At 47.0% G+C, this 72,089-nt stretch overlaps 1 protein-coding gene across 1 annotated transcript; it reads left to right on the top strand.

Annotated features, from left to right (window-relative positions):
• The first annotated feature begins 14,731 nt into the window (after positions 1-14,731).
• On the top strand, positions 14,732-31,669 carry LOC147959808 (uncharacterized). Its single transcript, XM_087532925.1, has 5 exons — positions 14,732-14,922; positions 29,166-29,388; positions 29,877-30,095; positions 30,231-31,049; positions 31,133-31,669. The coding sequence occupies exons 1-5, from the start codon at positions 14,732-14,734 to the stop codon at positions 31,667-31,669; spliced, it is 1,989 nt and encodes a 662-aa protein (XP_087389051.1).
• Positions 31,670-72,089: the final 40,420 nt, after the last annotated feature.

A 72,089-nucleotide genomic window follows, 5' to 3' on the forward strand; every position in this document is an offset into this window, starting at 1 on the left:
CCGGAGCTGCGGGCCGCGGTGGCCGGAGTGGGGCGCGGGAGGCGGTGCGGCGGCGGGCGGCGCGCGCGCCGGCGGGGAGGCGGCGGCGATGGCGCGCGGTGGCGGCGGCGAGGCTTCCGGGCGGCACGGCGGGCGAGGCGGCAGAGGCGACGGGGCCGGCGAGCGCGGCGAGCGCCGGGCAAGGCGGCGGGGTTGCGGAGGAGGCGGCGGCTGGCGTGGGGCCCGCGAGGGCTCTCCCCGGGCTGAGCGGGCCGGTGAGGGTGCGGGCGGCGGCGCGCCACGTGGCGCCACGCCACTGGCTGCGGGCAGCGGCAGCGATGCGTCCGGTCGGGGCGGACATGTCCGGCCGGCGCGGGTAGAATTTTAGGGTTTTGAGGGGAGAAGAAGATCCGGATTCGGAGGGGTCTTTAAATAGGCATAGAGGGAGCTAGGAGAGTCCAAATGAGGTGCGGTTTTCGGCCACGCGATCGTGATCGAACGATCTAGATGAAGGAGAAGGCTTAGGTGGGTTTTGGGCCAAAATGGAGGAGTGTTGGGCTACAACACACACGAGGCCTTCTCGGTCCCTCGGTTAACCCTTGGAGCGTCAAACGAAGTCCAAACGATACGAAACTTGACAGGCGGTCTACCGGTAGTAAACCAAGGACGCATGGAAAGTCTCGGTCCAATCCGGAAATGTTTAATCCCCACACACGAAAGAAAGGTAGAAATGACCACCGGAGGAGAACGAAGCGCCGGAATGCAAAACGGACAACGGGGAAAAGGCTCGAATGCATGAGACGAACACGTATGCAAATGCAATGCACATGATGACATGATATGAGATGCATGACAACGATAACAACACACGGAGACAAAGACCCAAACCCGAGAAAATAAAATAACTTAACGCTGAAAACGAGAAGAGTTGGAGTACAAATAGGGAAAGTTACATCCGGGGTGTTACAATGAACAAACCCGTGGTGGGCAGCAATCGAGCAGGTGACAACAGTTGGCAGGTTAAGCATGGAGAGAAGATCAACTTGGATAAATGCAGGAAGGTACATGCCACTGGGTCCAGCGCAAGCGGCTTGGGGATGATGCATCCCGAGGGGCGCCCCCAACAAGGTAAGCTGAAGACATAAGCAAAAGGGATGCATGCCGCAGGGACGGACCCACGTGGCCTGGGAATAATGAAGCCCGAGGGGCGCTCCCAGCTAAACGAGCTTCAAAAATGTCACCTGGTTCTGTAGACGAAGCAGAGTTGGTGCAGCTGAAGGCGTGCGTTGGAGAAAAGACTCCTCATGAGCCGCCAGGACCCTGAGCCTCGGGAGGCTCTGGGGCTCAGGAGGTTCCCTGAAGACCATCTCCATCTCCTCCAGAACGACGTGGTACCTGGCTTCCTGAGCCGCTAGGACACGTCACATGTTGCACTGATAGGCTGAAGCCACGCTCGGCAAGCCAAAGGGCATACGAACGTAGCGGTGCGGCGGGCCCTCGTAGAGGCCCACACGCGAAGGCCAGAAACGCTCCTGAGATGCGGACCTGTTGAGCCCTGGGACGTCGATGCAGACGCGCAACCCAGCATCCTTGCTTGGATGCAGAGCTGCGCCATGTGGGCGGCCGTCGCCGCGCATGGCTCTTGCTTCTTGCAGTTCCTGGATGGTTTTGGTGATGAACTCCTGAGTGGTGGGTACTCCTTGCCCTGTGCTCTCCTAAGGGTCACGTGCTCCGAAACACGCTTCCAAGTGGTGCCCAAGCGCCTCCCTCATGAGGTTGGCAAGGTTTGAGGCCCTCCAAAAGAGAGCCCCCGAGCTCTGCGTGAGGAGGGCGCCGGGCGCGCCTTCCTATGCGACGGAGGAAGGCACCCCTAGAGCAGGCACCGGTCCTGACGTGGCTTCTCCTGCGATGTCGTCCTCCTGAGGTCCTGCGCGGCGCGGCTGCTTCTTCTTGGGGATGGTCTCTAGAGGGCCCTCATTTCTGCTGTCAGGGTCGTCGATTGCAACGGCATGAAAGGCGCGCTCAAGGGAGCACACCACATCTCTATCTTCACACGAGACCGTGATGATTCCTCCACTTCCTGGCATCTTGAGAATGTTGTAGCCGTGATGAGTGACTGCCATGAACTTGGCCAGGGTTGGATACCCGAGGATGGCATTGTACGGCAGGCGGATGTGCGCGACGTCGAAGTCGATGAGCTCGATGTGGTAGTTCTTGCTCTTCCCGAAGGTGACAGGCAGGCGGACCTGCCCTATCGGCGTGGCGGAGCCGTCAGTCACTCTTGAGAAAGGCTTGGTGGGTCGGAGCTTCTCATATGGCACTTGGAGGTTGTCGAACATGTCGACGGACAGGACGTTGAGCCCTGCCCCACCGTCCATGAGGGTCTTGGTGACCTGCACATTGCTGATGACTGGGGAACACAACATAGGGAGGGTGCCAGTGGTGGCTGCGCACTTGAGCTGATCCACCGAGCTAAAAGTGATGGTGCATTAGGACCACCTGAGCGGGCGCATGGCCTTGAGCTTGGGGAGCGCCGCATTCACCTCGCGAGCAATCTGCTTGAAGATGCGCTGAGAGGCTGGGGCCTGGGCGCCGCCCAAGATGCAGGCAATCGCATGCGGCTCCTGGAAGCCCCCAGCCCCTCGTCCTAGTGGTGGTCGTCGTTCCTTCTTAGTGGCGGCAGCAGGGGAAGATCGGCGTTGCCCTGGGGTCGATCCTCACAAGGCGGGTCCCTCTAGGCGCCCCACGAGGCTGGTCCTGCCAGCGGTCCTCACGAGGTCGGTCGCGCCATTCCTGGCACGGGCCACAGTCGTCCCAGCGTCCGCCTCCACGTCCTCCTCCGCGGCCGTAGCCCTGGTCGTTGCACTCGGGGCGTCGACCGTAGCGTCCTTCTCGTATGGCTCTGAGCTCTTGACAGTCAATGGTGTTGTGGGTGTTCAGGTCGTGGAAGGCGCAGAATGGTCGGATGTTCTTGGATGACTCGGGCTGATCTCTGCCCCGCTTGATGTCGGGCTTCGCTGCGAGCACAACTACCTCCTTGCGCTTTATGTCCTTGGCGTTGGCCTTCTTCTCCTCCGCCCCCACGGCTGGCGGCTCAAGGAGAGAGAGGCGCCCTCCTCAGCTCTTGCGCACCTATTCGCCAGGTTGAACAGCTCCTGAGATGTGCAGAGTTCCTCGTGGATGGCGAGCTCTTCCTTCATCTTGATGTCATGGACGCCGTCGGAGAACACGGAGATGAGGGCCTCATCCGTGACCTTGGGGATCTTGAGGCGGGTGTTGTTGAAGCGCTGGATGTACTTCTGGAGGGTCTCTCTTGGCTGCTGCCTGATGCGGCGCAGGTCACCCGTGGCCAGTGGACGGGCGCTAGTGCCCTGGAAGTTAGCCACCATGGGAAACCAGTTCGCCATGACCTTTTCGTCGCCGTTGGCCGCTTCGATGCTCAGCTCATAGAGCTTCAGGAACTCCGTGGGGTCGGCGGTACCGTCGTAGCGAGGAGGCAGATCCGGCTTGAACTTGCCCGGCCAGGCGATGCTACGCAGCTCGGGAGTGAAAGTGCGGCAGCCAGCCGCGGTTGCCGGGGCCCACCTCGGAGGTGGAGCTTGGTCTTGACGAGGAGCGCGCTGCGCCGCTGCGGGTGGTGCGCGGTCTTGACGAGGTGGCGCGGGGAGCACAGGTGCAGCTTCTTGTGGCCGCGGAATTTCTTGGAAGTTTCTCTCTTCACGCGCGGGCACGGGCAAGCGTCGCGGAGCTGTGCGCCTTGGTGCTAAGGCGACGTCTTGGGGCTGAGGTGGTGGAGGCGCGCCATGAGCCCCGTCGCCCGCGGCTGGTTGAGGGGCAGGCAGAGTGTGGGACGGCACCGGAGAGCCCCACGGCGTGGACATGCTCGGCGATGCGTTCGAGCCACTCCTCATAGAGGTCGTCGATGGGGCGGTAGCGCAGGATCTCGTTCGCTGCGAGGAGCGCGGCCCGTACCTCCATGGGAGCGTGTTGCACGTGAGACGAAGAACCGGCAGGGGTCAGCGATGGAGTGGTGGTGCGGCCGTCCTGCCGCACCGAAGGATGCAGCAAAGACGCCTCCTTCTCATTCCACGCCGGGCCGGTGGCAGCGTTGGCGGCGGGGGACGAAGAACGGCGGTGTGGCCCGCCGACGGGATCCGTCTGAGCGACGCGGGCGGTGAGGGCAGCCCGACGCTCAGCTCGAGCACGGCGAGCGTCTGCCATGGAGACGACGGAGCGATGGAGCGACGAACTGATGGAAGGGAGGCTATGGCGCATCCCTACCTAGCGCGCCGAATGTCGGATGTGGGGTTCCGGTAAACCCTTAAGGTTCGAACACTGGGGTGCGCGCGAAGTCTTTCCTTCCTACCAATCTACGCCCTAGCTCACTAGATCTCACGGATGAACTCAACAAACTCGCAACACAGAAAGACGCAAGATTTATACTGGTTCGGGCCACCGTTGTGGTGTAATACCCTACTCCAGTGTGGCGGTGGTGGATTGCCTCTAGGGCTGATGGTGAACAGTACAAAGGAAGAACAGCCTCCTGAGGTTGAGGTGTTCTTGAGCTCGGTGAGCTTTTGTGTGTGTGGGCAGTCTGAATGATCTGTGCCTTCGTGATCCATCCTCTTCTCTCTGCTAAGGTGGTGGCTAGCCCTATTTATATTGGCCCTGGTCCTCTTCCCAAATATCAAGCGGGAAGGGAGACAACGATGGCGGGCTAATTCGAAGGGGGACAGCTAGTACAAGCTATCCTGACAAAAGTGGTCTTCGCCTGCCAAAAGCTCTGGTGGTGACGCCGTCTTGGGCTCCACGATGACCTCCGTCTTGCCGACTTCCTGGTCTTGGTCTCGTTGCACCAATATATCAACCTTTGCTTGATGCCTCGATACTCTTCGCCTGCGTGGGCCTCCTTAGCACCAAAGAGGAATAAAGGACGCTGCGCACGCTGGCGCCTGCCTGGTGCCGTGCGTCATGGCTCACGTCACAAGGGTCTCATGAGGTTTGCCCCACCTTGATATCTCCGCTCCTCTTGAGCCCGCCTAGCTAGGATACTCCCGAGGAGGTCTTGCGTCGTCCGCCTCGCGAGGTTTGGACCCTCGCGAGGGTCTTGGATGCTTTGTTGGTGAAGATGGGCCGTACGGCCTGTAGGCTTAGCCACGCCGCGGGCCCCAGGCAGGCAAGTCTGGGGACCCAGTTCCTAGGACGCCAACAGCGCCCTTGCCGGTGACACCCCTCGGGGCGGCGTGGTTGACGGAGGCGGCGTGTTGGGGGTAGCCCTCAGTGGCTCCTCCTGCTACTGTCCTCCTCCTGCGGTTACGGCAAGGTCAGCACCAAGGATCATGCCCTTGGCACACGTCGACGAGGGGCGAGTGGCGAACTTACGCGGGGAGCTGCTGTCCGGGCTACTCACCACCATCAGGGGCGCCTTAGGGATGCCCGCCGGGGGCTGGCCGCCCGCCGAAGAACTGGCCCTCTTCACCCTCTGGGCCAGCATCTCCGCATCCCTGCCGGGATGAAAACAAGTCAAGATAAGAAGCACAGTTAGAGGAGCCGGAGAGGACGAAAGGAAACGTCACTTACTCCTCCTCCACCTCCTCTTCTGCTTCCTTCCTCTTCCTGCCTGGCTGAGAGACCCGAGGTCAAAGAAGACCTCCATGTCGTCGCCTGCAGGAGGAGGGGAATCAGGTGGAGGAGGGGAAGCAGGCGGAGTTGGGGACGCTTGGACGAAGAAGAGGCAGATGCTTTCTTCTTCGCCACTGCGGCATTCACCAACTTCTTCGCCGCCGTGGCCCACGTTTGGTGCGCGGACATCTCCTGGGCAAGCCGGGGTTGTGCGGCCCTACCGGGCCAAACCGGCTCACCGGAGCTGGCCCGCCGCAGGACTCGCCCTTTCCCCGTGGCCAGGGGGCTCGACAGCTTCAACTTCCTCCTCGGATGACTCGTTGTCGTCATCCTCGACAAGAGGGGCCCCGGTGCGGGCGCTGCTGGCCACCCCAGCAGACTCCACCTACTGGGCGAGTTCCTTCTCCCCTGCGGCCGCCGCAGGCTTGTCCTCCACGCCACTGACGCTGCTGGCCTCCTTGGCGAGCTCCGCCTCCGCCACCCTGGCGGTGATCTAGTCCAGCTCCGCCTGGGTGGTGTCCTGGACGAGCCGCGGCTCATCACGGACGTACTTCTCCTCCAGACTGTTGAAGAACTCCTGCACCTGCTCCTCCGGCAGCTCGGCCCAATTGGGGACGGGGCCATGCGCGTTGCAGTCCGGCATCATGGCGATGATGTCGTTCCGTCGCGAGTTATTGCTCGGCGGGACCACCCCTGCCGGCAACCCAAACAAGGGCCCCTTGGCGACCTTGCCGGCCTTCGCGGCCTTGCCAGACCTCTCGACCTTGCCATTGCGGCCCACATCAAGCTGGAAAAGCCGCTGGCAGAAGCGAGCATGAGCCAGCACCGTGAAGTTGTGGTCGAGGCCGGGGCGAAGCCTCATGATATCATCCGCATTCGTGAAGAGCCAGGCCGACCTCCCCTTGTTATGTAGTGGAGCGATTCGGCGGCGGATAAAATCCGCCCCGATCATCTCAAGGGTGAGCCCGGCCTCGGTGAGGTGAAGAATGTGGGTGATGGCGATCTTGAGCTTGTTGTCCTGGGCGTCTACGTCGCCTCAGTCGGGCCTGCGAACCGGCGGCGCCAGGCGAACCCGGCAGAACTCCTGTGGGTCGTCCTCCTCGGTCCAGCACCACCGGCCCCGCCCTTCTTCCCACCTCTCCTTCTGGGCGCCCTCTAGGTACGCCCCTTTGGACCTCGGGATCTAGGCGATGCAACCAGAGATGTCGCCTTCCCCCTGGATGCGAGGGTAGAAGTAATGGTGGAAGAGCGCCATGTTGGGAACGACTCCGGCGAAGCCCTCACAGAGGTGGGCAAAAAGGGCCATGCATGACACAACATTTGGAGTAAGGTCCAGGAGGTGGAAGCCAAATGTGTGCATGACATCATTGAAGAAAACAGAGAAGGGAGGCAGAGGCCGCAAGAGAAGTAGTCGACGAAAAATGGGTACCGATTCGTGGCGGCCTCAGCGTAGTTGGCGGGGACGACGCGCTTGGCTGGATGCCCCGTCGCCTCCTTCCCCCCACCCCCCCACCCCCGTCTTGCACCCCCCACAAGGGCCTGAAGCTGTCCCGGAGCTCGAAAACGTCGACCGTCGAGGGGAAGTAGGCGAGCTGCGTCCACCACGCCGCCAGCTCACTCTCGGTGGCTCCTTCGCTCCGGTGTCCTTGGCCACCCCTTTTCCCTTGTTGTTTTTGGGGGCCATGGCGGCTACGAGAGGCGAGGGGCGGAGGACAACAAAGACGCAGCAGCGGCAAGAAGGGGCAGAAGCTTGAGAAGGAAGGAGAAAGGGACGGCGGTTGCGAGATTGGAAAGGGCGCAAGGGGGGTAAAGTGAGCAGCGCGCCCGCGGTTATTCCTCTTTTTATGGGGAAGACACGGGCGGCCTCCTCTCCCATTAACCACAATGTGATGCATGCGTGCAGGAACCACCCCACGCATGACCCCGATGTCACGCACGACCCTCCATGTCGCGCGTTCAACGTGGGTCGTGGGGAAGCGCAGCGGACGAGAAGTTACTACGGTAAAATCCACCCCACCTGCCCGCGCACCGTTCTGGGCCTAGCCCAACAACGCGTCGTGCTTATGTATGGCCTAGGCCCGGGGATTCCTGTCGGTGTACAAAAGTAGAGGCTCTCCTTTTGAAAGTGCAACTATGCCTGGGTGGTTTTGGTAATTCCTAACAACATATAGCTCATTGAGCTAACATTATTCCAAGATTAATATTTCAGGAAAAGCTCAATGAGTGGCATAGCATGGATGAGGAAAGTGGATCCCTCAAAATTCTAAGGACAAAAAGTTTGGCTCAAGCGTGAAGCTCAAGACTCTACATTTTATATTTTAGTGATCCAAGATCACATTGAGTCTATAGGAAAAGCCAATACTATCAAGGAGGGATGAGGTGTTGCTTAATGGCTTGCTTGCTCAAAGTGCATAGTGATATGCTCCAAAACCCTCAACTACTCTCCCACATCCACATATGACCTAAACCAAAAGTCAAACTCAGCCCCACCGATTCTTTCTATCCGGCGCCACCGAGTTTCAAATATCATAGCCACTGCCACAAACCCTAGGCAAATCGGTCTCACCGATAGGGATCTCGGTCTCACCGAGATGGGATTGTAATCTCTCTGTTTCCCTTCGTAACGTTTCGGTCTTACCAAGATGAGCGATCGGTCCCACCGAGATTGCAATGTAAACTCTCTGTTTCCCTTTTGTAACATTTCGGTCTCACCAAGATGAGCGAATCGTTCCCACCGAGTTTGCCTGACCAACTCTCTGGTTAGCTTATTACCAAAATCGGTCCTACCGAGTTGCATCTCGGTCCCACCGAAAATCCTAACGGTCACTAGGTTTGCTGAATCGGTCCGACCGAGTTTAACCATTCGGTCCCACCGAGTTTGGCAAATTGTGTGTAACGGTTAGATTCTGTGTGGAGGCTATATATACCCCTCCACCCACTCTTCATTCATGGAGAAAGCCATCAGAACATACATACACTTCCAATACACATTTTCTGAGAGAGAACCACCTACACTTGTGTTGAGGTCAAGATATTCCATTCCAACCATATGAATCTTGATCTCTAGCCTTCCCCAAGTTGCTTTCCACTCAGATCTTCTTTCCACCAAATCCAAATCCTGTGAGAGAGAGTTGAGTGTTGGGGAGACTATCATTTGAAGCACAAGAGATGGGAATTCATCATGAACACACCATTTGTTACTTCTTGGAGAGTGGTGTCTCCTAGATTGGCTAGGTGTCACTTGGGAGCCTCCGACAAGATTGTGGAGTTGAACCAAGGAGTTTGTAAGGGCAAGGAGATCGCCTACTTCATGAAGATCTACCGCTAGTGAGGTAAGTCCTTCATGGGCGACGACCGTGATGGAATAGACAAGGTTGCTTCTTCGTGGACCCTTCGTGGGTGGAGCCCTCTGTGGACTCGCGCAACCGTTACCCTCCGTGGGTTGAAGTCTCCATCAACGTGGATGTACGATAGCACCACCTATCGGAAGAACGACAAAAACATCCGCGTCTCCAATTGCGTTTGAATCCTCCAAACCCTTCCCTTTACATTCTTGCAAGTTGCATGCTTTACTTTCCGCTGCTCATATACTCTTTTGCATGCTTGCTTGAATTGTGTGGAGATTGCTTGACTTGTGCTAAGATAGCTAAAATCTGCCAAGAACTAAAATTGGGAAAAGGCTAGATTTTTATTTGGTCAAGTAGTCTAGTCACCCCCCCTCTAGACATACTTTCGATCCTACACCTTTTGACCCCTTTACTTGCGCACGGGCAGTCAGAGCCACGCGCCGCGGCCACACTTAGCATGGCAGAGGAGGGAAGCCAGAGAGAAGCCGAAGCACAAGACAACCAAGGCAGCGCCAAGACTAGAAGCACAGGAGGGCAAGAGGGCGAGGTGGACTCCCTCAGCAAGATCCTTGCCGAGGCGGCCCCCCGCAGGCCCGGCAAGAGCCTTGCCGGGGCAACTTGCCCAACACCAGCAGAGCGAGCCACCCTTGAGCCCACAGGCTCCGACCCAATCAACTCCATTGGGACCAGGGCTCGGGAGGCACCTCCGTGGTGGCATGCAGATCTTTGTCAAGATCATAAACACACAGGATCAGATGAGGATTAGAAGACGACGACCCTCGGTGGGATCCTCGACAGGGAAATCCACAAGACGCCAAACAAGCGTCTTGCCAGGGACGACTGCGACACCACGGCAAGACCCTTGTCAGGCCCTCGGCAAGGCCCTTGCCGAGGGCGCTAGCAGGGCCACTATCAGGCCCGCACCAGCCAAGACTCCTCCGCCGTTCGCATGCAGCTGCCAGCCCAACCAGCTGGGCAGGCACCTGCATGGCAACATGCATCTTCCAAGCCAAATTAGCAAGCACCTGCGTGGCGGCATGCAGATCTTCATGAAGGCCCTACCACCGCGCCACCTCAGCTGCTTGCCCGCCTACATGACGCTGCATCCATCACCGGTCTGGGCGCGTGTAGAAGCAAGGCGAAGCGGCGACGGACGGGACAGGCCTCGTTCTCGTCCCCAATAAAGCTAATAGACACCTACATAGCGCATTTAATGCACTTTGTCCTGTAATGCCGTGCGATAAGCTCGCGCACTATAGGCCTTTCCACCTCCTGTGTGCCACTGTGGCAGCCCTTTTTTCTATAAAAGGAGGCCCGAGGCGACCAGGAGGGTGATTCGGCTTTTAGGAACGGCACAGCCACCGTAGCTAGTTCAGAAAGCTCAAGAACACTCAATGCATCCACCAAAGCAGGACTAGGGTTTTACGCATCCTCGTGGCCCGAACCTGGGTAAATGATCCGTGTGCTATTTCCTAAACCTGCTCTTCTCACGACCCCGTGCCCGCCGATCGTAGAAGGGATCCCAGTGATCCCATAGGTGTCGTTCCCACCGACAACATGGGAAAACACCAGTTGACGACTTTTGACATCAGGGAGCAGTGGGTTTTGCAGGCTGAGTCATCATGACTAATTGCTGTTGCGCCTGCTCCTATCAATCAAAAAAGAAAAATCCTGCCGCACCCAAAGACCAAAGCAATGCCGCCGTGGATATTTAAATTTACCCGCCGGCAAGGAGATAAAAAATGGGTGAAAAAACAAATGTGGTAGCAGCCTAGCTAATCGGTTGCACTACCCAACTGGCTACCCACCGTGCTTCACTGATGTACTCGGCGGAAAGGTGGTCTTTCGTGATTTGATTACTCATGTACTTGCTTCGGCGCTATGACCGAGGAGGACCCAGAAAATGCGCGGTAGGGCATCCCATGTCTCGCCAAGGAAGAAAATATGTGTGCACCACCCGGGAGGACCCAAAAACCGTGCGGTAGGGTGTGCCACGTCTCGGCATGGAGGAAAAATGTGCATGTAAAAATATACTGTATCATACGTACTACCCATGGTTCGACCTCGGGACCCAGCCAGTCGGTCAAAAACACCCCACTAGCCACACAACTTCATCATGCTAACGTGTCATGGAGGATAGGTGTGGTTAGCTCCGTCTCGACCAGCCAAAACATCTCTTGTTCTAGGTGATTCTTCTATTTTTCCAGGCTTTTTTTAGTTATAACAACACCACGGCAAGCTCGCGCTGCTCCTCGTGTGTGCCTGTGCATCTAAAGGTTAGACGATGGAGAGGAGAGAGAGATCAAAAACATGGGACCCACCAGTAAGTGAGTCAACGGTCATGCACGTGTTGACGAGCCACTCCCTCTACTCTACTCAACGTAATACTGTATAAAATCAAGTTATGGGACAAAGCCAACAACCGTTATTGTTTCAGGCTATCGACTTACAGTTTGTATTCCAGGTTGCCAGTTCGAATCTTGTCTTTCAGATTTCTTAGTTTTAGGTCCAGATTTGATCAATGACAAGTGGGACCCCCGTGTGTTGTTCCGATATTTCAGTGTAGGATGGTTTTTTTAACAAACACTTTGCGCGGTTAGACAAGTAACAACATGAGTTACACGTATTTTGCATGTTTAGGAACAAAAATGATAGCGGCATAGAATATCATATCCACCCCGCAGCTTAGATGCTATGGTGATACGAGTTTTTACATTGTTGGAAGTGAGATCCAATGGCTTGGGAGTAGTCTTTGTAATTATGCGCAATTTCCAAACTCTCCAAGAGTTTTTTTGCAAATAAAACATTCAGTCCTCGTGTGTGCCGCTGCATCTTGGATCCAACGGCTCCTAGTAGCTCATATTAGGTGCTCCCCATAGCTTAATTAGCCCCTACGGTGATACGAGCATTTAGGTTGTATGATCTGTGATCAGATGCCACATGTGTAGTACTTGTACTTTCTGCACAATTCCCAAATTCTCTCAGGCGTATATTGCAAAAACATTCGAACCTCCTACTGTGAGCAGTTAGACCTCTGGGAACTCGTATCACCATAGAATCTACGATGCAGGAGCACCTCATATTCTCCCGTGCGAGAAAACATCAGATGCTCTCGTAGCTTGGATGCTACGATGATACGAGCTTCGAGGTCGTTCGATCTGAGATCCAATGGCATCTGAGCATTCTTTGTGGTTGTAAGCAGTGGCCAAACTCTTGGGGGGTTTTCTGCAAAAAACATTTGAACCACCAAGGAGTTATTGGATCACAAATCCAACGGCTCCGAAGATCTTGTATCACCAAAGCATCTAAGGTGTGGTAGCACATGATATTCTTACATACAGGAGAATATAAGGCTTCGAGGTCGTTGGATATTCTTAGATGCTACGGTGATACAAGCTTCAAGGTCGTTGGATATGGATCCAAGGGCATCTGAGTAGTTTTTGTACAAATTGTGTGCAATTCTCAAACTCATTAAGGTTTCCTATAAAAATATTAAGACATCCTGTGAGATGTTATACCTCAGATCTACAAGCTCCAAGCAACTCATATAAGCATATAGTATCTAAGGTATGGGGGCACATGATATTCTCCCGGGGAGGGGGGTGCACAACCAATCGGTGTTTGGGAGGGTGGGGACAAATGTAATGTTTAATAAATATAATCTAAACAATCCTAAATAGAGCTTCACAATTTTATATAAGGTTGAGGGGTTAACCCCCGACAATCTACATAACTCCGCCTAAACACAACATTTGCATGTATGTAGTACTAGACTTAATATTCATGTTTCTGTTTCCTGTTCATTTTAAATATTGAATTGAGGACCATGCATATCTTACATTTTACTCCCTTCGTTCCTAAATATTAGTCTTTTTAGATATTTCGAATGGACTGCCACATACGGATGTATATAGACATATTTTAGAGTGTAGATTCACCCATTTTGCTCCTTATGTAGTCACTTGTTGAAATCTCTAAAAGATAAATATTTAGGAACATAGGGAATATTTCTTAATCCATGTCATACATGCATGGTTTGGAAAAATAGATGCACTATAATTACTGGATTGTTGTTGTAATCATGTGTGTGTGTGTGGTCTCATATGCTTGATACATACAAAGTTTTCTCACCACCATACCGTTCATCTTTTAAATTTGAATTTGCAATGAAAAACTTACCAGGGATACCATGAAATGTGAAATCCACGTTGAGATCACTATATCACAAACTCACTCTAATTCAATAACTCATCATAAATCAATTGCCGTGCCTTTTGGAATGATCAGTAATTTGCAAGGAAAATATGGGCATTGTAATACATATAGATTCGTTCGGCAATTTAAAAGATTCCTTTCATATTCTCGAATGGTAGCACCCAACGCCGTACCAGCCAGACCCGGGCTCGTGTTGATCCTCAAAAAAAACCGGGCTCGTGTCCTTCTGGTGGCATGTGTGGTACGCACATTAGCCGACCCCAACCAGTCGAGCCTCCGCGTTTTGAGTGAAATATCTGGCGGCCAGAATTCTAGCCCTAGGAAATTCCCCTCATGTCCCCGGTCCATAATGGCTGCCGATGAACAATGGAGGGATGCTTTAGTAACTAGACAATGTTACCTACCATGCCGAGCGCGGTTCAATTCCCTCGGTCGCCGCTACCCAAGGTCACCCATCAACTCCATTGTCTGGTAACTAATAGGAGTACTACACCAGGATGAGCACAAAATTGAGCCCCGTTTGTTCGTGCCTAGTACTTGAGGTAATATATCAGGCAATGCACTGGTACGGAGGGATTATCCTTTTACTCTACATTTATAACTTGTCTGAAGTCTAACTAAGCAAAATGTTTGACCAAATCCTTTCATAAGAAATATTAACATCTATAATAGTAAAGATGTATCGCTTGAAAATTTATTGCATGATGCAGCTTATGCTATTTATTCGAATCCTGGATTTTAAATTTCAGAAAATCCAAAAGTGACCGGAAATTCATGACACTGAGCATGGTCTCGTGATATGGCACAAATATGCTGTCATAAATTTTTTTGTTCAATTTGAGACAAGCTGCTTATGAGAAGTTGCATAAATGAAGAGCCAATGTATTTTGAAACAAAGACCTGTCACGTTAAGGCGAACGCTTTCACTATTCAAACCGTGGGCGTTTACGTGCCACCATGATTCCTGCTTCTCATCGGAGGTGCCGTCCGAGCAAGCGTGTGAGTCAACAGGAGGCGTGAGAGCAGACCGCCGCGCCGGCTGAGCGGGAGGTGTGCTAGCAGGCCGCTGCATATGCTCACTGGGTGGCTAGCCCTCTGACCAGGCTCCGCCGCCCACCTTTGTCCCAACTGCCCCCACTTTTAATGGCGTTGGCACCATAGTTTAAAATCACCCCCGCACTACCCGATATCGCTACAATCTTCTCTCTTCATCTCCGATTCTCCTATCGTCTACTTCCAACTAGCCTTAACTAACTGTACACCATGCCGCATCACAATGGTCTGCCCTTAGTTTTCCAGTTTCCTAAGGAAGACACCCAGCCGGAGTCTCAAGAACATAAGGCGCATTGGGACGAGCTTGAACTGGCCTTGCGGGAAGACGTCGGGCCTGTCCCTACTCCCGTTCTGGCTCCCGTCGCCCTGACTGCGCCAGCGCCCATCCCCATGGCATTGATGGACCGGGAGCTGCACATTGTCATCGAGCTTGATGCCATGGGGTTCCACGAGGTCCCCGCGGACTTTCATGCGCCCGTGCACCTGTCAGCGCATGCGCCTACACGTGCACTGACATGCGCGCCCGTGCTCGTGCTCGTGCAACTGCCAACGCATGCGCATGCGCCTGCACTAACGTGCGCGCCGAGCTAGTGCCCATGCACACGAATGTCTCCGTCATGCTGTTGCCAGCGCCTATCCCCGCGCGGGTGCCAGTGCCCCCCTCAATGGCATGGATGGCCGCCATCGACCGGTTCCTTGCACCAATGTCAGTCGCCTCCTCCCGCCAGTTGACTCGCTCCTAGAGACCGAAGTCCAGAACATTCTGGCCTTCCTTGAAGCTAGGGCCAACGTCCAGGAGTACGCCAAGAACAGCGCAAGACGCTGTCGTCGCCGTCGATTAGTGGCCCAACGACAAACAGAGCATGGCAGAGGAGCCGCTTCCCACTGCAAGACGCCCCCGCTGCCGCATAATCTAAATTCTCCATGAAAACCGTTCGGATTGCCATGCTTAAAATCCTACATCCACGTTGATGGAGACTTCAACCCACGAAGGGTAACGGTTGCGTGAGTCCACACAGGGCTCCACCCAAGGGTAACGGTTGCGTGAGTCCACACAGGGCTCCACCCACGAAGGGTCCACGAAGAAGCAACCACCCACAAAGGGTCCACGAAGAAGCAACCTTGCCTATCCCACCATGGCCATCGCCCACACAGGACTTGCCTCACTAGCGGTAGATCTTCACGAAGTAGGCGATCTCCTTGCCCTTACAAACTCCTTAGTTCAACTCCACAATCTTGTCGGAGGCTCCCAAGTGACACCTAGCCAATCTAGGAGACACCACTCTCCAAGAAGTAACAAATGGTGTGTAGGTAATGAACTCCTTGCTCTTGTGCTTCAAATGATAGTCTCCCCAACACTCAACTCTATCTCATAGGATTTGGATTTGGTGGAAAGAGGGTTTGAGTGGAAAGCAACTTGGGAAGGCTAGAGATCAAGATTCATATGGTAGGAATGGAATGTCTTGGTCTCAACACATGAGTAGGTGGTTCTCTCTCAGAACATATGAGTTGGAATGGTGTGTGTGTTCTGATGGCTCTCTCCTCGAATGAGAAGAAGGTGGAGGGGTATATATAGCCTCCACACAAAATCCAACCGTTACATAGTTTTCCAATCTCGGTGGGACCGAATCAATAAGCTCGGTCGGACCGAAAATGTAAACCTAGTGACCGTTAGTGATTTTCGGTGGGACTGATATGCAACTCGGTAGGACCGATACGGTTAGGGTTTGGGCATAACGTAATCTCAGTGAGACCGATTACACAAACTCGGTGAGACCGAATTTGGTAATTAGCTAACCAGAGAGTTGGTCAGGCAAACTCGGTGGGACCGATTTGCTCTTTCGGTGAGACCGAGTGGAACTCGGTGAGACTGAAAAGTTACAAAGGGGAAACACTGAGTTTACATTGCAATCTCGGTGGGAACGATTCGCTCTTTCAGTGGGACCGAAAAGTTACGAAAGGGAAACAGAGAGTTTGCAACCCCATCTCGGTGAGACCGAGATCCTTATCGGTAGGACCGAATTGCTAGGGTTTGGCAGTGGCTAATGACAAGTGAAACTCGATGGCGCCGGATAGGAAGAATCGGTAGGACTGAGTTTGGCTTAGGGTTTAGGTCATATGTGGATATGGGAAAGTAGTTGAGGGTTTTGGAGCATATCACTAAGCACATGAAGCAAGAGGCTCATTTAGCAACACCTCATCCCTCCTTGATAGTATTGGCTTTTCCTAAAGACTCAATGTGATCTTGGATCACTAAAATATAAAATGAAGAGTCTTGAGCTTTTGAGCTTGAGCCAATCCTTTGTCCTTAGCATTTTGAGGGTTCCACTTTCACATCCATGCCATGCCAATCATTGAGCTTTCCTGAAATAATCATCTTGGAATAGTATTAGCTCAATGAGCTATATGTTGTTATGAATTACCAAAACCACCTAGGGATAGTTGCACTTTCAATCTCCCCCTTTTTGGTAATTGATGACAACATATAGATCAAAGCTTCGACAAATGATAATAAGCATGAAATATATCGTCGCTTTGAGAAGTATGTGATAAGTAAGAGCTCCCCCTAAATTTGTGCATATTTAAAATTTTGCTTTGGACTGCAAATGCACAAAGAGTTAGAGTCATGGGTTACTCTTCCATGTCACATACATCTTGGTGGAGCGCTTAAAATGATAAGAATGAAATACATGCACTCATCACCAAGAAAAGTGAATGATCACACAAGATAGATAAGATGATAATATTAAGCAAACATTAAGTGTAGCTTATGATCAAACACATGATCATCAATGTCTCACAAATAATGACGTAGTATCTCAGGCACTCAAAAGCAAACAAGTTTGAAAAACCACCAAATAAAGCAAGAGAGAAAAGCAACACACTCTCTCTCTGGAAGCCTATGATCTATACATCTTCTCCCCCTTTGGCAACAAGTTACCAAAAAGTTCCTAGAAAATGCATAGCACTAGATCGACGCTCAGGCTTGATCTTCAGGTGGTGGTGGAGTCCGGATCACTCCAAGGACGAAGGCTTCTGTAGATGTTGAAGTAGTCGCTGGAGTTGGAGCTGAAGTAGATGCTGGAGCTGGTGGAACTGAGGCTGTAGCTGGTGCTGAAGTGGTGGCTCTGGTGTCAGCAACTGGCACGGCAGATGACCTCGGGCCTCGTGGCACTCTGGCAAAGGTATGAGTGGTAGTCCTGCCTCTCCTCTCCTGCATGTCCTCCTGAAGCTGCTCCACTGCAGATTGAACTTCCGTTACCTTGACATCCAAGTCATAGAACTTCTATTCCATGATCCTCTCTAGGCTCTGCTGATTCTTAGTGAGGGTGGCCAGACTTTGCTCAATCCTCAGCGTGGATGCAATCAAGTAACCAAGCTGCTCTTGTTTGGTCTTCAAGAAGTAATCAGATGCCTCCTCTTGAGTAGGCATCATGGCAGCTTTCTCCTTCCTCGCCTTCTCCTTCTTTGCAAATGCTTGGGCAGATGATGGCTCATTCTCTGTCATGACAACTTGATTGTCCTCGAAATCTGGACGGATGGGCAGGTGTTCCTTGTCCAACAGATATATGCCCGTGCCCATCTTGGAGTTGATGAGCTCTTGAATTTGAGGGGCATATCCGCAGCTCCTCTTCTGATCTGCTGCAGTCCTCTTGATAGTTTCCACTATGAGGCTCATCACCTTAAACTTCTGAGGCACATCAAACACATGTAGAAAGTTGATAGCATGGCCTCTGATCATCTTGTGATCTCCAGACTTAGGCAATAAGGTGTGCCTTAGTATCCAATTGATCGTCGGGAGCCCTGACAGAAGGTAATGCACAGAGCCAAACTTGAAAGTGTCAAGAGCTTCATTGGGAATTTCCTTGTACATATTGGACATGGAGTTATGGTCCATCTTCTTCTTGGCATAGATATCCAAGTCATCATCTTGCTCCTCTGGGGCATTAATGATCTGTGCCCACTCAGCCACTGTGGATTGGTACCTTGTACCCTCAGACATCCATGTGATCCTCCCATCTGGATAAAAGTGTGCCGTGGAGTAGAACTGCATGATAAGTTCCTCATTCCACTTTGTGAGCTTCTGCCCAACAAAGTCAGCTACTCCACAAGCATGAAAGCTGTCATATACTCCTGGGTAGTGTTCCTCCTTCTCCCTCATGTAGGTCCAGTCAACCCATCTCATGTCACAGACAATTAGCTTCTTATCTAGCAAAACAGTCTCATAGAAATCCTGCTGCTCCTTGGTGTGAAACCTGTAGTCCACGGCAGTCCTTCTCCTTGAAGCATACGGGTCTGCTTCTCTCCATTTCCTCAGCCCTGAATCTCTCCTGAGCTTCATATCCTCAGCCACAGGATGAGAATCGTTGTGGTCTGGGATCTTGGGCTTTAGCTTTCTCAGGACATTCTCCTCCTCATCCTCAGCAACAGTCTCAGGCACTGGGGCCTTGTTCTTCTCAGCTGCAGGAATGTTCCTTGTATTTCTTTTAGGTTTTGGCTTGGAGGCAGCTTTGGGCTTAGATGTAGTAACCCCCGACCTTATGGCATCACCCATCAGCTTGGGTGCCTTGGGTGCTGGTGCAGCTACCTCTTCTTCCTCTTCTTCTTCCATGATGGAAGCTTTTCCAAGCACTCTAGCCACAGTCTTCTTCACCCTCTCCTTCCTTTTCTTGCCCTCAGCTGCAACTGGCTCTTGGGGAGTGGGCTTCTCAGTTGAGGCTCTTGCCTTTGACATGGGATGCCTGCCTGCTGGCCTTTTGATTTTCAGACCTGGCTTAGTGCCTTGAGCTGGCTCAATTCTCTTGGAAGTGGCCTCTTCCTCTGCCACATAGTCCTCATCTTCAGAATCTGAAGTCCTCTTCTTCCTTTGTCTCGTGGCAGCCTTTGGCAAATTGCTAGGAGTGCTCCTGCTGCCTTCATCAGATGAACTGGAGGGACTAGTGCCCTCACTCATCACCACTTGCTGCTCTGACATATTTTGGCTATCACTTTGATCAGACATGCTGCAAACTGACTGCTGACCCTGTGAATAGATTATAGATGAGATAGAAAAGATGAGCATCACAAAATGCAGAGTATTTTTGCAAAAGAATGATCCAAAAACTTAGTTTTAGTTTCCCACTGAAATCATCTCGGATCTACCGATTTTCAAACTCGGTGATACCGAAGCAGTTTTGGAACCTAAACTAGTGAACTCGGTAGGACCGAGTCACAGTTCGGTGGCACCGAGACTGCTAGGGTTTCACTGAGTTCAAAAATCGGTCACACCGATAAGTAATTCTCAGTCAGACCGAGTCTCACTTGTGCAATGGCATAAGCCAAATCGATGGGACCGAGTTTTTCAACTCGGTGGGTCCGAGATAGTTTCGGCGGAAACCTAAACCTAGAATTTTCGAATCAAACCTAATCTATGAGCGTTTTGACTGGATAGAAGTTGATCAAACGTGGCTCGAATCAATATGATCACAATGTGCTAGGAATCAGATTGAGGAATAGCACAAAGATCAAGTCCATACCCTAGTTCGGCGAGGACTTGCTACGGCGGCAACGGCGGGGCAGAATTCTCGTTGACAGCGATGGAGACCAGCGACTGGAGGCTGCTGGCGGCGAGAAGACGATCCGGAGACCACGAGGGCAGAGCAGGCTATCGCGCGGGCGAAGGGGTTCGGAGAAATTTCCAAATTTTGCCCGTGACTATATATAGCCCGACCCTGTCGGTGTGACTGAGTGGAACAACTTGGTGGCACCGAGATTCATAACTGTGTGCAGTTACTGAAACTCGGTGTGACCGAAAGGTTCAAATCGGTTGCACCGAGATCGAAAACCTAGATCAACTTAATGATCTCGGTAGGACCGAAAGTAGAGTATCGGTCAGACCGAGAATCATAAAGAGGTTTTGGAAGTTTAAGTCTATGACGAATCGGGGACTCCGAGCGCTCCGCACACAGAGTGGTTCGAATCTGACTTGATCAAATTTTGTGATGCAGCATGAATAGAGTTTGAGACGAGAAGAGCATAGATAGCTAGAGGAGGTTCTTAGGCATTCTTGTCCATCCACTTGGCAAAAGAAGATAAAACCAAACAATCAAAACAACAAGTGGATGTCCTTGAATGAGTAAATTATGCAACCAGCATGCTCACACAATAAGATGGAAAATGAAATATGTGGCAAGGCATGCACAACCAATTCTAGCATCTATCAAGCAATTTGCGATGACTAGGTCATCTATATATGAGTATATTGACTTAGGAGTCAAGTGAGAACACTTGATCATAGGTCATACTCATCGTTTAAGCTCAAGTGGGGTTACCACTTTTACATAAAGCATTGTTTTGTTCACATTTTTAGAGTTGCTTTAGCTCAAGTCTTAGAGTAAAGCTCCCCCTAGATGTGATATCCCCCCTAAGAGGGATAAACTAACCTTGGGTTTTGTCGATGATGACTTCATGTAGATATTGAAGATGTGGATGCTCAATGTTGATGTAGATCTCCTGGAGCTATCCATTTGAGTGAATTGCACTTTCAATACCTACATGGGTTAGTCCCACAAGGAACAAGCAAGGATATCCATGGACATAGAGTGATGCACACAAAAGATAATGTCCATGAAAACTTTTAGGTTACCTTGTCCCTTGTCTTACCAACAAGAGGGTTTGTGACTCCTTGAACTAGTGCAAGATGTGGAAGTTGATTGCACTTGTTCTTGCCAAAATGATAAGAGTGAAGTACGTTGGCGGAGTCACCCTCAAGAACTCTCTAGTTCTTCTTCTTTGGATCCACATCATCTTGATGGGAATCCTTGGAGTTGTAGTCGTACTTGATGAAGTGGAACTTGAAGTAGTCTTGGGAATCCACTTGACTAAGGTCTTTGGAGCTTCTTCAAATGCATCGATTTCCTCTTGAAGCTTGTCCTTCCCTTTTTGCTTGTAGTCTTGTGGTGGAAGATCATCTTGAGCTTGTGTCCCCTTGAAAGAAGTATACTTCTCTTGTTGAGGGACAAACTTTGTCTTGGGGTATTGATCTTCTTCTCACTCAACTCCATTGGCATTGAACTTTCGTTCAAAACGAACACCTTGATTCTTCCGGTGCATTCCTTGCTTGCGCACAATTTCTTCGAATTGCTTACTCCCGGCAAGGCTTTTGTACACTCCTTTCTCTATAATTCCCTTCAATAAGCTATTTTCTTGCTCAAGTGTAACTTGTCTAAGAGAATCATTAGTGGAATCAAGAGAACTACTAGAAGCAACAATATTGGATTTAGCATGATCATTGTTACTACTAGAGGAAGAATCTTTCTTGTTAGACTTGACTTGAGGCATGTAAGTGGATAAGAGTAAACGCTTGGCAATGTAAGAAGAACTTTTCTTGCGGAGATCATCATTGATTGCTTTTAAGAACTCATGCTCTTGCTCAAGATTGAGCTTTTCAAAGCGTAATTTCTCATGAGCTCTTAAAAGTTGTCGATGATCTTCGAAGATAGTGTCATGAGCTAACTTAAGAGTTTTTAGTTCTTTAGTTAGAGACTCAATCTTCTCCTTATCATTGTCATTCGTTTTATCTTGATTAACATGATTAATTTGTCTTTCATCATAGTATTCATCACTAGAGTTGTCAACAAGCAAATCATCACCTAACAAGTCATCTTCATCACTATTGAAATCAACATACTCGGGGTGTGTTACCTTAGGACCTTTGGCCATGAAGCATCTTCCAATTCCCTCATTTGGTGAGTCAAATATGTCGTAGGAGTTGGTTGACACAAGTGCTAGACCGGCAACACCTTCATCTTGAGTATCTTCAGAGCCGGAGTAATAACTTCTCTCGGAGTGGCTGTCGGAGTCGGAGCCGGATACCCATTCACCAACATGACCTTGATGTCTTCGTCTTGTGTAGCTCCTTGATGATTTTTCCTTCCTTTCCGAATCCTTGCTTCTCCGTGAGTATCTTCGTTCATAACGATCATCTCTACTCCTTCTCTCTCTTGGTGGTGATTCTTTGCTTCTACTTTTTGGAGAATCTTCTCTTCTCTTGTAGGGAGCCGTACACTCATTGGAATAGTGTCCGGGTCTTCCACAATTGTAGCAGTTTCGCTCTCGACTAGAAGATCTTTTGTCATTGTAGGACCTTGACTTGAAGCTTCTATCTTTGCTTCTACTCTTGTAGAACTTATTGAAGTTCTTCACCATTAAGCTCAATTCTTCATTGAAGTCTTGTTTCTCACTTGATGATGTAGGGGCTTCACATGAGGCTTTATAGGCACCACTTGATTTGTTGTGAAGTTCCTCTTTATCCTTAAGTGACATCTCATGAGAAACAATTCTTCCAATCACTTCCTTTGGCTTGAGATCTTTGTAATTGGGCATCATTTGGATCAATGTGCACACGGTATCATATTTTCCATCCAAGGCTCTTAGAATCTTCTTGATGATGAATCTATCGGTCATCTCTTCACTTCCTAAGCCGGCAATCTCATTTGTGATGAGAGCAAGCCTAGAGTACATTTCGGCGACACCTTCATCATCCTTCATCTTGAACTTGTCAAGTTGGCTTTGAAGCACATCCAATTTGGATTCCTTGACAGAGTCGGTACCTTCGTGCATATCAATCAAAGTGTCCCAAATTTCCTTTGCATTCTCAAGACGGCTGATTTTGTTGAATTCTTCGGGGCACAATCCGTTGAAGAGAATATCACAAGCTTGAGCATTGTATTGCAACATCTTCAACTCATCCGTGGTAGCTTCACGGTTCGGTTCTCTCCCATCAAAGAAGTCACCTTGCAAACCAACACACACAATAGCCCAAACGGCAGGGTTATGTCCAAGAATATGCATTTTCATCTTATGCTTCCAACTAGCAAAATTAGTACCATCAAAGTAACGACCTCTACGGTGATAATTTCCCTCGCTAGACGCCATACTCTCCTAGGTTGTGAAACCAAGGCTATGACCACCAAAAGCTATGGAGATCAAGCAAATGGAGGCCAAAGCTCTGATACCACTTGTAGGATCAAAAGTATGTCTAGAGGGGGGGGTGATTAGACTACTTGAGCAAATAAAAACTTAACCTTTTCCCAATTTTAGTTCTTGGCAGATTTTAGCTAATTTAGGACAAGTCAAGCAATCATCACATAATTCAAGCAAGCATGTAAAGAGTATATAGGCAGAGGAAAGTAAAGCATGCAACTTGCAAGAATGTAAAGGGAAGGGTTTTGAGAATTCAAACACTATTGGAGACACGGATGTTTTTCCCGTGGTTCGGATAGGTGGTGCTATCCTACATCCACGTTGATGGAGACTTCAACCCACGAAGGGTAACGGTTGCGCGAGTCCACACAGGGCTCCACCCAAGGGTAACGGTTGCGCGAGTCCACACAGGGCTCCACCCACGAAGGGTCCACGAAGAAGCAACCACCCACAAAGGGTCCACGAAGAAGCAACCTTGCCTATCCCACCATGGCCATCGCCCACACAGGACTTGCCTCACTAGCGGTAGATCTTCACGAAGTAGGCGATCTCCTTGCCCTTACAAACTCCTTGGTTCAACTCCACAATCTTGTCGGAGGCTCCCAAGTGACACCTAGCCAATCTAGGAGACACCACTCTCCAAGAAGTAACAAATGGTGTGTAGGTAATGAACTCCTTGCTCTTGTGCTTCAAATGATAGTCTCCCCAACACTCAACTCTCTCTCATAGGATTTGGATTTGGTGGAAAGAGGGTTTGAGTGGAAAGCAACTTGGGAAGGCTAGAGATCAAGATTCATATGGTAGGAATGGAATGTCTTGGTCTCAACACATGAGTAGGTGGTTCTCTCTCAGAACATATGAGTTGGAATGGTGTGTGTGTTCTGATGGCTCTCTCCTCGAATGAGAAGAAGGTGGAGGGGTATATATAGCCTCCACACAAAATCCAACCGTTACACAGTTTTCCAATCTTGGTGGGACCGAATCAATAAGCTCGGTCGGACCGAAAATGTAAACCTAGTGACCGTTAGTGATTTTCGGTGGGACTGATATGCAACTCGGTTGGACCGATACGGTTAGGGTTTGGGCATAACGTAATCTCGGTGAGACCGATTACACAAACTCGGTGAGACCGAATTTGGTAATTAGCTAACCAGAGAGTTGGTCAGGCAAACTCGATGGGACCGATTTGCTCTTTCGGTGAGACTGAGTGGAACTCGGTGAGACCGAAAAGTTACAAAGGGGAAACACTGAGTTTACATTGCAATCTCGATGGGACCGATTCGCTCTTTCGGTGGGACCGAAAAGTTACGAAAGGGAAACAGTGAGTTTGCAACCCCATCTCGGTGAGACCGAGATCCTTATCGGTAGGAACGAATTGCTAGGGTTTGGCAGTGGCTAATGACAAGTGAAACTCGGTGGCGCCGGATAGGAAGAATCGGTAGGACCGAGTTTGGCTTAGGGTTTAGGTCATATGTGGATATGGGAAAGTAGTTGAGGGTTTTGGAGCATATCACTAAGCACATGAAGCAAGAGGCTCATTAAGCAACACCTCATCCCTCCTTGATAGTATTGGCTTTTCCTAAAGTCTCAATGTGATCTTGGATCACTAAAATATAAAATGAAGAGTCTTGAGCTTTTGAGCTTGAGCCAATCCTTTGTCCTTAGCATTTTGAGGGTTCCACTTTCACATCCATGCCATGCCAATCATTGAGCTTTCCTGAAATAATCATCTTGGAATAGTATTAGCTCAATGAGCTATATGTTGTTATGAATTACCAAAACCACCTAGGGATAGTTGCACTTTCAGGAAGTCACTTCCAAATACTCGTAGGGCGCCCCCAGCCCCCTTGTTCGAGCACTAGGCGATACATCTATTTATCAACACATTTAATTATTAGGGAGTAGTAGATAAATAATAGATAGCTTTTTTGTCACAGTCACTTTATTCCTAAATTTGTTACATGTATAATCTATATCTATACCATCTATACCAAAGGGGCAGATCCAATTAATCTCGGCCATCAAATCATGTCAATCCAAATGAACGTGCATTGCATGTACACATTGACTAGTACTACTAGTATGTGAAACTGGTGCCGTAACTTGTGAACGCGTCCAGATATGGTCAACGGCAACATCACCCGCGCGTTCTTCGTGTTTGCCCATGCGTCCAAACGTAGAAGGGGAGGAGAGAGAGCAGACATGGAACCTACCAGTAAGTGAAGGCGAATAGTACGTGCTAATCACCCGGTCCCACTAATCACTACTATACTAAAAATAATATGAAAAAATGTTATCTATTAAATAGGCTGTGGTAATATAAAAACATTATATGAACAAAGGGGGTACAACAAACGTTGCTGTACTATGTTGTCTATTGACATGCGGCTTGAAGGCCCTGGTCGCATGTTCGATCCTCATCCTTTTTAATTTTTTATTCATATATGGATCCAAATTTGTTCCATGATAGGTGGGCCCCTCGGTGTGTAGTTTGTAGCACTTTAATTTGTCGGTTGAATTTTTTTCCATTACAGGTGCGACGTGGCTCTTGTAATAATTAAAGAGAACAACTGTTTGAGATTTTGTGAAGGGTGAGGGATATAAGATAGAGATTGAGAGATGATCCAGTCACAGACATGTAGATATATTTTGTGCGTGGGAGGAAGCAAGGTCAATCGTTTACATATATAAAGGGAGAGATATTGAGAGAGTGTGGGTCGTCGTGCAATTGAAAGAGTGAGACGGGTTGGAGAGAGTGACCTAGATAGACAATGTGCGTGAGAGAGTATACAATATGAATAAGTCAAATTGGGCTCAAACATGGAGATATATTGTTTGTATCTGAGAAAGAGCGAGGTCAATCGAGACATACACACACACAGACAGAGAGAGAGAGAGAGATTGAGCGAGTGTGGCTCGCCATGAGGTTGAAAGAGTGGGGCGGCTTGGATGGACTGACCTAGATAGACAATCTGCATGAGACAGTATAGAGTGTGTCGATCGAGGCCCGAACAGGGAGATATATCATTTGTGTGTGATAGAAAGCGATGTTAATCGAAACTTAGATAAAGAAAGCGAGATTGAGCGAGTGTGGGCCGTCGTGCGGAAGAAAGAGTGAGACAGTATTGAGAGGGTGACCTGGATAGACAATGTGTATGCGTGCGCACGAGAGGGGGGTCTAGATAGGAAATGCATGTATCTAGCAAGAGAGGGTGGGAGGGAGGGAGGGAGGGAGGGAGAGAGGGAGACAGAGAGAGAGAGAGAGACAGAGAGAGACAGAGAGAGAGCTCGACATGGAGTGCAATGGCGGGTGTGTGAGGTAGATACATTGGGTAACAGAGCGGACAAAAAGGGGTTGTGTAGTTGAGAGACTTAGAGATCGAAACATGAAGATAAATAATGAACGTGTGTCGGAAACCGATAGCTTCCTAAGGTGGTTAGGAGAGGAAGATTGATCGATACAGGAAGTATGTAGCGTGTGTGCTGATGGGGTGGGGCTAAAAACAACATTTGAATGTAGATAGTACGAGACTTAATATCAACGTTTCAATTTAGTGTACATTGTAAGATTTGAATTCAGGACCATGCATATGGCTTCCGTAATTATTTTGAATTTGTGCCATACTAGGTTTGGAAAAGTTGACATTGACATGATTGTTGTGCTATTTTGTAGGCCATATGTTTGAATCCATCCAAAGTTTTCTCACTACCATGGTGTTCGTCTTATACATATGAATTTGTATTTCAAAAGTAGCATGGATACTGTGAAATGCGAAATCCACGTTAGAATCTGTATTTCAAATAACTCCTTATTAATTAATTTATATTATCTTATTTCGAATGACTAATTATTTGCAAGGAAAACAAGGGCATGGTAATACATACAGATTCATTTGCAAATGAAACAAGATTTGTTTGCATTCTCAAATGTAGGCACATCAGGCAGACCAGGGTCGTGTCATGGTGGTCGTGTGTGTCGTACGGACGCTAGCACCCAACCACCCACCCCCTCCCTTCCCCCCCCCCAAAAAAAAGAACGACGACAAAATAAGTTCACGCTTCCATGTTTCGGATTGAATTATCTGGCGGCCCCTATTCCAGCCCTGCAAAATATCCCTTCTCCACCGTCCCCTTCCATGCCCAGAGCACTCAAATCCCTAATTCGCCGCCAACCCAAGCAAAGTTCAAATCGCCCCTCGTCTCGTCCCTTTCCCTACCTCTGTGCCAGACAACGACGACGAAGACGACGGTCGCGCTTCACCACCGCACTGGAGCTGCCTCATCTACACCCTCGTCCAGTGCACCAGGTGGTCCACCAACAACGTCGGCCGCCGCAACCGACGTGCCTCACAGACACCGACTTCCACCGCATCAGGCGCACTTCACCGACATCGTCTCCCACCTCACCGTGGCTACTTCACCGAGCACATTGTCGCCCCTCCGCCCCCCATGGCCGTTGGTGCTTCACCAACGGTCTCGTCCACCGCATTGCAGTGCTCCGCTGCCACTCAAGATCTGCATCCGTGCGTGGCCAGCCAGCGCATCACCCTCAACGGCTCTGAAGTGACCCGCACTCTAGCTAGGCGAGCAAGACAAAACGCCGGCCCAAACTAGGTATGCACATAACTCCTATCGGTGTTCTAGGAACCAGGGTACCTAGGCTTGCCTGCCTGCGGCCCACGGTTGGCTCCATCAGTGGCCTGGTATGGCCCATCTTCAGCATTGACAAGACAAGACCCTCGCGAGGCGGACAACGCCAAGACCTCCAGAAGGAGCGGCCTCCCTAGGCTGGCTCCCGAGGAGCGGAGATTCCTATGCAGGCGCTCAACTCATGAGGTTGAGGTGATGCAAGCCATGACGACCAAGGCCAGGCGGGTGCCAGCGGGCGCATTACAGTAGGTTTCCTCTTTCGTGCTAAGGAGGCAAGCGCGGGCGCGGAGTCCTGAGGAATCAGTCAAAGGTTTCCATTTTGTGCTACAAGACCAAGACCACCAGGATGACAGGACAGAGGTCATCGCCGAGCCCACCACAACGTTACAACCAGAAGCTTTGCAAGCGAAGACCACCTTTCGTCAGGATAAGATGTACTATTTGTCTCCCCTCAAACTGGGCCATTGTGGGATCCCTTCCCGCCTTCATTTTGGGGAAAGAGAACCAATGCCACTATAAATATAGCTTAGCCACCATGATAGAAGGGGACCGAGCCGTCCGAACCCTCGCCAGCTCAAACCTTCACAACATACCTCCTAAGGTAGTTCTTCCTCTATACTAGTTCATCCTCGGCCCACCTCGAGGCTAATCCACCAAAAAGCAGGAGTAGGGTCTTACACCGCAAGGTGGCCCGAACCTGGGTAAACTGTCGTGTCCCTTTCCTTTCTCGTTCATCGAGCTAGGCCGTGGGAGCAACAAGTTGGTAGGCCGGGGAGATTGAGTTCTTCGCACGCACCCCGGAGTTTGAATCTTTCTTGGGTCTGCGGAGCCCGGAATCCAACATTTGGCGCGCTCGGTAGGGGTGCATCGAAGATTCACCTCTTCGTCTGCCATACCCCGCCCTCGTTGTTCAGCTCTTATGGCGGGCATCGCTCCACTGGTCGGGTCGCCGGGCCCATTCGGAGGCACTACGGTCCATTGGGCTTTCACCCCCACCTTGCGGCAAGTGCAATGGCCGCCAAGGTTCAAGCCGAAGCTACCGCATCGATACGATGGCACGGTGGATCTGGCAGGATTTCTCCAGGCATATGGGGAGGCTGTCTGGGCAGCCGACAGCAACAACAAGGTCATGGCAAATTGGCTCCCCATGGCCCTTACTGGTGTGCTGCGCGCCTAGATCCTGGGCTTGCCAGAGTCTTCAGCGGCCTCTTGGGAAGAGCTGCACGGCCTCTTCATCGTGCGCTTCGCGACACCCGCGCCCTACGCCATCACGGCCCTCCTTGGTGGCTCGCAGGCACCGGCCTTGGACCGCCATGTCAAGCAATTCTTCTGAAGGGCGGGCACCGCCCACGTGCAGCGGGGAGCCCCTCTGGGCTGGGTGGCGCCTAAGGCTGACCTCACCTTCAACTCAAGGGACCACCCCAAGACGACAGTCGGCGCCGACGCGCTCCCTATGCTCTGCATACCCACCATCTACAATGTGGCAGTCACCTGGACCCTCATCGACGGCAGTGCTGGGCTCAACGTCCTCTCCGTGGAAGCGTTCAGCCTGCTTCATGTGCCTTACAGTCGGCTCCTCCCAACCAAGCCTTTCTCGGGGGTCGTCGATGGCTCCACCTGCCCTCTAGGGTAGATCCACCTAATCGTCAACTTTGGCATGCGTGATAACTACCACACCAAGCTCATCGACTTCAACGTCGCCCGCATCGGCCTCCCGTACAATGCCATCCTTGGGTATCTAGCTCTGGCCAAGTTCATGGAGGCAACTCATCTGGGATATAACCTCATGAAGATGCCGGGAAGCAGTGTCATACTCACCATGGTAGGGGATACCAAGGATGCGCTCTTGGCCCTCAAGCTTGCCTTTAAGGCCACAGTGGCCGCGCGGCCAAACGGGGAGGGAGCTCCGGAAGGCCCGGGGGCTGCGCCAGCAAAAAAGAAGCAATTGTTTTCTCAAGACCGGGTAGAGATGAAGCAGGTGCCAGTCGACCAAGATGGGGGGTCGGGCTCTACCTTCACCATAGGCGCCGGCCTCCCCCAGACTAGGAAGAGGCACTGGTCAGCTTCCTCCGCGCGAACAAGGACGTGTTTGCATGGGAAGCAGCAAACCTGGTCGGGATTCCGCGTGGGGTAATCGAGCACTACCTGACGGTATGCCCCAACACACGCCCGGTAAAGCAAAAGGCGCGGCAGCAAGCCCTGGAGAAGCAGTCGCTCAACATCCAGGAGACCCACAAGCTGCAAGAGACCGGCGTCATTCTGGAAGTACGGCATCGAGATTGGTTGGCGAACCCGGTCATCATCCCCAAGAAGGGCGGGAAGGAGCGCATGTGTGTGGATTTCACTAACCTCAACAAGGCTTGTCCTCAAGACCCATTCCCTCTCCCATGCATCAATCAGATCGTTGACTCCACCGCCGAGTGCGATTTACTGTGCTTCCTGGACGCCTTCTCAAGCTATCACCAAATCAAGATGGCGGTGCAGGATGTTGAGAAGATAGCTTTCCTGACCCCGTGCGAGGTGTACTGCTACACCTGCATGCCGTTCGGGCTGCGCAATGCCGAAGCAACCTTCCAGCAGCTGATGCACATCGCCCTGGGCCAGCAGCTCAGGAGGAACGCCGAGGCATACATCGATGACATAGTGGTGAAAACTATGGAGGCAAGAACCCTTATCGAAGATTTGGAGGAGACAATCGCTAGCCTGCACAAAGTGAACCTACGACTCAACCCAGAGAAATATGTGTTTGGCATCCCGTCCGGCAAGCCGCTAGGATTCCTGGTGTCGCATAGAGGGATTGAGGCCAACCCGGAGAAGCTCAAGGCCGTAGAAAAGATGAGTCTGCCAGAAACCCTCAAGGAGATGCAGAAGCTGGCAAGCTGCATAACCTCGCTCGGGCGTTTCATCTCCAAGTTAGCAGAGCGTGCCCTCCCCTTCTTCAAGCTGATGAAAAAGAAGGGCCCATTCGAGTGGACTCTGGAGGCTGACGCGGCCTTCAAAGACCTCAAGAGATACCTCACCAGCACATCGGTGATGGTAGCACCGCGCGCCCTTGAACCCTTGGTGCTCTACCTGGCTGCCACACCTCACTCCGCCAGCGCGGCGCTCGTGGCGATCCGGGAGGAGCGTCCGGTTAAGGGCACATGGTGCAGCGCCCTGCACCCAGCCAAGGCGCCGCAGCCTCATGACGGTGCTCCTCAAGCCTTGGCCACCCCTCCGGTCAGCAGGGCTCCTAATGATGGCGCTCCTGAGGCCACAGTTGCCCGTCAGATGGCAAAACTTCTGAGGTTCCCCGGCTTCAGGAAGTACGGGATCCCACCAACGCCTCCACCCTCGTCAAGCACCCGATGTACTTCGTCAGTACAGTGCTACGTGATGCGCAGGCATACTACCCCATGCCACAAAAGCTTTTGCTCATGCTCCGCGTTGCCTCCCGGAAACTGCGTCACTACTTCCAAGGCCACCCCATCAAGGTCGTCTCAGCTTACCCCCTAGAGAGGGTACAATGGAGCCCTAATGCCGCAGGAAGGGTTGCCGAATGGAACATCGAACTGCAGGCATTCCAATTGGAGTTCAGCACCACCAGGATCATCAAAGGTGCGGCCCTCACTGACTTTGTGGCAGAATGGACTGATGCCCCTGACCGAGAGGTGGGCGAGGATTGTTCACTTGCACCCGAAAGCGAAGTACCGAATGGTTGGGTCATGTACTTTGACGGGGCATTCGCGCGTCAGGGCGCGGGGGCAGGAGCTGTGCTCATCTCCCCCACCCAATACAAGCTCTACTGCGCCAGCATGACGAGAAGGTCTCCAACAACATCACGGAGTACGAGGGCCTAATCGCCGGCCTCAAGGCTGCGGCGACTCTAGGGTGAGGCACCTCACCATCAGAGGCGACTCCCAGCTCCTCGTCAACTTCTCCAACAGGGCGTATGTTGACACACGAACACGTCACGTGTACCCTCGACGCCGGGGGTGATGCACCGCAGCTCATGTCGAAGGAGGCCTGACCGACAGCGTGATACGCAAGACAGTCGGCGGGCGCTTTTGCAGACCCGAAACCTCACGCACCCGGGAGGGGCCCCGTCAGGGATTGCGGCGGCTATGGGTTTCCCTAGGTCGATTCGCTCACCCATAGAGCCTCGGAACTCAGCTCTCAAACTCTAGGAACAACGAAGATTGAGGGAGAAAAACAGTGGGGAGATAAAATGTAGATGAAAAAGTAGTATATTGATTTGTTCGATTGTGTGTTGTTTCAATCGGCCGTCACCCCTAACATATATAAGAGGCGGCTGGACTTCCCGTACAAGCAAAGGATTCATCTAGGCTTTCCTTACAAGAAAATTACATCAATTCACGTCCAAAACCCTAGTCAAATTCGGATTGGTTTTATCCAAACTTTCCAAAACTGTTCGGTTTAAACTGGCTGTACCTTGCGGGTCTTTTTTGTGGTGGCAAATAATCTCGGATGGAAATGAGCCCAAAAGCAATCTTGACCGTTTTGATGAGAAGAACAACTTTCATGTTGAACGTTTTCTTATCAGAGGTCATATTGAGGGTCAAATCGGTCGCGCAAAACAGGCTATTCCCTCGCGCTACCCATCAGACATGTGTCTGGTGGGGGCGCCATATCGCCTCGTGACAGGGCGGCACTCCGATTGCTCTAAGTTTTGCATACGACCTCGGATTGGGACGAACTTTATATCAAGATCGATCATTTTGACAAGACGCACAACTTCCGTGTAGAATACTTTTCCATCCGAGATCGTCTGAAAAACTTTTGATCCCATCTTCAACTTCTCGTCGGATTGACTATCACAGCCTCCACCCCGGCAAGCTTTCTACCCGGGCAAGCTTTCCACACCGGCAATGTTTCTACCCGGCAAGCTTTCACATCGGCAAGGTTTTACCCCAGCAAGGTTGCTACCCCGGCAAGGGTTCCTCCCCGGCAAGGTTTCTTCCATGGCAAGATTTCTCCCCCGGCAAGATTTTCATTCAACCGGCAAAGTTTTTCATCTCGGCAAGGTTTTTACCACGGCAAGGTTTCTACCCCGGCAAGCCTCTACCCCGTCAAGGTTTTCATTCAGCCAGCAAAGGCCAAATAACTCATGCGATCCATCAGACACTTCCTAGGTGGGTGTCTGGTCCCTCGCGTCACTTTTTCACTCAGGGCCAGCCCGCGAAGTGTTGCCTCTAACTTTTGCATACGAACCTGGATTCTTGACCATGCCAAAATCTGGTGTCAACACATGCCCCCCTGTTTTTCGGCAAAGCTTGTGTGCCGAAAAATAACTTGTACTGTGTTTGTTCTAAGGACGATGTCAACACTCCATCGGCCATTTATTTTTCTTAGGGCGATAATTATGTATCAGCCATTGCCTATTTAGGCTTCTTGCCACACACTCATGTGGTATTTCTTCAAGTATTTGCCATTGAGAGCTCTAGGTAACAATGGCCCTTGTATGGATTCCACCAAATATGAATTTCCGGGAACTATTCTTACAATCCTAAAAGGACCTTCCCAACTTGGAGACCACTTCCCAAATTTTCTATCTTTTGAACCAATCGATAGAATCACTTTCCAGACGAGATCGCCAACTTGAAAATTCTTCAACTTGACTTTCTTATTGTAAGCTCTTGCCACCCTCAACTTGTCTCTCTCTATGGCCTTCAAAGCAGGCAAACGTTTATCGGCAACTTCGTCAATGTATGTCTTGCGTGGGATACCCGTGGTGACAATGGGGTATTCTATTGATCCACTTGATGTATGTTTTGGTGATCAACTTGCGGGTTCCGCCCATGAACCTATGCATAGGGGTTGGCACATGTTTTCGTCTTGACTCTATAGTAGAAACTTTGGGGCACTCTTTCAGGTTATATGTGTTGGTTGAATAGATGAATCTGAGACTGTGTGATGCATATCGTATAATCATACCCACGGATACTTGAGGTGACATTGGAGTGTCTAGGTGACATTAGGGTTTTGGTTGATTTGTGTCTTAAGGTGTTATTCTAGTACGAACTCTAGGGCTGTTTGTGACACTTATAGGAATAGCCCAACGGATTGATTGGAAAGAATAACTTTGAGGTGGTTTCTTACCCCTACCATAATCTCTTCGTTTGTTCTTCGCTATTAGTGACTTTGGAGTGACTCTTTGTTGCATGTTGAGGGATAGTTATGTGATCCAATTATGTTATTATTGTTGAGAGAACTTGCACTAGTGAAAGTATGAACCCTAGGTCTTGTTTCCTAGCATCGCAATACCGTTTGTGCTCACTTTTATCATTAGTTACCTTGCTGTTTTTATATTTTCATATTACAAAAACCATTATCTACCATCGATATACCACTTGTATCACCATCTCTTCGCCGAACTAGTGCACATATACAATTTACCATTGTATTGGGTGTGTTGGGGACCCAAGAGACTATTTGTTATTTGGTTGCAGGGTTGCTTGAGAGAGACCATCTTCATCCTACGCCTCCTACGGATTGATAATCCTTTGGTCATCCACTTGAGGGAAATTTGCTACTGTACTACAAACCTCTGCACTTGGAGGCCCAACAAAGTCTACAAGAAGAAGGTTGTGTAGTAGATATCAATCTCTTTTTTGGCGCCGTTGCCGGGGAGGTTAGTGCTTGAAGGTATATCTTTAGATCTTGCAATCGAATCTTTTTGTTTCTTGTTTTAGCACTAGTTTAGTTTATAAAAGAAAACTACAAAAAAATATGGAATTGAGTTTGCCTCATACGCTTCATCTTTTTAATATCTTTCGTGAGTATGATGGAAAGGAAAATTGTGCCAAAGTGTTAGAAGAAGAATGCATTAAAATGTTTGGCACTAAATCTTTGAATAATGAGCATGATTGCAATGTTGTTAGTATGAACTCCTTGAATATCCATGGTACTAATGATGATTGCACTAGTTATGATGAAAATGTCTCCTATAAACATGTCAATTTTTGTGGAGTGCATTGGGTTTGCAAGTACACACCAAATAGGGAAGATAGATATTGCAAGAGGCATAAGCACTTAGAAACTAAATTGTTGCAAGAAAGGCTAGATGTTTGTGCTGAAGATTTAAATTTTCTTGGCCGTACTTGTGGAGTTTATAATAAACAGGGTCATTTAGCTATCCGATGCAAATTGTTTCATGATCTAATCGTGTCCAAAAATTGTGATGACTTGATTTCCCTTGCACATTATAATGAACTTAGTTTACTTATGGGCTATGAAGAAATGAAATGTATAACTAAGCATCTTCCAGAATTTGCCCGTTATAAACTTCTTGGTTTTGATCTAGAGGAAATTTATATGTATTGTGCGGTGAATTGTATTGAAAATCCTTATATTGCCAATTACATAAAGAAAGAAAACAATAGAAGATGAAGAGAATACTAATGAAAGGGAATAGACTTCCCAATACCATCCTATTATTTCTTATGATGAATCAGGTAACGAGGAGGAGCCTCCTATTCAACCAATCTCATTAATAAGGAGCTCCAAAAGGAGGATTGAACCCACACATGATGTGGTGAAGAAGAAGAAAAGAAAAAGGAAGAGAGGTAAAAAGATATCTCCCCCAAATAATTCTGCTCCTATTACTATTATGCCTCATGAAAATATAATTGTGGAAGATAATGATACTTCTTATGATCTTGACAATCTTTTTGTCACTTGCTTGGAATAATATGATAATTGCTATACTATTGGTGCTATCCATACTATTAATGATGAGAGTGATTATGCTTATGATATGAAAAGGCCCAAGCTTGGGGATGCTATGTTTGATTACGATGATGTTTTTGTGAATATATTTGCTGCAATTAATGTTTGTCCCAAGCTTGGGGATGCTACGTTTAATGAAGATGATATTTTTAGTCTCCCAAGTGTTGATATGCAAATTTATAATGATGATAGCATGCCTCCTACCTATGATGATTATTGTGATGATACTTATGCTATAAAAAGTAGTGATGATTATATTTATAAAACTTGTCATGATTATGATTACCCTTTTTCTGAACATTACTCTTTTAATGTGGAAACAATTTATAGTATTCGGGTCTCTTATGATACTCCCACTATTCCGATTGAGAAGAATTTTGCTTATGAAGAGAGTAGTAAATTTTCTATGATTTTAGATCATGAAAAGAATGCTTTAGGTGCTGGTTATATTGTTGAATTAATTCATGATGTGTGACGCCCGGATAATTAGGCTACAGTAACCCTCCGCTAATGATGCCACGTCGCCTCGGTTACTGTTGCTAACCCCGTAATGATTCGAAACCGTTTTGAAATTTAAATTCTAAATATGTCAAACAACAAATGTTTTCAAAAGTTGAAACAAAATGTTCGATGGGTGCCGAATATTACAAGGGTAATTATAATAAAGAAAACATATTTTTAGAAAGTGTCTGAATATTTTAAAATGAATTAAAACAGAAAAGGAAAAATAAGAAAAGAAAAACAAACAAAATAAATAAAGGGGGGGAAAACCCCCTGGCCAACTGGGCCAAACGGCCCAGCCGGCCAGCCCACTGACCCCTCCGGCCAGCCCACTGGCCCATCCGGCCCCCCTCACTCCCTTAACCCCCCACACTCCCCACCGAACCCTAGCCCCACCCGCAGAACCTCCAACTTCCCCCCCGTCGCCCCCACGAGTTGGATCGGGCTCGCCCCCGATCCCGTCGCCCCATCCCATGATCCCCACTCGCCCCTCCCCACTACGCTCTCCCCCCCGATCCGATCTGGACCGGGGCTTTTCTCGTCGCCCCTGACGCCGCTCGTCGCCGCACCGCCGGCGCCCGTCGCTCCGACTCGCCGGCCCGACCTCGCTTCCTCGTCCTCCTCCCCGACTCGCAGCACCGAGCCCCCACCGCGCCCGATGTCGCCGTCCTCTCCGCCGTCGCCTCGCCCCGTCACCAACCCCGAAGCCGCCAGATCGATCCGCGCCGCCCCTCGCCGATTGGACACCGCCGCCCGGAGCCCGCGCCACCACCGCCGACTTCGTCCTCATCCTCTCCCTCGTCGGACCTCCCCGACCTCCGCCGAGCCCGCTGCCCCGAACCCTACTCCGCGCCGTGAGCACCCCCCTGGCCTCTCCCTCTCTCCCCGTCGTCGCGGTCGCCGTGCTCCGCACGCGCACACGCTCACTCGCCGTCGCCCCTCGCCCGTGCGTGGCCACGCGCCCGCGCTGCCCCCTGGCCGCACCCGCCTCCGCCTGACCTTGCTGGCGGCGGCCCGCATCTGCCCCGCGGCCAACCTGCCGGCCACCACGGCACCGCCCTGGCCGAGGCCCCCCTGCTACGCGAGCGTGCCCAGCCGAGGCCACGGCCTCGCCCTCTCCCTCGATGGGCGCCCGCACCCAGCGCCCAACGCCCGCCCGATAGCGCCCGAACCCGCTAGGCCCCCTGGGGCCTATGACAGTGGGCCCGCCCCCAGAACGTTAAAAAAAGGTATATAAAAATAAATAAAACAATAGTTAAAATAAAAACAAATTTAATTAATTAATTAATTAACTAAATTAATTAAGTTAATTAATCTAATTAACCTATTAGCTTAATTTAACAGTAATTAGTTTAACTAAACCCCTACTTAACCTAACAGAGTATGACAGGTGGGTCCCACTGGACCCACGCGTCAGTTTGACCCAGTCAACCCCTGTTGACTGCTGATGTCAGCATGACATCATGCTGATGTCATAAATCGATTTTTGAATTAATTAAATTCCAGAAATTATTAAAATCTTTAGAAAATCATATCTTTGAATCCGTAACTCGGATGAAAATACTTTCTACATGAAAGTTGCTCAGAATGACGAGACGAACCCGGATACGCAGCCCGTTCGTCCGCCACGCACCCCTAACATGTCAAACTCGCAACTTTCCCCCTCTGGCTCCTCTGCCCGAAAACACGAAACACCGGGGATACTTTCCCGGATGTTATCCCCCTTCACCGGTATCACCTACTACCGCGTTAGGGCACCTCTAACACCGTTACTTGTCATGTCATGCATCGTCATGCATTTGCTTGCATTATATTTATTGTTTCTTCCCCCTCTTCTCTCGCTAGACACCGAGACCGACGCCGCTGCTACCCAGTACGACTACGGAGTTGACGATCCCTCTCTCTTGCCAGAGCAACCAGGCAAGCCCCCCCTTTGATCACCAGATATCGCCTACTCTTCTCTATACTGCTTGCATTAGAGTAGTGTAGCATGTTACTGCTTCCCGTTAATCCTATCCTGATGCATAGCCTGTCCTTGCTACTACTGTTGATACCTTTACCTGCAAATCTACTTGCTTAGTATAGGGTGCTAGTATGTCCATCTGTGGCCCTACATTCTTGTCCGTCTGCTGTGCTATACTATCGGGCCGTGATCACTCGGGAGGTGATCACGGGTATATACTATTTACTTTATACATGATACATGTGGTGATTAAAGACGGGTCGGCTCGTAGGAGCACCCGCGAGTGGATCTTTGAGGCGGAGCGACAGGGCAGGTTCCGACCACCTAGGAGAGAGGTGGGCCTGGCCCTGGTCGGCGTTCGCGGATACTTAACATGCTTAACGAGATCTGGGTATTTGATCTGAGTTTGGCCATTTGGTCTATACGCACTAACCATCTACGCGGGACTAGTTATGGGTATCCCGGCGTCGTGGTATCAGCCGAAGCCTTCGTGACGTCAGCGACTGAGTGGCGCGCGCCGGATTGGACTGGAAGGCCACTAGGCTAGGTCTGCTTTCGGCCGTGTTCGCAACGTGCAGGTGTGCTAAGGGCGATGGTCCCAGACCCCTAGGCGCTTAGGTTTAGACCGGCGTGCTGACCTCTCTGTTGGTCTAGGTGGGGCTGCGACGTGTTGATCTTCCGAGGCCGGGCATGACCCAGGAAAGTGTGTCCGGCCAAATGGGATCGAGCGTGTTGGGGTATGTGGTGCACCCCTGCAGGGAAGTTAATCTATTCGAATAGCCGTGATCTTCGGTAACAGGACGATTTGGAGTTGTACCTTGACCTTATGACAACTAGAACCGGATAACTAATAAAACACACCCTTCCAAGTGCCAGATACAACCGGTGATCGCTCTCTCACAGGGCGACGAGGGGAGGATCATCGGTTAGGATTATGCTATGCGATGCTACTTGGAGGACTTCAGTCTACTCTCTTCTACATGCTGCAAGACGGAGGCTGCCAGAAGCGTAGTCTTCGAAAGGACTAGCTATCCCCCCTTATTCCGGCTTTCTGCAGTTCAGTCCACATATAATATCCTTATTCCAGTTGATACCAATGCATACATATGTAGTGTAGCTCCTTGCTTGCGAGTACTTTGGATGAGTACTCATGGTTGCTTTCTCCCTCTTTTCCCCCTATCCCTTCTACCTGGTTGTCGCAACCAGATGTTGGAGCCCAGGAGCCAGACGCCACCTTCGACGACGACTCCTACTACACCGGAGGTGCCTACTACTACGTGATGCCCGCTGACGACGACCAGGAGTTGTTAGGAGGATCCCAGGCAGGAGGCCTGCGCCTCTTTCGATCTGTATCCCAGTTTGTGCTAGCCTTCTTAAGGCAAACTTGTTTAACTTATGGCTGTTCTCAGATATTGTTGCTTCCGCTGACTCGTCTATGATCGAGCTCTTGTATTGGAGCCCTCAAGGCCCCTGGCTTGTAATATGATGCTTGTATGACTTATTTTATTTGTAGAGTTGTGTTGTGATATCATCCCGTGAGTCCCTGATCTTGATCGTACACGTTTGCGTGTATGATTAGTGTACGGTCAAATCGGGGGCGTCACAAGTTGGTATCAGAGCCGACTGCCTGTAGGAACCCCCTTCCACACTCCTTGGCCGAAGTCGAGTCTAGACATTGCAAAAACTTTTACTAACTTGGGTGTGTGCCTTACGGGCCCACGTCGCCATCGGGTGGTACTAGGATCTTTTACTCCTCGACCTTTACCCCTGGGACTCTGAACTCTCTTCTACTGGGGTTAAATGAATTTTGCTAAATCTAACATTAGGATCTCGTTATCACTTTCACCCGGAGAGCCCCTTATTACTGATGATCGTCTGCTGCACGTTAAGACCCTGAAGATACTCTCCGCTGTTAACCCGAGAAATTGTGTTCATCGCGTTTACAACTCCCCTTCCACCGTCAACCCTTATGGATAAATACTTGCAGTTGTTATGCTTACATACATCCCTAGTTGGTCTTGTTATTACAAGATACCCCGAAATACTCGTCGTATTTTCGAGAATCCTTTGAGCTTACTGCCTTGCTATTCTTTGTCACCTGAATACCCCTACGGATAATTCTCGCACTTATCGAGTATCCGCTCGTTCCCAGTTGTTCAGGTGTTTCGCCAAAGACTTCAAAATATCATTCGATCTTCCGAAAATCCCGAGCAGCCTATTGCTCTTGAAATTCTCGCTTGCTTGCATTATGGTTAATCCCATAAGTATAGTAATCTTATTGGCAACCTTGTCAATATCATGTTGAGTCCATTGACTCAAGATGTTGCGAAGCTCGCAATCCTCACTCAGATCATAGAATTCATCCTTCCAGCTCAGATGTCATTTAAAATGTGAGCTGGTCCTCGGCCAATCAGATTGCCATCGATTGTACCCCTAAGTCTATTTAACTTGTCCGTCCTTGATCAGAGCGTTTTCTCCTGGTCCCTTGGTTTGAAAATCATAATTCCTTTGTTATTTAAACGTTGAATTATTCAGATGTTCTGTAAAACGATGCATTTGCATTCCTTCTTCCTCTGATTGGGTATTGATGCTCACATCAGCTCCATTGTGGATCACCATATCCACTGTTGGATTATTATCCGACCATGTCCTTCATAATTAATCACCTTGTGAGTTCTTTCTCCGATACATAATGCCTTTGGTAATTTGTATCCTTTCGTTTTGCCAACCATGCTCTGCTTTCAAGCTGGTAATATTTACTCTCAAAGCTTGTGGTATATGTTTCCACGATACCCTGACGGGTTGAAACTATGCCTTCCTTAATTTGTGTGACCTCAAAATTTATGCGGGTTATACCCTGCTGACGCTTCGTCAGATAACTTTTCAACACTACAACTTCGAAAAGGGGAGGTAAATGTAAGGTTATGCATTGAAGAAGTGGGAGTCGACCTTGAACTTTGTGTTCATGCCCATGGACACGATGTAGATCTTATCATTAAAGCTCCTCTTAAATTAATTACTTCCTTGGTATAAGTTCATATTATATCTGGGATCTGGCCTTTTGCAATCGTGGTTTCGACCATGTTCTCTTTTAGGTACCGTTTCTCGTGCAAGTTTAAGCACTTGTCTTCTATAGAGCAATACCCCAGTCCAACCTCTACTTTGATCTGTCGGCGAGTATTACCCCCTGGTATCTCGAGGATACCACGGAATACATAACTTCTTATGAGTTCGTCATCAACTAATATTCTTGCTGATTCCATTTTCCCAACGGGTTCTCAGTTGTTAGAACCCCTCAAGGACACTGACAACTGAATTGAGTCCGCACTACGATTCAACAACTCTTGGTAACCTTCATTACTTACGAGTCTGAACTCGATCACGTCATTCCGAGCCTACTCGGCTATATCATTATCGTGCCAAATTTTAACTGTGCTACCTGGTCCTTCTTTCCGGAGCACAATTTCGATGATGGGCTAAGCTTACATCGATCTTCCTTGTCTTATTGTTTCACCTCAAACAACAAACTTGATTTCAATTTTGTGTCGTACCCATGGTTCCAATAACCTTTCGCGTCATCATTCATTTGACTTGATGTCATCGCCGACCGATTACATCTTCATGAAATCTCTCAACAAATTGTGTCGTGATCATCATCGGCATTTTGAGCTCTTCCAGGATATCAAATGAATTCATGATGAGAAATAATATCCTTGCCCTCGATGATTTGTGTTATCATCGACAACATTATTGCATTCCCTCCAAACACAAAACTTGTTCCTGTTTTGTGTTGTACCTTGAGTTCCTTGCTATCCAACTTATGTTATGTTCTACCGCGGAGTATTACCCTCCTTGATGTCAAGAATGTTGTGAGGATTGCTCCACCTCGTAAGAATTCTTGCTATAATGATACTTCTCGCCATCACCATTCTTCTTGGTCCTCCTGTTGGTTCCAACCGGGGTACCAACAAGTGAACGGTGTTGTTTGGATTCTACACTTCTATCAACCCTATTGCTTTGAAGTTAATGGTCGGCCGTTCGTTCTTAGACTATTGATTATTGAATCACCATTCTGACATTGGTCGTGCAACCCAACCCATATTTTGGGCGCACCTTTCAACCAATGTTTAATTGTGTATGTTTTCTGTGAGCATACTTCCTTATATCATTCGATCTGACAAATGTTATCTCCTTGTTCACTTAATTGTGGAAATCCATCTTTTGTTAATCTCGATGAATTGTTGCTGATTCCATCAGCCACCTCCTCATTCTATCCTTGATTTAATAATGAACTCATGATTCGGAACTTGCTTCCACAGTTCAATTCCCAAGAATCTTACAATGTCGTCTCGACAATTTGTGTTGCACCTTTTCTTCTCGGACATCCTGAGTCTGAGGTATCATGACACCTATCGGATCTGAATCTCGGTCAGATATGATGGTTGGGACATTTCCAAGAGTTATAACATTGGTCCTTATATATCGGTAAGGTGATGTCATGCCTATCACACCTGGCCGGAGGACTTGTTATTATAGTTTCTTGTTTAGCAAGTTTAACCATTCTTCCTTGAGGAAATTAAAAGAATTATTCTATAAGTTGTTCCTGATGGATCCTTTGTGCATCCAAATTCTGACCCTTGCTTGATAACCATGTCAATGCTATCTCGAAGCATGTCTGTGGTACTCCGATTTTCAACAAGAACATTTGAAGCCCGATGCTAAATATTTCTTGCTCAATTATCCAGACAACGTTGTATGGATAATGTCATGAAATTCCTCTCCCCTTACATAAAAGGTTTTCTAGTTTCTATCCTGTCATGGATATCATGCTCTACTTGTCCTTGGGAAGGATATAACCTTGAAATATGTGTTTAAACACATTTTCTTTCCATTGTTCTGCTTAATCTGATAACCATATTTTCCTTTCCATTGGTTCTGTTAACGTTTCTTGTGATCTATATGATCTAAGCAGTAATAATTCAGTGCTTATGTAAGCACCTCGTGGTACAACTCTGCCAGTAAGACCCATTTACTATTGTTGGTGACATTTCGGTAACCACCGATGGACGAGAACTTTGCCTATTGGTCCGCCTCGATGCAACGAGCAGGAAAATGGTTCTCTTCATCCCTCGCCCTTGGTACCAACGTTGTTGCCGACATAACTGACATGGTACTCTCTGACATGCCTTGCTATCATGACCGTGCAAGATGTCACTGCTCCTATTAAAAAAACCACATGGTGGGCCCATAACCCACAGTTCCACAGGATCGAAACCTGACTGTCCCGTACACCCCCTATTCCCAAAGTTATTCCTCGCGCGTGGCCTTGTATGTAATTCACGGGCCACCGTCCTAGTGATCTATTCTGGTATCAGACGCAATACTTACTCTCGCTACTATGAACCCCTTTCGCACTCTGCTTCAGGCAATGGACGATTGCCTATCTGCTTGAAACTTCTTATTGTACCTTCTTACCTTACTCTCGATTTGTTCAACTCGAGATATACTCATCTATTCATTCACAGGAAAACCCAGACGATTACCCCTTAAGCCTTCTGTCGTAGCCGAGCTACCCCTTACCTATTCATAAGCATAAAGGAAACCCCGAAGAAAGGACGACAATTTCATCATCATGCGATGAAGCAGAGAAATGAAGACGTCCATGTAAGGGATCGACCTCTTTGAGAAGAGCAACCAAGACCGAGGAGATCCGTTAGAATTCCACAACCACAAATTTCCCCCTTACACCACCTCTTAAATCTCGGGACGAGATTTCTTGTAGTGGAGGAGAATTGTGACACCCGGATAATTAGGCTACAGTAACCCTCCGCTAATGATGCCACGTCGCCTCGGTTACTGTTGCTAACCCCGTAATGATTCGAAACCGTTTTGAAATTTAAATTCTAAATATGTCAAACAACAAACGTTTTCAAAAGTTGAAACAAAATGTTCGATGGGTGCCGAATATTACAAGGGTAATTATAATAAAGAAAACATATATTTAGAAAGTGTCTGAATATTTTAAAATGAATTAAAACAGAAAAGGAAAAATAAGAAAAGAAAAACAAACAAAATAAATAAAGGGGGGAAACCCCCTGGCCAACTGGGCCAAACGGCCCAGCCGGCCGGCCCACTGACCCCTCCGGCCAGCCCACTGGCCCATCCGGCCCCCCTCACTCCCTTAACCCCCCCCCCCCCCACACTCCCCACCGAACCCTAGCCCCACCCACAGAACCTCCAACTTCCCCCCCGTCGCCCCCACGAGCTGGATCGGGCTCGCCCCCGATCCCGTCGCCCCATCCCACGATCCCCACTCGCCCCTCCCCACTACACTCTCCCCCCCCCGATCCGATCTGGACCGGGGCTTTTCTCGTCGCCGCACCGCCGGCGCCCGTCGCTCCGACTCGCCGGCCCGACCTCGCTTCCTCGTCCTCCTCCCCGACTCGCAGCACCGAGCCCCCACCGCGCCCGATGTCGCCGTCCTCTCCGCCGTCGCCTCGCCCCGTCACCAACCCCGAAGCCGCCAGATCGATCCGCGCCGTCCCTCGCCGATTGGACACCGCCGCCTGGAGCCCGCGCCACCACCGCCGACTTCGTCATTATCCTCTCCGTCGTCGGACCTCCGCCGAGCCCGCTGCCCCGAACCCTACTCCGCGCCGTGAGCACCCCCCTGGCCTCTCCCTCTCTCCCCGTCGTCGCGGTCGCCGTGCTCCGCACGCGCAGACGCTCACTCGCCGTCGCCCCTCGCCCGTGTGTGGCCACGCGCCCGCGCTGCCCCCTGGCCGCACCCGCCTCCGCCTGACCTTGCTGGCGGCGGCCCGCATCTGCCCCGCGGCCAACCTGCCGGCCACCACGGCACCGCCCTGGCCGAGGCCCCCCTGCTACGCGAGCGTGCCCAGCCGAGGCCACGGCCTCGCCCTCTTCCTCGATGGGCGCCCGCACCCAGCGCCCAACGCCCGCCCGATAGCGCCCGAACCCGCTAGGCCCCCTGGGGCGTATGACAGTGGGGCCCGCCCCCCAGAACGTTAAAAAAAGGTATATAAAAATAAATAAAACAATAGTTAAAATAAAAACAAATTTAATTAATTAATTAATTAACTAAATTAATTAATTTAATTAACCTTAATTAATTAATCTAATTAACCTATTAGCTTAATTAAACAGTAATTAGTTTAACTAAACCCCTACTTAACCTAACAGAGTATGACAGGTGGGTCCCACTGGACCCACGCGTCAGTTTGACCCAGTCAACCCCTGTTGACTGCTGATGTCAGCATGACATCATGCTGATGTCATAAATCTATTTTTGAATTAATTAAATAATTAATTAAATTCCAGAAATTATTAAAATCTTTAGAAAATCATATCTTTGAATCCGTAACTCGGATGAAAATACTTTCTACATGAAAGTTGCTCAGAATGACGAGACGAATCCGGATACGCAGCCCGTTCGTCCGCCACGCACACCTAACATGTCAAACTCGCAACTTTCCCCCTCCGGCTCCTCTGCCCGAAAACGCGAAACACCGGGGATACTTTCCCGGATGTTATCCCCCTTCACCGGTATCACCTACTACCGCGTTAGGGCACCTCTAACGCCGTTACTTGTCATGTCATGCATCATCATGCATTTGCTTGCATTATATTTATTGTTTCTTCCCCCTCTTCTCTCGCTAGACACCGAGACCGACGCCACTGCTACCCAGTACGACTACGGAGTTGACGATCCCTCTCTCTTGCCAGAGCAACCAGGCAAGCCCCCCCTTTGATCACCAGATATCGCCTACTCTTCTCTATACTGCTTGCATTAGAGTAGTGTAGCATGTTACTGCTTCCCGTTAATCCTATCCTGATGCATAGCCTGTCCTTGCTACTACTGTTGATAGCTTTACCTCCAATCCTACTTGCTTAGTATAGGGTGCTAGTATTTCCATCTGTGGCCCTACATTCTTGTCCGTCTGCTGTGCTATACTATCGGGCCGTGATCACTCGGGAGGTGATCACGGGTATATATTATTTACTTTATACATGATACATGTGGTGATTAAAGACGGGTCGGCTCGTAGGAGCACCCGCGAGTGGATCTTTGAGGCGGAGCGACAGGGCAGGTTCCGACCACCTAGGAGAGAGGTGGGCCTGGCCCTGGTCGGCGTTCGCGGATACTTAACATGCTTAACGAGATCTGGGTATTTGATCTGAGCTTGGCCATTTGGTCTATACGCACTAACCATCTACGCGAGAGTAGTTATGGGTATCCCGGCGTCGTGGTATCAGCCGAAGCCTTCGTGACGTCAGCGACTGAGTGGCGCGCGCCGGATTGGACTGGAAGGCCACTAGGCTAGGTCTGCTTTCGGCCGTGTTCGCAACGTGCAGGTGTGCTAAGGGCGATGGTCCCAGACCCCTAGGCGCTTAGGTTTAGACCGGCGTGCTGACCTCTCTGTTGGTCTAGGTGGGGCTGCGACGTGTTGATCTTCCGAGGCCAGGCATGACCCAGGAAAGTGTGTCCGGCCAAATGGGATCGAGCGTGTTGGGGTATGTGGTGCACCCCTGCAGGGAAGTTAATCTATTCGAATAGCCGTGATCTTCGGTAACAGGACGATTTGGAGTTGTACCTTGACCTTATGACAACTAGAACCGGATACTTAATAAAACACACCCTTCCAAGTGCCAGATACAACCGATGATCGCTCTCTCACAGGGCGACGAGGGGAGGATCATCGGTTAGGATTATGCTATGCGATGCTACTTGGAGGACTTCAGTCTACTCTCTTCTACATGCTGCAAGACGGAGGCTGCCAGAAGCGTAGTCTTCGAAAGGACTAGCTATCCCCCCTTATTCCGGCTTTCTGCAGTTCAGTCCACATATAATATCCTTATTCCAGTTGATACCAATGCATACATATGTAGTGTAGCTCCTTGCTTGCGAGTACTTTGGATGAGTACTCACGGTTGCTTTCTCCCTCTTTTCCCCCTATCCCTTCTACCTGGTTGTCGCAACCAGATGTTGGAGCCCAGGAGCCAGACGCCACCTTCGACGACGACTCCTACTACACCGGAGGTGCCTACTACTACGTGATGCCCGCTGATGACGACCAGGAGTAGTTGGGAGGATCCCAGGTAGGAGGCCTGTGCCTCTTTCCATCTGTATCCCAGTTTGTGCTAGCCTTCTTAAGGCAAACTTGTTTAACTTATGGCTGTTCTCATATATTGTTGCTTCCGCTGACTCGTCTATGATCGAGCTCTTGTATTCGATCCCTCGAGGCCCCTGGCTTGTAATATGATGCTTGTATGACTTATTTTATTTGTAGAGTTGTGTTGTGATATCTTCCCATGAGTCCCTGATCTTGATCGTACACGTTTGCGTGTATGATTAGTGTACGGTCAAATCGGGGGCGTCACATGATGCTACTGAAAACTATTATGAGGGAGGAACTTATCCTTGTAGGAATTGCAATAATATCAAGTTTCCTCTCTATGTGTTTAAAGTTTTGAAGTTATGCTTGTTTTACCTTCCTATGCAAGTTGATTCTTGTTCCACAAGTTGTTTGCTCACAAAATCCCTATGCATAGGAAGTGGGTTAGACTTAAATGTGCTAGCCATATTGTTCATGATGCTCTCTTTATGTTACAATTCTCATCCTTTATGTGAGCATCATTGAAATCATCATGCCTAGCTAGGGGCGTTAAACGATGGCGCTTGTTGGGAGGCAACCCAAATTTATTTTTGTTCCTGTTTAGTAATAAATAATTTATCTAGACTCTGTTATGGTTGTGTTTTTTATGTTTAAATTAGTGTTTGTGCCAAGTAGAACCGTTGGGAAGACTTGGGGAAAGTCTTGTTGATCTTGCTGTAAAAAATAGAAACTTTAGCGCTCACGAGAATTGCTGCCATTTTTATTGGAGAGTTATATTTAGTTAATTCTTCTTGAATATGATTAATAGATAAATTACTCAGGTCCACCAATTTATTTGAGAATTTTATGAGTCCCAGAAGTTTGCGTTAGTTACAGATTACTACAGGCTGTTCTGTTTTTGACAGATTCTGTTTTTCATGTGTTGTTTACTTATTTTGATGAATCTATGGCTAGTAAAAGAGTTTATAAACCATAGATAAGTTGGAATAGAGTAGGTTTAACACCAATATAAATAAAGAATGAGTTCATTACAGTACCTTGAAGTAATGTTTTGTTTTCTTTCGCTAACAGAGCTTATGAGTTTTCTGTTAAGTTTTGTGTTGTGAAGTTTTCAAGTTTTGGCTAAAGATTCGACGGACTATGGAATAAGGAGTGGAAAGAGCCTAAGCTTGGGGATCCCAAGGCACCCCAAGGTAATATTAAAGTACAACCAAAAGCCTAAGCTTGGGGATGCCCTGGAAGGCATCCCCTCTTTCGTCTACTTCCATCGGTAACTTTACTTGGAGCTATATTTTTATTTACCACATGATATGTGTTTTGCTTGGAGCGTCAATTTATTTTGTTAGGATTTTCTTGCTGTTATTTATAACAATTTTTTGCATCTTTTATTTCAATAAAAGTGGCATTGATAGCCTTTACAATGTCTATTTTACAAGTCTTCATGTTGCTGTTTGAAAACAGAAAGTTTACCGCTGTTGCAATAATTCCCTAGAAAAGTAAGAATGTGATAAAATGTTGAAACCTGTTGCATATTAAGATCTGATAAATTTACTACAGTGAGAATTTTCTTTCATAATTTTTGGAGTTATGGAAGTATGGGTCTAGCTTCATTCTTTACAGACTGTCCTGTTTAGGCAGATTGTTGTTATGCTTGCACTGTTTGCATATGTTTGTTTCTTTAATGATTCTATTTGAGAATAGGACTATTAAATATGTAGAGGCATTTAGTATGCAATGTTTAATAATAATTTTTGTGATTTTCTATAGTAGAGGATGATAAGGTTTTTGCATTGATTTATACTAACTTATCTCATGAGTCCTTGTTGAGTTTTGTGTGGATGAAGCTTTTGAGATTTAGGGAGACCGTGATATGAGAGGAAGTAAGGAGACACAAAAGCTCAAGCTTGGGGATTCCCAAGGCATCCCAAGATAATATTTCAAGAAGTCTCAAGCGTCTATGCTTGGGGATGCCCCGGTTGGCATCCCACCTTTCTTCTTCAACAACTATCGGTTAGTTTCGGTTGATCCTAAGTTTTTGCTTCTTCACATGATGTCTGCCATTCTTAGAATGTCATTTTATTTTGCTTTGCTTGCTGATTGAATAAAATACCAAGATCTGAAATTATTAAATGTTAGAGATTCTTCACATAGTTGCATAATTATTCAACTACTCATTGATCTTCACTTATATCTTTTGGAGTAGTTTGTCATTTGCTCTAGTGCTTCACTTATATCTTTTAGAGCAGGGCAGTGGTTTTATTTTATAGAAATATATGAACTCTCATGCTTCACTTATATTATTTTGAGAGCCTTTAGAACAGCATGGTAGTTTGCTTTGGTTATGAAACTAGTCCAAATATGATGGGCATCCAAGAGGGATATGATAAAAACTTTCATATAAAGTGTATTGAATACTATGAGAAGTTTGATACTTGATGATTGTTTTGAGATATAAAGATGGTGATATTAGAGTCATGCTAGTTGAGTAGTTGTGAATTTTAGAGATACTTGTGTTAAAGTTTGTGATTCCCGTAGCTTTCAATATGGTGAACCGTTATGTGATGAAGTCGGAGCATGATTTATTTATTGATTGTCTTCCTTATGAGTGGTGGTCGGGGACGAGCGATGGTCTTTTCCTACCAATCTATCCCCCTAGGAGCATGCGCGTAGTACTTTGTTTCGATAACTAATGGATTTTTGCAATAAGTATGTGATTTCTTTATGACTAATGTTGAGTCCACGGATTATACGCACTCTCACCCTTCAACCATTGCTAGCCTCTCTAGTACCGCGCAACTTTCGCTGGTACCATAAACCCACCATATACCTTCCTCAAAACAGCCACCATACCTACCTATCATGGCATTTCCATAGCCATTCCGAGATATATTGCCATGCAACTTTCCACCGTTCCATTATTATGACACGCTTCATCATTGTCATATTGCTTTGCATGATCATGTAGTTGACTTCGTATTTGTGGCAAAGCCACCGTTCATAATTCTTCCATACATGTCACTCTTTAGTCATTGCACATCCCGGTACAGCGCTGGAGGCATTCATATAGAGTCATATTTTGTTCTAAGTACCGAGTTGTAATTCTTGAGTTGTAAGTAAATAAAAGTGTGATGATCATCATTATTAGAGCATTGTACCAGTGAGGAAAGGATGATGGAGACTATGATTCCCCCATAAGTCGGGATGAGACTCCGGATGAAAAATAAAAATAAAAAAGAGAAAAAAAGAGGCCATAAAAAAGAGAAAAGGCCCAAATAAAAAAATAAACAAATGAGAGAAAAAGAGAGAAGGGGCAATGCTACTATCCTTTTACCACACTTGTGCTTCAAATTAGCACCATGATCTTCATGATAGAGAGTCTCCTATGTTGTCACTTTCATATACTAGTGGGAATCTTTCATTATAAAACGTGGCTTGTATATTCCAATGATGGGCTTCCTCAAAATGCCCTAGGTCTTCGTGAGCAAGCGAGTTGGATGCATACCACTAGTTTCTTTTGTTGATCTTTCATACATTTATAGCTCTATTGCATCAGTTGCATGGCAATCCCTACTCACTCACATTGATATCTATTGATGGGAATCTCCATAGCCCATTGATATGCCTAGTTGATGTGAGCCTATCTTCTCCTTTTTGTCTTCTCCACAACCACCATTCTATTCCACCTATAGTGATACGTCCATGGCTCACACTCATATATTGCATGAAGATTGAATTTTTTTGATAACATCCAAAGTATGAAACAATTGCTTGCCTTGTCATCGGGGTTGTGCATAATTTAAATATTTTGTGTGGTGAAGATAGAGCATAGCCAGACAATATGATTTTGTAGGGATAGCTTTCTTTGGACATGTTATTTTGAGAAGACATGATTACTTGGTTAGTATGCTTGAAGTATTATTATTTTTATGTCAATATTAAACTTTTGTCTTGATTCTTATGGATCTGAATATTCTTGCCATAATAAAGGGAACTACATGGATAAATATGTTAGGTAGCATTCCACATCAAAAATTCTATTTTTATCATTTACCTACTCGAGGACGAGCAGGAATTAAGCTTGGGGATGCTGATACATCTCCAATGTATCTATAATTGTTGACTGTTCCATGCTATTATATTATCAACCTTGGATGTTTTATAAGCATTTATATGCTATTTTATATGATTTTTGGGACTAACCTATTAACCTAGAGCCCAGTGCTAGTTTCTGTTTTTTCCTTGTTTTAGAGTATCGCAGAAAAGGAAAATCAAAAAGAGTCCAATTGACCTGAAACTTCACGGAACTTATTTTTGGACCAGAAGAAGCCCACGGAGTATCAGAGTTGGACCAGGAGAGTCCCGGGCTGCCCACGAGGGAGGGGGCGCGCCCACCTTCCTCGGGGACAGCCCGGAGGTTCACCGATGTACTTCTTCCTCCCATATATACCCATATACCTTAAAAGCTTTGGAGAGCACAATAGATCGGGAGTTCCGCCGCCAGAAACCTCCATAGCCACCGAAAACCAATCTAGACCCGTTCCGGCACCCTGCCGGAGGGGGAATCCCTCTCCGGTGGCCATCTTCATCATCCCGGTGCTCTCCATGACGAGGAGGGAGTAGTTCTCCCTTGGGGTTGAGGGTATGTACCAGTAGCTATGTGTTTGATCTCTCTCTCTCTCTCTCGTGTTCTTAAGGTGATACGATCTTGATGTATCGCAAGCTTTGCTATTATAGTTGGACCTTATGATGTTTCTTCCCCTCTACTCTCTTGTAATGGATTGAGTTTTCCCTTTGAAGTTATCTTATCGGATTGAGTCTTTAAGGATTTGAGAACACTTGATGTATGTCTTGCGTGGGATACCCGTGGTGACAATGGGGTATTCTGTTGATCCACTTGATGTATGTTTTGGTGATCAACTTGCGGGTTCCGCCCATGAACCTATGCATAGGGGTTGGCACACGTTTTCGTCTTGACTCTCTGGTAGAAACTTTGGGGCACTCTTTGAGGTTCTATGTGTTGGTTGAATAGATGAATCTGAGATTGTGTGATGCATATCGTATAATCATACCCACGGATACTTGAGGTGACATTGGAGTATCTAGGCGACATTAGGGTTTTGGTTGATTTGTGTCTTAAGGTGTTATTATAGTACAAACTCTAGGGCTATTTGTGACACTTATAGGAATAGCCCAACGGATTGATTGGAAAGAATAACTTTGAGGTGGTTTCGTACCCTACCATAATCTCTTCGTTTGTTCTCCGCTATTAGTGTCTTTGGAATGACTCTTTGTTGCATGTTGAGGGATAGTTATGTGATCCAATTATGTTATTATTGTTGAGAGAACTTGCACTAGTGAAAGTATGAACCCTAGGCATTGTTTCCTAGCATTACAATACCGTTTGTGCTCACTTTTATCATTAGTTACCTTGCTGTTTTTATATTTTCAGATTACAAAAACCTTTATCTACCATCCATATACCACTTGTATCACCATCTCTTTGCCGAACTAGTGCACCTATACAATTTACCATTGTATTGGGTGTGTTGGGAACAGAAGAGACTCTTTGTTATTTGGTTGCAGGGTTGCTTGAGAGAGACCATCTTCATCCTACGCCTCCTACGGATTGATAAACCTTAGGTCATCCACTTGAGGGAAATTTGCTACTGTCCTACAAACATCTGCACTTGGAGGCCCAACAAAGTCTACAAGAAGAAGGTTGTATAGTAGACATCACATTGAAATTTACTTCCACCGGTAAAACAGCCTCTTGACCATATACTATCTCATATGGAGTCACCTTCGTAGCACCATGCCTTGAGATCCTATGTGCCCACAAAGCCTCAGACAGCAACTCATGACATGTCCTTGGATTATCCTTAATCTTTTTCTTGATGAGTTTAATTAAAATTTTATTGCTAGACTCAGCTTGTCCATTGGCTTGAGCATAATATGGAGAGGAATTGAGCAACTTTATGTTATAAGATTCGGCAAATTCTCTGACTTGGTGTGACATAAAAGATGAGCCTTGATCTGTAGTCAACATTTGAGGAATGCTGAATCTATGAATAATATGCTCGGTTATGAATTTAATTACCTCTGAATGTGCCATGTTCTTGAGAGGTACTGCTTCAGACCATTTAGTGAAGTAATCAGTTGCCACCAATACGAACCGATGCCCCTTTGAGGAAGACGGATGAATTTGTCCAATAAAGTCTAAACCCATCCTCTGAAAGGCCACGGCTTGATAATGGGATGTAACATAGCAGCAGGAGCCAACTGAATATCACCAATTTTTTGACAAGCTTCACATCTTTTGTAATATCTGAAGCAATCATTAATCATAGTCGGCCAATAAAATCCAGCACGTCGTAGCAACCATTTCATCTTGGGAGCCCACTGATGAGTGCCACAAATACCTTCGTGGACCTCCCCCATAGCAACTCTTGCTTGGTCCTCATCCAAGCACTTTAGAAGAACATCATCAACCGTTTGGTGATAGAGACCATCATCTCTCATTGTGTATTTAAAAGCCATACGCCGAACAGCCCTGTCCACCCTTCTACTAGGATCACACAAATAATCAACAATGGGTTTCCTCCAGTCTTGATTTTCTCCTGCATTGAATATTTCATCAGTGGCTGAAACGGTGGGCTCCGGTTCGGCCTCGCCTATGTTGGCAAGACTAGACATCGGCTTTTCAGAAATATGAAACATGCCATGACCAACATGATAGCCAGATGCTTGTTGTGCCAACTCATTTGCTTTCCAATTGTCATGTCTAGATATATGAGCAATGCTAAAATAATCCAAAGTAGAAATTATATCTAGACATTTATCAAGATAAACATTAAGCGATTCGTCAAAACATTGAAAGACTTTGGATATTTGTTGCACTACTAATAACGAATCACCATAAGCCTCAATATGTGTAACACCTATAGCAAGTAACATCTCTAGGCCGAATAATAATGCCTCATATTCGTCCTGATTGTTTGTACAAAAATATTCTAAGCGGCATGAGGATTCAAAAACAGCACCATGAGGGGATATGTAAACAATACCAACACCTTGGCCATTGCTACAAACCGAACCATCAAAATATAATCTCCACGGTACTAGTGAGACAAGGTTTATATCAACATCATGCTTGTCATCAATCCGATGTTCAACAATAAAATTATCAATGATTTGGCCTTTCATGGATTTTAGAGATTCATAAGCCAAATCATATTCAATCAAAGCATAAGCCAATTTGCCAATTCTACCACTGAGAATTGATCTATGCAACATGTATTTAATGACATCGGTCTGACAGGCTACTGCGTAAGCACTCGGCACTAAATAATGTCTCAATTATGTGCAAGCATAATATAAACATAGACATAATTTTTCAATAAATGTATACCTTGTCTCAGTGTCCAATAAGCGACAACTCAAATAAGTGATGGCATGCTCTTTTCCTTCGGTTTCTTGAGTCAGAACAGCACCAATAACTCCTTCCTCTGCTGCAATGTAAAGCCTGAAGGGTTCCCTATGCTTGGGTGCTTTCATCACCGGAGGAGTGCACAAATAATTCTTGATCATATCAAATGCTTCTTGCTGTTTTTCTCCCCAAGTGAAATCAGCATCATTCTTTAACCGAAGGACAGGAGTAAACACATCAACCTTCCCTGACAGATTAGCTATGAACCTCCTCAAGTAATTGACCTTGCCAAGGAACTTTTGCATATCTCTCTTGCATGTTGGAGCCTCTACTTTCTGTATGGCCTCTATCTTTTTGGGATAAATCTCTATGCCATCTTCATGGATAATGAAACCCAAAAACTTGCTAGTCGATACGCTGAATGCAGAATTCAAAGGATTCATCTTCAGTCCATACTTTTTCATTCTTTCAAAGGCTAAATGCAAATCGGCCAAGTGAGACTCAAAAGCATCCAATTTGACAATAATATCATCAATATAAACCTCAAGTATGACACCGAGTAAATCATGAAAAATCAAATTCATAGCCCTTTGATATGTGGCGCCAGCATTTTTTAATCGGAATGTCATCACTATCCACTCGAATAAACCAATAAAACCAGGGCAACGAAAAGCTGTCTTGGACATGTCCTCTTCGGTCATAAAAATTTGATTGTATCTGGCATTACCATCTAAAAAGCTAATAACCATATATCCAGAGGCATCATTATAAGCATATCGGCTATTGTCATGTGATACTCATCTTTGGGTGTAGCCCTATTCAAATCTCTGAAGTCAATGCACACCCTCAACTTGCCGGATCCTTTCTTCTCCACTGGGACAATGTTATAAATCCACTCGGCATACCTGCAAGGCCTAATAAAATTAGCTTTAAGCAAACGATGGATCTCTTCCTTGATCCAATCATACGTTTTTGGATTAAACTTTCTGGCCGATTGTTTGTATGGTCTAAAACCGGCCTTTATAGGTAACCGATGCTCCACTAGCTCTTGGCTTAAACCTGGCATCTCATGATATTCACATGCAAAGAAACAAACATATTCTTTCAACAGCTCTATCAACTTATTCTTATGATCAGCTCTTAAATTTTCGTTTACAAATGTTGGCCTAGAAATTGAACCATCTCCTATATCTATCTCTTCTAATGAATCGGGCGATGTAAAACCTTGTCCTAATTTATCCATATCATCTAACTCTTCTATGGACTCATACATATCATTCTCATTGGACCAATATTCTACAAGTCGCTTTTCTAACCACTCCGAGTTAGGATCCATTTAAACATATCATACCTTGGAGCCGATTGCATTCAATCAGCTTTAAAAAGACGGGCAGGAAACCATTCTTGGTTGCGCTGAGATAATCGAACTCTGACAAGTCACGTCCCGTCAAGAAAGTAGCATTTGGGTATTGCCAATCCACCGATGCCTCAGCCAAAGCAACACAGGCCGATTTATCCGCATAAATGACTTCCACTTCATCATCAAACCACTGGATCAAAAACAGGTGCATAGTAGATGGCACTCATTGGTTTGCATGAACCCAATCACGGCCTAATATCACATTGTAGTTACCTTGCACTACGGCAACAAAGAATGCGGTAGCCAAAGTTTTATTTCCCACTGTGAGCTCCACATACATCACACCTTTGGCTTCAGTTTTCTCTTTGCCTTCAAATCCATTGAGCACCATGTAGTTCTTTATCAACTCTTCATCATGCAGCCCCAATTTTCTGAAGACCGAATACGGCATAAGATTCACCACAACACCACCATCAACAAGCATCCGAGTGAGCGGTGACCCATTGATATGACCTCTAGGATATAAATGTTTCAGATGCGTTACTGGGTCTTTTGGCTTCTCGAATGTTGCGTTTTTAGGGCCAAAATCCAGCTGGGCCACTTCCCCTTTCTCATCTACAACACGAAACTCAGCAGGTAAGTAATATACCATATTGATATCCATACCTTTATGAACCGGTGTAGACTCATAGTCCAACATATCATCCTCTTCTTCAAGTGCATCCACTGATTCTGAAATCGGTTCGAGTGAAGGAGAAGTAAGAAGTGTCGCAGACGATGTAATAATTGTCGCGTCGTCCTCCTTTGGTGGCGCAGGTGCTGCCGCGATAGGTGTAGAAGCCACTGTATCTTGTGTTTGTTTAGGCCTCCACACTTGCTTTGCAGGTAACATGGGCCGAGTGTCATTGAAGAACTTATCCCTTTGCTTCTTGGCCTCTTGTTCTATCATCTCTTGACTCCTTAACCTCTGTAATTTCCTCTTTTGTGTCTTTGTTAGCCCTGGAGGACACCACTTTGGCTGAGTATACTTAGGATCTCTCGTCTTTACTTGGTTGGTGCTTGCTTCATGGTCATTAGCTGAGTGCCTTGGCGCAATAGCAAGTATCGGCTCAGTCGGATTGCTATGCATAATCGGCTGTTGTATGGTGAATGTTTCGGTGCCCAAGATGAGTGAGTCGGCATTGATTTTTTCCTTGCCTTTGCTTGACTCGACCGTTGCAGCACTTGGCGATCTAACACTCCATTCTTGCTTGCCGACCCTCTTTTGATTATCTTGCACTGGCCGATTGACACCATTGTTCAAACGGCCTCGTGTGGGATAAGAAAGCCTCTCATGAACAGGCCTCCTTGTTTCTGCCCAACCCGGATGAAAAGCATAAGGGGCATTGGGGGCTGCCACCATCCTCCATTGAAATCTCCCATGTAGTATGGCTCATAGGGGGGTGGCAGCATCCATGGTGCCGGCGCCCACGACCCATATGGCCTTGCATGGTGCTGAAAATCTTCCCGAGGAGGTGACCTTGAGCGTTTCAAATTTGATGACTGGTCAGAAATAGAACCGGTTGCTTGACTGGCATACTTGGACAACAACATATCAACAGTTGGCTTGATTTTCTTGCGCTGCACTTTAACTTCATTCCTCTTCCACTTGCCAACTTTTGGACTCTTGGGTTTGATAAATTTAACATGAGTATTTTCATATACTTGCGGTTGCCCCCCGAGTGTAGGATTCTTGATGGTGATTTTGATCACTTCCTTGCCATCGGGATGTTTATCAAGCACAACTTGTCTCCCCAAGAACTTGTCGCCCTCCTTGTCTTTCCTGGGCTCACCAATAATGACATTAGCTTTATTATCAGATTCGGCAACCTCCAGCCAAATGAGTACCTTCTTCCCATCCTAATCCATGGTATTCATTGGAAAAGGCTGTTTATCAACTTGCATCTCAGAAAAGTTCAATCGTCCGTCATTAATGGCTGATTGTATTTGTCGTCGAAAAACATTGCAATCATTAGTAGCATGAGAAAAAGAATTATGATACTTGCAATAAGCACGCCGTTTCAGCTCTTCAAATGGCGGTAAAGTATGATATATTCTAATAATATTAGCCTGCAGCAAAGCATCAAATATTCTATCACACTTAGCAATGTTAAAAGTAAACTTCATCTCTTCATCCTGATTCTTATGAATCGGTTTCAGATCATTGCAAGTAAAGGGTTTGGCTTTAGATGGCCAAACAAATTCAGTAGCAAAAACATCACCCTCATCGTCCGAGTGATCACTATTATATTCGACCATATTCATCTTTGGACAATCGACTTTGTATCTGTGCACTTCTTTGAGATATTTGCTTCAGCTTTCCTGAGCCAAAGCCCTTTGTAAAACTTGGTTGATATTTAAGAACTCATAGCGTTCTAGCTTTTCTCTAATGGGAGTTCTCAAACCACTCAGTACTAAATCCGCCAAGTCCCTTTCGGTTATCACCAAACTAGAACACCGGTTTTTTATTTCTCTGAATCTCTTGATGTAATCGGAGACCGATTCATCATGCTTCTGTTTAACCGATGTTAGATGTGACAACTTGAGTTCATTGACGCCGCCATAAAAGTGATCATGAAATTTCTGCTCTAGCTGCGACCAAACTCGAATGGAACCATGTGGTAAAGAAGAAAAACATGAAAATGCGGTACCAGTTAATGATAAAGGAAATAAACGCACTTTCAATTCATTCAATGAGCGTGCCTCACCCAATTGTGCTAAATATTGACTAACATGCTCCCATGTGGTTTTTGTGCCTTCTTGATACGTCTCCGTCGTATCTATAATTTTTGATTGTTCCATGCCAATATTCTACAACCTTCATATACTTTTGGCAACTTTTTATACTATTTTTGGGACTAGCATATTGATCCAGTGCCCAGTGCCAGTTCCTGTTTGTTGCATGTCTTTTGTTTCGCAGAATATCCATATCAAATGGAGTCCAAACGGGATAAAAACTCATGGAGATTTTTTTTGGAATATATATGATTTTTGGGAAGTGAAATCAACGCGAGACGATGCTCGAGGGGCCCACGAGGCAGGGGGCGCGCCCCTGACCCTCGTGGCCACCCCGTAAGGCGGTTGATGCCCTTCTTTCACCGCAAGAAAGCTAATATCCGGATAGAGATTGTGTTAAAATTTCAGCCCAATCGGAGTTACGGATCTCCGGGGATATAAGAGGGTGAAAGGGAAGAATCTAAGAACGCAGAAACAGAGAGAGACAGAGAGACAAATCCAATATCGGAGGGTCTCTCGCCCCTCGCATGCCATGGAGGCTAAGGACCAGAGGGGAAACCCTTCTCCAATCTAGGGAGGAGGTTAAGGAAGAAGAAGATGAAGGGGCCCCCTCTCCCCTTCTCTTCCGGTGAAGCCGGAACGCTGCCGTGGCCATCATCATCATCACCGCGATCTACACCAACACCTCCGCCATCTTCACCAACATCTCCATCACCTTCCCCCCTCTATCTACAGCAGTCCACTCTCCCACAACCCGCTGTACCCTCTACTTGAACATGGTGCTTTATGCTTCAGATTATTATCCAATGATGTGTTTCCATCCTATGATGTCTGAGTAGATTTTCGTTGTCCTATCGGTGGTTGATGAATTGCTATGATTGATTTAATTTGCTTGTGGTTATGTTGTTGTCCTTTGGTGCCCATCATATGATTGCACGTGTGGATCACACCCTAGGGTTATTTGTATGTTGATAGGACTATGTATTGGAGGGAAAGAGTGACAGAAGTTTCAACCTAGCATAGAAATTGATGCATACGGGATTGAAGCGGGACCAATATACCTTAATGCTATGGTTGGGTTTTACCTTAATGAACATTAGTAGTTGCGGATGCTTGCTAATAGTTCCAATCATAAGTGCGTAGAATTCCAAGTCAGGGATGACATGCTAGAAGTGGCCTCTCCCACATAATACTTGCTATCGGTCTAGTAAAGTAGTCAATTGCTTAGGGGAAATTTCATAACTCCTACCACCACTTTTCCACACTCGCTATATTTACTTTATTGCTTCTTTATCTAAACAGCTCCTACTTTTATTTGCGTACTCTTTATTATCTTGCAAACCTATCCAACAACACCTACAATGTACTTCTAGTTTCATACTTGTTCTAGGTAAAGCGAACGTCAAGCGTGCGTAGAGTTGTATCGGTGGTCGATAGAACTTGAGGGAATATTTGTTCTACCTTTAGCTCCTCGTTGGGTTCGACACTCTTACTTATCAAAAACTATTGCGATCCCCTATACTTGTGGGTTATCAAGACCTTTTTCTGGCACCGTTGCCAGGGAGCAATAGCGTGGGGTGAATATTCTCGTGTATGCTTGTTTGCTTTATCACTAAGTGATTTTTATTTGCTGTTCTTAGTTGTTCTTTATCTTTAGTTATGGATATGTAACACGAAATACCAAAAAAAATAGGTGTACATGCTACTCAAGGAGATGGGGAACCTCCTAAAACCCTCGATGCTGGTCATGTGAAAAATATTATGTACTACTTTAATAATCCTGAGAAAACCCCATTCAATTATGTAATGGGAGTAACGTTGGATCAATGTGAATACTTTAGGGATTACCGCTTGACACAAAAAGGGAAACTATTATGGATCAAATTCATATATTGAATTGGTATGCTAGGCAACTATGCTTGAGATATGATTATACTTGTTGCTCTAAGGTGAAGGCTCCACACCTTCCCTTTTCATGTGAATTTAATGAGAATGAAACCTGAGCTTCTTATGCTAATGCTATATATGATTACTATGATGTGGAACAAATAGAAGAATTTTTTGCTTTTAAGGGTTCTTATGAAATTGAATCTTTGTTTGAAAAGCATGAAACTTATGATGATGATGTTTATAGGCCTGAAAATTTAGCTATCTTAAAATATTTCTATGATAATTATGAATATAATTCCTATATTAATGCGCTTATTGATAAAGTCTCCGCTGTCCAAGAAGAGACTAATATTTTGCAGGAGTCTATGGAAGAAGAAATTGATGAAACTGTGAGCTCATTGGATGAAAAAGATGAGGAGAGCAAAGAACAAAAGGACGAAGAGCGGATTAGCTACCCGTGCCCACCTTCTAATGAGAGTAACTCTTCAACTCATACATTGTTTAATTTCCCTTCGTGCTTACCGGAGGATGATTGCTATGATGATTGTTATGATCCCGTTGATTCTTTTGAAATATCCCTTTTTGATGATGCTTGCTATGCTTGTGGCCAAGATGCCAATATGAATTATGCTTATGGAGATGAACTTGCTATAGTTCCTTATGTTAAACATGAAATTGTTGCTATTGCACCCACACATGATAGTCCTATTATCTTTTTGAATTCTCCCAACTACACTATATCGGAGAAGTTTGCTCTTATTAAGGAATATATTGATGGGTTGCCTTTTACCGTTGCACATGATGATTTTGGTGAATATAATATGCATGTGCTTGCTCCTCATACTTGCAATTATTACGAGAGAGGAACTATATCTCCACCTCTCTATGTTTCCAATATGATAAAATTGCAAGAAACTGTTTATACTATGCATTGGCCTTCACTTTGTGTGCATGAATTGTTCTTTTATGACATGCCGATGCATAGGAAGAGAGTTAGACTTCGTCATTACATGATATATGTTACCTTTTGCTCACCACTAAATTACAAATCATTGTTAATTAAAATTGGCTTTGATATACCTTGGGATCCGGGTGGATCCATTACTGGAGCACTATATGCCTAGCTTAATGGCTTTAAAGAAAGCGCTGCCAGGGAGACAACCCGGAAGTTTTAGAGAGTCATTTATTTCTGTTGAGCGCTTTCATATAGTTTAAAAACAACAAAAATAAAGAGGGGAACCCAAAACTTTTTCAAAAAGGAAAGCGAAAGTGAGAAAGACAAGCATTGTCGAAGTGGTAGCTAGCCTTGAACTTTGTTCATGCTCACGGAAACCTTGTGAATCTTGATTACATAAACTTTTCAATAAAAATAATTATCCCCTTGTACAATTCCTTGTATTATAAAAATAATGTGCCACGGTTTGCCTTTAGGATGTTTACATTTGCTTGATGGTTTGTATGGTGCAGGACATAAACTTTGGCTGTAATGCGTGATTTTACTTTTTTAGCTGGAACGTCAAATGGTTCTGATTCTTTTTGTACTGTCTTCCTATACAAATTTTTTATTTTTCATAATTTTGGTAGAATTGTTTAAGTAACAGAAGTATGGTGAATGTTCAGATTATTAAAGACTGTTCTGTTCTAGATAGATTCTATTTTTGATGCATAGTTTGCTTGTTTTGATGAAACTATTGATTCATATTAGTGGATTAAGCCATGAAAAAGTTATATTACAGTAGACACAATGCAAAAACAAAATATGAATTGGTTTGCAACAGTACTTAGAGTAGTGATTTGCTTCATTATACTAACGGATCTTACCGAGTTTCTGTTGAAGTTTTCTGTGGATGAAGTGTTCGATGATCGAGAAGGTCTTAATGTGAGAAGAAGGAAGAGAGGCAAGAGCTCAAGCTTAGGGATTCCCGAGGCACCCCAAGTAAATATTCAAGGAGACTCAAGCGTCTAAGCTTGGGGATGCCCCGGAAGGCATCCCCTCTTTCTTCAACAAGTATCGGTATGTTTTCGGATTCGTTTCGTTCATGCGATATGTGCAAACTTGGAGCGTCTTTTGCATTTAGTTTTCATTTTTCTTTTATGAACCATGCTGCTATGAGACAATCCTTGGTTGATTTATAGAATGCTTCATGTGCTTCACTTATATCATTTGAAGTTTGGATTTCCTGTTTCTCTTTACATAGAAAACCTCCATTTGTAGAATGCTCTCTTGCTTCACTTAGATTTGTTAGAGCGTGGACATACCTTTTGTAGAAAGAATTAAACTCTCTTGCTTCACTTACATCTATTTAGAGAGATGGCAGGAATTGGTCATTCACATGGTTAGTCATAAAATCCTACATAAAACTTGTAGATCACTGAATATGATATGTTTGATTCCTTGCAATAGTTTTGCGATATAAAGATGGTGATATTAGAGTCATGCTAGTGGGTAGTTGTGGATTAGTAGAAATACTTGTGTTGAGGTTTGTGATTCCCGTAGCATGCACGTATGGTGAACTGTTATGTAACGAAGTTGGAGCATGATTTATTTATTGATTGTCTTCCTTATGAGTGGCGGTCGGGGACGAGCGATGGTCTTTTCCTACCAATCTATCCCCCTAGGAGCATGTGCGTAGTACTTTGTTTCGATAACTAATAGATTTTTGCAATAAGTATGTGATTTCTTTATGACTAATGTTGAGTCCATGGATTATACGCACTCTCACCCTTCCACCATTGCTAGCCTCTCTAGTACCGCGCAACTTTCGCCGGTACCATAAACCCACCATATACCTTCCTCAAAATAGCCACCATACCTACCTATCATGGCATTTCCATAGCCACTCCGAGATATATTGCCATGCAACTTCCATCGTCATCATATACATGACTTGAGCATTCATTATCATATTGCTTTGCATGATCATAAGATAGCTAGCATGATGTTGTCATTTCTACGCTAGATCATTGCACATCCCGGTACACCGCCGGAGGCATCCATATAGAGTCATACTTTGTTCTAGTATCGAGTTGTAATATTGAGTTGTAAGTAAATAAAAGTGTGATGATCATCATTATTAGAGCATTGCCCTAGTGAGGAAAGGATGATGGAGACTATGATTCCCCCACAAGTCGGGATGAGACTCCGGAATTTAAAAATAAATAAAAGAGGCCAAAGAAGCCCAAATAAAAAAAGAGGCCAAAGAAGCCCACCAAAAAAATAAAAAAAATAAAAGAGAGAAAAAGAGAGAAGGGGCAATGTTACTATCCTTTTACCACACTTGTGCTTCAAAGTAGCACCATGTTCTTCATATAGAGAGTCTCTTGAGTTATCACTTTCATATACTAGTGGGAATTTTCATTATGGAACTTGGCTTGTATATTCCGATGATGGGTTTCCTCAAATGCCCAAGGTCTTCATGAGCAAGCAAGTTGGATGCACACCCACTTAGTTTTCAGTCTGAGCTTTCATATATTTATAGCTCTTAGTGCATTCGTTGCTGGCAATCCCTACTCACTCACATTGATATCTATTGATGGGCATCTCCATAGCCCGTTGATACGCCTAGTTGATGTGAGACTATCTTCTCCTTTTTGTCTTCTCCACAACCACCATTCTATTCCACCTATAGTGCTATATCCATGGCTCACGCTCATGTGTTACGTGAAAGTTGAAAAGGTTTGAGAACGTAAAAAGTATGAAACAATTGCTTGGCTTGTCATCGGGGTTGTGCATGATGTGAATATTTTGTGTGGTGAAGATGGAGCATAGCCTGACTATATGATTTTGTAGGGATAACTTTCTTTGGCCATGTTATTTTGAAAAGACATGATTGCTTTATTAGTAGGCTTCAAGTATTATTGTTTTTATGTCAAATAATAGACCATTTCTTTGAATCACTCATGTCTTAATATTCATGCCATGATTAGATATGTGATCAAGATTATGTTAGGTAGCATTCCGCATCAAAAATTATCTTTTTTATCATTTACCTACTCGAGGACGAGCAGGAATTAAGCATGGGGATACTAATACGTCTCTGTCGTATCTATAATTTTTCATTGTTCCATGCCAATATTCTACAACTTCCATATTCTTTTGGCAAATTTTTATACTATTTTTGGGACTAACATATTGATCCAGTGCCCAGTGCCAGTTCCTGTTTATTGCATGTTTTTTGTTTCGCAGAATATCCATATCAAACGGAGTCCAAACGGGATAAAAACCGACGGAGATTTTTTTTGGAATATATATGATTTTTGGGAAGTGAAATCAACGCGAGACGATGCTCGAGGGGCCCACGAGGCAGGGGGCGCGCCCCTGACCCTCGTGGCCACCCCATAAGGCAGTTGATGCCCTTCTTTCGTCGCAAGAAAGCTAATATCTGGATAGAGATTGTGTTAAAATTTCAGCCCAATCGGAGTTACGGATCTCCGGGAATATAAGAAACGGTGAAAGGGAAGAATCTAAGAACGCAGAAATAGAGAGAGAGACAGTTCCAATCTCGGAGGGGCTCTCGCCCCTCCCATTCCATGGAGGCCAAGGACCAGAGGGGAAACCCTTCTCCCATCTAGGGAGGAGGTCAAGGAAGAAGAAGACGAAGGGCCCCCCTCTCCCCTTCTCTTCCGGTAGCGCTGGAGCGCTGCCGTGGCCATCATCATCATCACCGCGATCTACACCAACACCTCCACCATCTTCACCAACATCTCCATCACCTTCCCCCTTATATCTACAGCGGTCCACTCTCCCACAACCCGCTGTACCCTCTACTTGAACATGGTGCTTTATGCTTCATATTATTATCCAATGATGTGGTGCCATCCTATGATGTCTGAGTAGATTTTCGTTGCCCTATCGGTGGTTGATGAATTGCTATGATTGATTTAATTTTCTTGTGGTTATGTTACTGTCCTTTGGTGCCCATCATATGATTGCGCGCGGGGATCACAACCTAGGGTTAGTTGTATATTGGTAGGACTATGTATTGGAGGGCAAGAGTGACAGAAGCTTCAACCTAGCATAGAAATTGATGCATACGGGATTGAAGGGGGACCAATATACCTTAATGCTATGGTTGGTTTTACCTTAATGAACATTAGTAGTTGCGGATGCTTGCTAATAGTTCCAATCATAAGTGCATAGAATATATCGGTCTAGTAAAGTAGGCAATTGCTTAGAGGCAATTTCACAACTCCTACCACCACTTTTACACACTCGCTATATTTACTTTATTGTTACTTTATCTAAACAGACCCTACTTTTTATTTACGTACTGTTTATTATTTTGCAAACCTATCCAAAAACACCTACAAAGTAGTTCTAGTTTCATACTTGTTCTAGGTAAAGCGAACATCAAGCGTGCTTAGAGTTGTATCGGTGGTCGATAGAACTTGAGGGAATATTTGTTCTACCTTTAGCTCCTCGTTGGGTTCGACACTCTTACTTATCGAAAACTATTGCGATCCCCTATACTTATGGGTTATCACTTCTCCATTAAATTTAACAAAATCTGGAATTTTATATCCTGGATGGCATCAAAGTACTCGGGGTACGGCTTTTGGTAAATCCGATTCCGAGGTAGCTCAACTCCAAAATTCTCTCGAAGCATCTTAGCCATCTCCTCTCTAAGATTAGCTAGACCATCATCCATAGTGGACGATGCAGCTTGTGGCGGTGGCATAGAAGGAGTAGGGTTACTTACTGTAGGTAAAAATTGTGGCATATATGCCGAACCATAGTTCGGTAATGGCCGAATGGTTGTAGCTGTAGGTAGGGTTTGGTTCGGCGTTGCCACCGAACCCGGCATGCTCATGATGGGACTAATGGGTGCAGCTACAATCTGATTTGTTTGAGTAGGATAATAAGTCATCGGCATCGGAGGCGCCGATGAAATAGGTAAAGTCAGATTAGGGTTTTGCACACTAGCAGCTATACCACCATTACCACTATATGATTGAGATATATTCTTCTGAGCATTACTATTTTCTATGAAAGTTTGATTGACTAAATTGTTACCATCAGCAATACGACTCTCAATCTCAGCCCACTGCTCAGGAGAAAAGGTAGTACTTATAGGGGTTTTAACCTACTCGGCTTGAAGAGGAGGAAACTTGATTTCTTCAATCGGAGTGATGTTGCCTTGGTGATCCTTCTTGAATTTTGCAAGGAACTCCTGCAGGTCCTTGTCCTCGCATGCCTTCTTGTACTCCTCATAGACTTGGCGATGATCAACCAATATCTCATCAAGACTGGGCTTAATGATGTTATCAGCGTCTACCTCAGATGGCTTGGGAATATCTGACATGGTGAATGATGACGATTGATCTTCTGTCCCAGTGGAGTCGCCAAAAAATGTGTTGACACACAAACACGTCATGTGTACCCTCGACGCCGGGGGGGATGCACCGCAGCTCACGTTGAAGGAGGCCTGGCCGACAGCGCGATACGCAGGACAGTCGACGGGCGCTTTTGTAGACCCGAAACCTCGCGCACCCGGGAGGGACCCCGTCAGGGATTGCGGCGGCTATGGGTTGCCCTAGGTCGATTCGCTCGCCCCTTGAGCCTCGGGATTTGCAGCTCTCAAACTCGAGGAACAGCGAAGAACGAGAGAGAAAAACGGTGGGGGGATAAAACGTAGATGAAAAAGCAGTATATTGATTTGTTCGATTGTGTGTTGTTTCAATCGGCCGTCACCCCCAACATATATAAGAGGCGGCTGGACTTCCCGTACAAGCAAAGGATTCATCTAGGCTTTCCTTACAAGAAAATTACATCAATTCACGTCCAAAACCCTAGTCAAATTCGGATTGGTTTTATCCGAACTTTCCAAAACTGTTCGGTTTAAACTGGCTGTACCTTGCGGGTCTTTTTTGTGGTGACAAACGATCTCGGATGGAAACGAGCCCAAAAGCAATCTTGACCCTTTTGACGAGACGAACAACTTTCATGTTGAACGTTTTCTTATCAGAGGTCATCTTGAGGGTCAAATCAGTCACACAAAACAAGCTATTCCCTCGCGCTACCCATCAGACATGTGTCTAGTGGGGCGCGCCATATCGCCTCGTGACAGGGCGGCACTCCAATTTCTCTAACTTTTGCATACGACCTCGAATTTAGATGATCTTTATATCAAAATCGATCATTTTGACGAGATGCACAACTTCCGTGTAGAATACTTTTCAATCCAAGATCATCTGAATAACCTTTTGATCCCATCTTCAACTTCTCATCGGATTGACTATCACAGCCTCCACCCCAGCAAGCTTTCTACCAGGGCAAGCTTTCCACACCGGCAAGGTATCTACGCGGCAAGCTTTCATATCGGCATGGTTTTACCCCGGCAAGGATTCTACCCCAGCAAGGGTTCCTCCCCGGCAAGGTTTCTTCCCCGGCAAGATTTCTCCCCCGGCAAGATTTTCATTCAGCCGGCAAAGTTTTTCATCCCGGCAAGGTTTCTACCCCGGTGTAACACCCACAATGCGGCTATATCTCCGACGTGTCGGGGCACGACTTAGAGGCATTGTCGCATGGTAGGTTTGTCGCAACAGGGGTAATCTTCACACAATCCCATGTACTGAATAAGAAAGGGATAAAGAGTTGGCTTACATCATCCAGAGTACAATCAAGGTCTGACTACGGAATCAAAATAAAGAAAGATGGCCCCAAATGCTAGATCCCAGATCGTCCCAACTAGGCTCCACTACTGATCAACAGGAAACGAAACAAAACAATGATCAAGATCTTCGTCAAGCTCCCACTTGAGCTGGGTTGCATCACCTGCACTGGTATCATCGGCACCTGCAACTGTTTGGAAGTATCTGTGAGTCACGAGGACTCAGCAATCTCACACCCGCGAGATCAAGACTATTTAAGCTTATGGGTAGGAAAGGGGTAGTAAGGTGGAGCTGTAGCAAGCACTAGCATATATGGTGGCTAACATACGCAAATAAGAGCGAGAAGAGAAGCAACACAACAGTCGTGAACTAGAAGTGATCAAGAAGTGATCCTGAAACTACTAACGTTCAAGCATATCACAAGAACCGTGTTCACTTCCCAGACTCCGCCAAGAAGAGACCATCACGGCTACACATGCGGTTGATTCATTTTAATTTAGTTAAGTGTCAAGTTCTCTACAACCAGACATTAACAAATTCCCATCTGCCACATAACCGCGGGCATGACTTTTGAAAGTTCAAAACTCTGCAGGGGTGTCCCAACTTAGCCCATCACAAGCTCTCGCTGTCAATGAAGGATATTCCTTCTCCCAGGAAGACCCGATCAGACTCGGTATCCTGGTTACAAGACATTTCGACATTGGTAAAACAAGAACAGCAAAGCCACCCGATGTGCCGACAATCCCGATAGGAGTTGCACATATCTCGTTCTCAGGGCAACACCGGATGAGACAAGCTACGAGTAAAACCAGACCTCGAGTTTCCCCGAGGTGGCCCCGTAGGCGGCTCGGTTCGGACCAACACTTAGAGAAGCACTGGCCCGGGGGGGTTAAAATAAAGATGACCCTCGGGAGTGCGACTCCCAAGGGGAAAATAGGTGGTGGTGAGGCAAATGGTAAAACCAAGGTTGGGCCTTGCTGGAGGAGTTTTATTCAAAGCGAACTGTCAAGGGTTCCCATAACACCCAACCGCATAAGGAATGCAAAATCAAGGAACATAACACCGGTATGATGGAAACTAGGGCGGCAAGTGGAACAAAACACTAGGTATAAGGCCGAGCCTTCCACCCTTTACCAAGTGTATAGATGCATTAATTAAAATAAGAGATATTGTGATATCCCAAAAAATCCATGTTCCAACATGGAACAAACTTCAACTTCACCTGCAACTAACAACGCTATAAGAGGGGCTGAGCAAAACGATAACATAGCCAAACAACGATTTGCTAGGAAAGGATGGTTAGAGGCTTGACATGGCAATATGGGAGGCATGATATAGCAAGTGGTAGGTATAGCGGCATAGCAATAGAGCGAGCAACTAGCAAGCAAAGATAGAAATGATTTCGAGGGTATGGTCATCTTGCCTGAGATCCCGCAAGGAAGAAGAACGAGTCCATGAAGAAGACGAACCAACGTAGTCGGACGAATCCTCACAACTCCGGAACAAAACCGAAGCTAACGAGATAAGGAGCCCGGAAAGAAGCAAGCAACATAGTAAACAACCATCACATAAACATGGCATGATGCACAACCAAGGAGGATGCATGTCCGGTTTAATGATGCATGGCATGGCAAGGTGCACAAGCAATACTACAAGTTAAGTGGTGCTCAATATGCAACGAGTTGCATATTGACGAAACGCCACATGACTTATTTAGTTCTCTCCCGTTTAGGTACCCATCAATATTAAATGTTCTTAAACATGGCAAGGGGTGAAGCATATGAAAACTACCTACCTAGGCAAGTTTAAATGAGGCCGAAACAACAAGCAACAAGTCCGGAAAAATCCTCATATGCAATTTATGGATTTGGTACTGTTCTGCCCTAAACCATATTTTAAAGTTGTTGAACATCAAAATAAAGTGAACCAAGTTATTCTATGCAATTTTCCACCCCATTTACATATAAATTTTATTTAAAATGGAGCTACGGATATTTAGTTATGAAATAAAGCATTTTAGCATGGCATTTATGCAAAAATTAAACAAACCGCAAGTTTCAACATTTTAAACATGGATGAAAATTACAGATTATGAAAGTATAGGAAAAACTGAGCATTTTACATATATGACATGATCTATTTGGATGCATGGATAAATAGTTATAGGCAATGCAAAAAAATGATGTCATTTCTGTAAATAGGAATGCACTGGAAAAAATACTAAAATACACAGAGTGGAAAACAATATGCACGGGCCGAATTGCATCCAGTGCAGCGGCCGAGGAGATGAGCAGGCCTAAGTGGGTGTGGGTGTGCAAAAAAATTAATAGGAAAACAAAGCAAAATGGGGGCCAACTGGGTCTTGGTCCCACGACCTCCTGCATAGAGTGGCAAAGCGCTGACCAGCTGGCCTGACTGAGTGTTTGGATAAAAAAATGGCGTGACTGGACTTGAAACAAATCAAAGGCCAGGCCTTCTGGATCACAGACGAACTGGGTGACGACGCCGACGAGCAAGAGGGCGACCGTCGCGACCACAAGCCGACAGCGGGGGTGCAGGAATAGGTGAGTGTGTGTGTGTGTGGCATGACGGGTGCGTGCACAGGTGGTGAAGCGCTTTGAGAACGAGCTCGAGCAGGATCTCGTCTCGGCCACGGCCGCGAGGCACGGCGAGGCACTGGCTGTGTTGGGTGATGCAAAGGTGCGGGCATGACCTACGGGTATTATAGTGTGTGGACCGGCGAGGGAGCAGCGGCATGAGCATGGAAGCAAGCGATCGCGAGCGCACGCAAGGAGCAGAGAAGAACAAGGCGGGTGAACTCGTCATAGGAACTCCGGCAACAAAACTCGCAGATGAAGGCACCGAAAGATACTGTGCTACAAGGAGATCCTAAAGGTGCTACGGATGCATCGTAAACATGAACGGGAACCTCGGCGGCGATGAGGTCCCGCGGGTGCGCATGGAAAACGGCAACGACGACGACTGAGTATGACGGGGAAGGAGATGGGATGGAGCAGCGGCTCACCATGGGGGTGCTGCTAAAGTTGGCGGACTCATCGGGAAAGCAGAGGAGCCGTCGTGGGGTTGCGCTGATCGTCGGTGTTCATGAAGTAGAGGAGGCAGAGGAAGAAGACAAAGAAGTGGACGACGGCGTGGAGGCGATCCAGGGTAGGGAAGACATCTGAACGGACGTAGACGATGTCGAGGAAGAAGATGCACATGCCGGAGATGACCATGGTGGCCTCCGACCATGCAAGCGACGGGGAAGCTCTCGGTGGTGCTCTCTCTTTCTCTGTTCCTTGAGGAAAAAGAGGAAACAGAGGTGAGGGAAAAGGGTTGGTGGCACGAGGAGGGAAGGGCGAAGTCTAGGGCTGCAGGGGGGGCTTGCGTGGTAGGTTATGTAGTAGCAGGGGCTCTTGTTCCGTCCATCAAATCGGTCAGGGTGCCGACGTGGAGACCCTGGATGCGCTGCCGTACAGGAGAGGAGAAGAAGAAGAAGAGGGGCGCTGCTGCTGGTGGGCTGGATGGGCTGCAACGGAGGGAGTAAGTGGTTGCGCTAGACCATGGCTGGGCTGAGGCGCTGGGCTCTCTCTCTATATATATTCTTTCCATTCTCATTTTCTAGAACAAAAAGCACTTGGAGGAAAAGAATCGATGGGCAGGGATGGAATTCGATAGATAAGAATATATGTGTGGAGTCCTGGAAATATGCACATTTGAAATGAATTGGTTTGGCAATTTTTTTGAGGTAGAAAAATAATTCAAGTTTGAATTAAATTCAAACTTGAGCCATTTTTGAACCCAACCAAATCAAACCAGGCTGGGCCAAAATTTAACAGGGTGGTTACTGACATGGTGTAGGATTTACAGG

The sequence above is a fragment of the Triticum urartu genome, chromosome 7A, assembly GCF_056163025.1.
Source record: "Triticum urartu cultivar PI428250 chromosome 7A, HENAU_Tu73, whole genome shotgun sequence".
NCBI lineage: Eukaryota > Viridiplantae > Streptophyta > Magnoliopsida > Poales > Poaceae > Triticum > Triticum urartu.

Coding starts and splice junctions, on each gene's coding strand:
- LOC147959808 (XM_087532925.1), top strand. CDS start 14,732: ATGCGCGCCCGTGCTCGTGCTCGTGCAACTGCCAACGCATGCGCATGC. Junction 14,923..29,165: donor GACCGGTTCCTTGCACCAAT/GTCAGTCGCCTC, acceptor ATTCTTCTGAAG/GGCGGGCACCGCCCACGTGC. Junction 30,096..30,230: donor AGACCGGCGTCATTCTGGAA/GTACGGCATCGA, acceptor TGCATCAATCAG/ATCGTTGACTCCACCGCCGA.